At 36.5% G+C, this 54,565-nt stretch overlaps 1 protein-coding gene and 1 pseudogene across 2 annotated transcripts; both read right to left on the minus strand.

Moving 5' to 3' along the window:
- Window positions 1-1,182: 1,182 nt before the first annotated feature.
- LOC110317387 (C-type lectin domain family 9 member A-like) lies at window positions 1,183-14,809 on the minus strand. 2 transcript variants are annotated; one of them, XM_021191839.2, is made up of 7 exons: window positions 14,712-14,809; window positions 12,398-12,494; window positions 12,051-12,134; window positions 8,427-8,534; window positions 7,697-7,848; window positions 2,936-3,042; window positions 1,183-1,388 (listed from the first exon to the last, which is right to left on the minus strand). In XM_021191839.2, exons 2-7 carry the CDS (start codon window positions 12,483-12,485, stop codon window positions 1,259-1,261), a joined length of 669 nt encoding a protein of 222 aa, XP_021047498.1. In that variant the 5' UTR covers window positions 12,486-12,494; window positions 14,712-14,809; the 3' UTR covers window positions 1,183-1,258. The 2 variants fall into 2 exon arrangements, with proteins under 2 accessions (XP_021047498.1, XP_029391500.1); XM_029535640.1 differs by lacking the exon at window positions 14,712-14,809 and adding an exon at window position 8,152 and having other exon boundaries at window positions 1,259-1,388; window positions 8,425-8,534; window positions 12,398-12,485.
- Window positions 14,810-20,790: 5,981 nt separating this feature from the next.
- Window positions 20,791-29,234, minus strand: LOC110316924 (annotated as a pseudogene).
- Between the last annotated feature and the right edge of the window lie 25,331 nt (window positions 29,235-54,565).

A 54,565-nucleotide genomic window follows, 5' to 3' on the forward strand; every position in this document is an offset into this window, starting at 1 on the left:
CCACTTTGGAAATCAGTCTGGCGGTTCCTCAGAAAATTGGACATAGTACTACCTGAAGATCCAGCAATACCTCTCCTGGGCATATACCCAGAAGATATTCCAACTGGTAATAAGGACACATGCTCCACTATGTTCATAGCAGCCTTATTTATAATAGCCAGAACCCGGAAAGAACCTAGAGGTTCCCCAAAGAGGAATGGATACAGAAAATGTTGTACATCAATTTAAAGTTATCCTGTTCTACATGAGTTCTAGGCTATCTACAGCTACATAATTTAAAAAAAAAACTTAGACTGCACTTTATGCATATGTAGCACTTTCTTTACAAGTGATGGATATCCATATAAAACCCCAGAAATTATATCTAAAATTTAGTTGTTTGAGTTTGACAAGAGGAAAGGAGACACAACAGGCAAAAAGAAGTCTTTTTTACAGCTCGATTTTATTTTCTTTTGTATTTTTAATTATTTTTTTCATTGGATATTTTATGTATTTACATTTCAAATGTTATCCTCTTTCCTTCTTTCCCCTTCAGAATCCCCCTATCCCATCCCCCCTGCTTCTATGAGGATGCTCCCCCTCCCACCTACCCACTCCCATTTCAAGGCCCTGGCATTCTCTTACACTGGGACATTGAGCCTTCACAGGACCAATGGCTTCTCAGCCAGACAATGCCATCCTCTGCTACATATGCGGCTTTTGCCATGGGTCCCTCCACGTGTATTCTTTGGTTGGTGGTTTAGTCCCTGGGAGCTCTGGGGTGGTCTGGTTGGTTGATATTGTTGCAATCCCCTTCAGCTCCTTTAATCATTTCTCTAACTCCTTCATTGGGTGTGTCAGCACTCCTGGGGAGAGCATCTCTTGAGGCAGGATATGGGTACTGAAGGCTGTCTGACAACAGATTTAGCTCCAGGGTGCAGATGGAGATGGAAGACTTTCTTTTGCATTTTAAACAATGCAAATATAATCCTCAAATATTGAATTAAAATTTCCTAGATTATTAAGAGAAGTAAATGTAATGTCTTTCACCAAAGTAAGTGTCTCATGTTTTTCCATTTACTGATTCTTGCCATTTCAAAATATATATGTACTTCTTGAATTTGTTTTATTTACTATCTAAGAATCTGTGCTTTGTCCTTGCTTCAGGAGAATAAGGCTTCATAAATCATGTAGAGTTTACCAACTTGGATAAATTTTATTTTAGTAATAGCCACTAAGGAATAAAAAAATTAGTAAAACTGTGCTTTTTCCAATTCTCTTAAGTCCTCAGGCAGATAAAATTCTTCATACAAATGTAGTAGAAATATCTATTACATTGAGCAATGTTGAGATTTTTTGGCTTGATATATCCACATTCTGCATCTGCTACATGTGTTGTTTGAAAATCCCTGTGTCAAAAAAGAAAGAAAGAAACAAAGAAAGAAAAGAAAAGAGAAGAAAAGAAAAAAGAAACGAAAGGTTATATTAGAAATATCACTCATTAGGCATAAGTTTTATTATCACAATCTAAAAAAAATAAACATTTGTTTATTTCTGTGGACACGTTAATCCTCTGATGATAGCTGCTAAATGGTAAGGCCTACTATAGGGATTTAGTGTCTTTTTTCCTAACAGAAAGGTTAGAGATGGCTCTGGATTGCTCTTCCAGAGGGCCTGTTTCAATTCTCAACACACACATGATTTCTCACAGTGAACTGTAACTTCAGCTTTAGAGAATTTAATGCCCTCTTCTATATCAGGCAATAACATGGTGCAAAGATATATGTGAAGCATGTATATGCATTCAAAAATGATAATAGAATAATAAATAGAAAAAATAAAGGTTCATGGAAAGAAAGTCTTCTTCGTTCATTGTAGAGGAATTTTAATCCAGCAATGTGGATGTTCTGGCAAGGGAACACATCCAAAGACCTACTATGTGCAATCCATCTGGAATAATATGCTTTTAGTCCCTCTGGCTGGAATACAGACATGCCCCCTTATTACAGATATTAATTCAAAACCACAAAAGTAAAGATAGTGTGTTCAAGAAAGTAGTCATGTTTTAAAATTATGTCTACTTGAGGGGCAGACAAAGTGATGAATCAGAGAATCTATCATAACAAAATATGACAGAATGAGTCAGAGATAAGATATAGCCAACTCACATGAGAAGAACACAGCAAAGAGAGACTACTTAAGAGGAGAGAGAGAGAGAGAGAGAGAGAGAGAGAGAGAGAGAGAGAGAGCAGTTTACAGAGACAGGTTGAAGAGAGACACAGAAAACAAAACAAGTCAGAGAATGAGAAGGAGCCAGAAAATGGAGCAGATGGCTACAGCTGGTTTGAGGCCAAGCAGAGGAAAAAGTCAGAGACCAAGAGAGAAGGTAGATTGAATCACNAGAGAGAGAGAGAGAGAGAGAGAGAGAGAGAGAGAGAGAGAGAGAGAGAGAGAGGAATGTATCACAGTTTTATATAGACAGGTTTCAGAGAGAATGAGATAGTCACAGGTGAAGACAGATCAAGCTACAGAATAAGAAGAAACTAAAAGATTGGAACATATTGCCAAAGCAAAAATTAGTATGAAGCTAGTCAGAGCAATTCATTCAGAAGCCAAGAGTTGCTGGATGGAGTCAGTCAACTTGGAGGAATATGATTGTACAGAGGCTTGAAGCTTCCAGGCCTGGGTCTAAGGATAGTTAGAACAGAGAAAGAAATGAAATGCTTTGTGCTCAGCCCAAGCCATGTACTTCCACATTTTGTGTTTGGCTCTCATCTCCCTTCATCTGATGAAATAAAAGTGACATGTAAAAGTCTTTTTAATTGGGCCTTAATATTGAATAACGATTTACATATAGTAATAGTGAACTAAAGGTATGGTCTAAGTCACAAGACTCTTCCCTTAGGCTATTAAATATAAATCAGCTATTAATTAAGTATACGAAATAATAACTTACAAATCTGAAGAAAGTTTTGCATCCTTATGGTGTACCCACCGGAATTGACCTCCTTTTTTACGTAATCCAACCCAATAGCTGTAATTCAATTGTGCCTGAATAAAGTTCTGTGAGAAAATAAGAATTTTAGTATTCCTAGTAATACCACTAATAGTATGTGAAATATTATACATCAGGTTCAAAGTCCAGCTACACTAAGTTTAGAATTGCTCAATATCAAAAGATACTTCAGAAACCATTAAAAGAAGCCTCAGATTTGGAAATCCTTTTAGTTCTTTAAAGTACAATAAAGATTTGGAAGTCAGCATGAAGAAATTTGTTCAATAGTAAAAATGGGGGAAAAAAAACCATGAAAATATACTTGACATGTTGCAGACATATATAGGTCAGTAAACACAGACATTCCCATGGCAATCAAGGCAGTCAAGTTAAAGTTTTAGTCTTATGATTTCTAATTAATCACCTAAAGTGAGATATAAATAACAAGAGAAGTACCCTGGTTAGTATGATAAGAGCAATATACTTACTAATGTTATTGATATTACATTGACGAGTACTGGGAAATTAGTTTAAAAATTTGTATACCTTATTATGTAATATTTCAATTCCGACAGTTATGTTAGACAAAGAGAAGACACATAGAACAGTATTGCACAGAAGATAAGTTTGAAAATATTGACATAAAAGCAAATTAGTGTGACTAGATAAATGTATTGTTTCCCTAATTGGTTCTTCATTGTGTCAATAAAGATAGCTGAACCTAATTGCTGGAAGAAGGGAAAAAGGTGGGATTTCCATGTCCCAGAAGGAAGAGGAGGGGATGCAAAGGAGAGGAACTTTTTGGCCAGGCTTTGAAGGAAGAAGCAAGAGCACCATGTAAGGCCTGGAGACAGTGAGAATCAGTGGCAGCTTCCCCCACCAGGCGGATTTCTGATCCAGCCATTGTGTTATCGTGTTAAGACTGTCTCATGATTTCCATCTGGGGCAATAAGTTGGACAGGAGGAAAAGGGAGCAGCCAGGGCAGTCTTTGGTAGGATGGTGGAGTTATACACAGAGGTTGTGGGAATGATCTCAGTTCCTGGTCAGAGCACCATCTGGCCATTGGCAGGTCCATGTCAGGAGTGAGACCATCAGCAGTATGTTATTGGAGTTAAGCCGAGTGCACAGCTCTTGGAAGGCAATAGCAGGGATATTTTAAAATTACACACAAGAGATAAAGAACGGATAAATTCCATATGTGTCATATATAGTGTGAAACATAAAAATGATAGCAATTTTCAAACCAGTTCACATTTGTAATCAGCAAATTAACTTGCATTTTCCATTTGTGTAGATCATGCTACCTGTCTGAAGATTTTCGGTACTGAAGCAATGAATTTCAATGTCACAATCATTTGTAATCCTTTCTCTAAAGAGTATGTATATATTGTACACTTCAAATTTTCATATGCATGACAATGTATTGCAATTAATTTTGTTGCTAAAAGTAATGTGCTTTTACTTATTTTCCTCTCTGAGCATCTCTCTCTCTCTCTCTCTCTCTCTCTCTCTCTCTCTCTCTCTCTCTCTCTCTCTCTCTCTCTCTCTCTCTCTCTCTCTCTCTCTCTCTCTCTCTCTCTCTCTCTCTCTCTCTCTCTCTCTCTCAGTAAAAAGAGTCTACATAGTCCAGAGTCTCTGTTATCTTGCAGTAAATTAATGTTTACAAGAAAAAATTTGCAATACAAAAAATACATGGACATCATAGAAACATATTAAAGTGTATATTTTATAACTCTAAAACCACATAAGTTTTATTACCACAAATTTATTTATTTGCATACATCAAGGAGTAAGATACAGATGTAGACCTCACCTCAACTGTGTAAGACATTTCCTCCTCTCTAGGCTGCCCAGCACACAATCTCTTTTCCCTGGGACTTTGTTGACAATAGTGCCACTGAGTAGGGTCTATTGCTTCCTCCTTCCTAGGCCACCTAATATTATTTTCCTTTCCTCAGACCTTACCACTATATTAGCATGAGGTAGTACTTGTTTAGTTCCTGTCAGACTGACTCAGTGCCCCTGATCCCTTTCCAGAAACCTAACGCCTGTGTTCAGGAATAGCCATTTCCTTTCTCTTCAGAGTCAAGACTCTACTTGCTTATGACAAGACCTCATATTGTTCCTTCTGTCTGTTAGTGACCATGTTTTCTCCTCTCTAGGCTATCAAAAATCCTGCTTGCCTTCACAAAGTCCCTGAGAGAACCAAACTACAGGCTCTTCAGGCAATATCTAATCTACAAGTTTTTCTCTAAAACCCACAATAAGAAAGGAAAGATATGCATTATATATAGGGACTAGAGAGACGGCTCAGCAGTTAAGAGTACTTGCTGCTATTTGCTGAGGATCTGGGTTTGATTCCAAGTGTATGCATTTGGTGGTTCATATCCACCTCTAAGTCTAGCTACAGGGAACTTGACACCAATGACTGGCCCATCTTGAGACCCATGCCATGAGAGACAGCCAACCCATGACACTATTCATGATATTCTTCTATATTTGCAGGAGGTGCCTAGAATAACTGTCATTTGAGAGGCTTAACTCAGCAGCTTATGGAAACAGATGCTAGAGATCTGAAACCAAACATTAGGCAGAACCCAAGGACTTTTATTGAAGAGGGGGGAGAAGGATTGAAGGAACCAGACAGATCAAGGACATTGCTAGAAAACCTACAGAATCAACTAACCTGGTCCATAGGGCTTCTCAGAGATGGAGTTACCAACCAGAGGACATGTATGTTTCAGGCCTAGGCCCTATACATATATGTAACAGATGTGCAGCTTGGTCTTCATGTGGGACCTCTAACAGTAGGAGCAAGGTCTGTCTCTGACTTTGTTGCCTGCCTGTGGGTCCCTTTTCCCTAACTCTGCTGCCTTGTCTTGTTCAATAGTAGAAGATGTGCCTAGTCCTAGTGCAACTTGATAGGCAGGTTGATATGCATGGGAGGCCTCCTTTTCTCTTTAAGCAGTGGGGGAGAGGAAAGAGAGGACTGGGAGCAAAGGAGAGGGAAGAAGGTGCAATTAGGATGTAAAATTAATTAATTAATTAATTAAAGAAAAAGCAAAACTGGCTGTAGTTTCTATGGCAAATAACTCGATATTAAAAGTTTGGAGTTGAGACCAAAGAATGGACCATCCAAAGACTGCCCCACCCGGGGATCCATCCCATAATCAGCCATCCAAAGCAGACAGTATTGTATACACCAGCAAGATTTTGCTGAAAGGACCCTGATAATAGCTGTCTCTTGTGAGGCTATGCCAGTACATGGCAAACACAAAATTGGATACTCACAGTCAGCTATTGGATGGACCACAGGGCTCCCAATTGAGGAGCTAGAGAAAGTACCCAAGGAGNTGNAGGGGNNTGCAACCCTNTANGTGGAACAACAATATGNACTAACCAGTACCCCCNGAGCTCGTGTCTCTAGCTGCATATGTAGCAGAAGATGGCCTANTCAGCCATCATTGGGAAGAGAGGCCCCTTGGTCTTGNAAACTTTATATGNCCCAGNACAGGGGAANACCAGGGCCAAGNAGTGGGAGTNNGTGGGTAGGGGANCAGGGGCGGTGGTGGGGTATAGGGAACTTTCAGGATAGCATTTGAAATGTAAATAAAGAAAATAATAATAAATAAATTAAAAAAATAAAGTAATCTGGTGATTTAAAAAAAATAAGAAAGTACCCAAGGAGCTGAAGGGATCTGCAACCCTATAGGAGGAACAACAATATGAACAAACCAGTGCCCCCAGAGCTCATGTCTCTAGCTACATATGTAGCAGAAGATGGCCTAGTCAGCCATCATTGGGAAGAGAGGCCCCTTGGTCTTGCAAACTTTATATGCCCCAGTACAGGGGAACACCAGGGCCAAGAAGTGGGAGTAAGTGGGTAGGGGATCAGGGGAAGATGGTATAGGGGAATTTCAGGATAGCATTTGAAATGTAAATGAAGAAAATACCTCATAAAAATTGGAAAAAAATAATTACTAAAGTAAATGAATTTTAAAAAAATAGTTATTTAGCATGGTGTTTTATGTTTCTGCCACAGGACACTAGTAGAAGCATTTCTAAAAGTAAACATAAAATTGGAATCTAGTGCCTAACTTGAATTGTTGGAAATAAACTACAGAATCCACTAGAGTCACACTTTCATTCACAATCTTTGGACCTAATAACAAGTGTCATATTTGCATACAGAGAAGAATAAAATCTCTTGCCATCCTGAGCTATGAGTAAAATAAAAAATATTTCTGGGTGATGATTCTACCTTGTATTTTTTGTATTTATTTTAAATCCCGATTTTTCTATGTTCAATGACAGAGACTCATGTCCCACCCTAGAAGTACATTTTTTCAAGTTCTGATGGCAAATGAACAGAACCCAAAAATAGTTACCTTTTTGAATGACTTGTATAATCAAAAGTAGCTTTTCTGAGTAGCTTTCATTAATGATGAATGATCTGCTCTATAAAAACTGAAGGGGCAAAACAAATAAAATGACCGAGAATTACCCCTTGATGCCCACACTAGGTCTATTTCTTGTGATACAAAAACATTCTCCTGGGTATTTTTAAAATATCTGTGCTCATCTCTCTTTCGGGTAAGTCTGTACGAACATATGCAAGTAATTCCATTAAACAACAGAGAAAGGCAGAGGAACAAAGATTATTATCATAGCACAACCATTAATACTTCTTGTAAAACACACATGCAACACAGTACACACACCTGCTCCTCTCTGCTGTCAATCTTAGCGAGATGAGAACCCAGGACTCTGCAGGATTCCTCACTTTTATCCCATGTCTTTTCTTCTTCTGAAAAGTAGTAACACTTTTCTCCACAGCAAGACCATCCTCCTTGACATGTCCAGCAGCCTTTTCCTTAAAATAAAAGCAACCATTATCCTCAAACTCATTTCAAGACATGAATTTTTGGAGTTTCATTGTTTGCTCCATATTCAGCTCCACAGAGTAATTGTGTTCACTGAGCATACCTCTTCTGCCAAATTTTAAGGAAAGAATATTGTGGATACAGAAACTGTCTACGAGAGATCTGAGAACTTTGTTATGGTTTCACTGATAAATCTTAACTTCTCAAGGAGAAAGATCCCATCTTTACACATTTCTATCTGCAAGAAGAGACCCATCCAAGTGAGTAGTGTAGGTGACACTGAGCTGAAGAACTCTACATTAGGTGAATGCTCCCACAGTATACATGTCCAGTGTAGAATAGTAGAGAATGATCAAGAAAATCATAGTGAAAACCAGTAGCAACTTCTTCAGTGAAAGCAAAGTTTTAGTTGACTGTAACAAAAAAGATGGATTAAATAAGGAAAAGTAAATAAAACTCAAATCCTAACAATGTTCAACTTTAAGTTTGAAGATCACAACTTGAAAGGAACAGAAATGTAAATGCCATTCAAAGTATGCAAGTTTTCAGTTCAAGTTCCAATACACACCTGTAGTAAGTAGTGAACCTGAAGAACCTACTACTTCCATTGAGGTGACCGCACTTTCATTTGCATCTTTCTCACATTGAATTTTGAATTTTGAAGCAGCCTGAAAAACTAAGTCCATACTATGAGATTAGAAACACAAATGGTGATAACTGACCAGTTTGTTACAATTATTTGTGATTATAAATAGTGGATGGCATTAAAGTACAGCAAGAAAAATGTAAAATATTTTAAAGTGCTAGAATATAAAACAGATTTTGTACTACAATTGTAACTTGCAACACATTACTTTTAATGTATTTATAACATATTAATAAAACAAAGGTCAACTGAAAAGAAAAATGTGTAAACTAATATTATTCCCTCTAGGTTATTATTCCATTTAATGTTTACATGTGTAGTTTAATGGATCTGACTTTATATTAAATTTAAAATGGACTCAATGAAAAGAAATAGTCATGCAGATACTTCTAATATGCACAAGAAAACAAAAATTTTCTGTAAGAAATCACAATCTTGGCAATTTTGAGATAGTGCAGTGATTAAGGACGTATACTACTTTCATAGATGACATAATTTTGCTTCCCAGTACTCACAACAACTCACAACTGACTGAAACTCCAGATTTAGCATCTCTGAGGTTGTCTGTTGGCCTCCAGAGACTACACTAATCTGCATACATTTATATGTACACATATACATATAAACATAAATAAAAATAATAAAAGTTTTAAAGAATGAATCAAAATGTCTTCAAAATCTATCCTGGATTTCTCACACAGCAGTTTTCTCAGTTACAATTCTTTTCTTTTCATTAGTTATCCAGAAAAATTCATTGAGATTCCCTGTATATAGGGTGCTCATGACTGCTCTATGAACTCTTCACCCAATTTTATTGAGATTTTTCACTTAAAGACATAGATGTGCCAGATAGCACCTTAATCATTTCTTGTATCAATTTACATATTATTCCCCTGACTCAGCTTACAGCTACTTTTAGAGTCTAATATTTCTTAAAATTCCTCTTACTTTGTTACTTTAAGGCCATGCTATAAAGATGCATCATGATATACAAAATACTGGTCACTTTTTAATTTCACATTATTATGCTAATATTCATCCACCTTGTTACATATCCCTGTAGTTTATTTTTTGAATACTGCAGAAATTCCATTTTCAGAGTCCTTTCAGTAGACCATGTGAATCAACATACTTTCAGCACTTGATAAACAATAGCTTAAATAATACAATTTTTCATGCTCACTGATTTCTAACCTTAACACATTTTGCCCATTGCAATCTGGTTTGTTTCATAACATGGTTCTACCAAATCTATGCCAGCAACAAGCGTTAGTAGTTTTAGTTTTCCTCTTGATCAAAGTCCCATCTGTGTAGACTGTGAGATTATTTCTGCCATTGGCTATCCTCAGCATGCCCTACCTGATACTAGATAGCTTCATTTCCAACTAGTCACGTTTTCGTTTTTTCCACCATTTCCTGTTCTTTTTTTTTTTTTTTAACTGTTCATGTTTCTAAGAATCCTCATCCTGACCTCTGGTCCTCTAACATGGTACCATGGTTCCCCTTGGCTTAGAAAAAAATTTTTTTTCATGATCCTCCTTCCATCTCCTTTTATTATGGTTTCATGAATTTGTTGTACATGAATTTGCTGAACACAATTCAACACAATTAATATTTCTAATCTAGATATTTATCTTAATCTCATGTGCGTTAATGCTCTGAACCTATTGACAACTGCTTGTTATAAAGAAATAACTCAAACCTTAGATTTGTATTTATGTTCATTGTTGTGCCATATGCCCCTGAATCTTTAATCTTTGCCATTACTCTCCCATCACTCCCTGTTTCTGTCTCTGTCTCTGTCTCTGTCTCCATCTCTCTCTCTCCCCTCTTGACAGATATCACATCATAGGTTAGGGTTATGTTTTCTCTAACATTTAATACTTTGCCTGCAAATATATATGAGCCTGACATGAAGTGAAGTCACTGATTCCATCTTGTCCCTCCCTTACTTGACCAAATACACTCTAGTCGCTCTATAGCTTACCCATTGCTCCTATATTTCCTTGTATGACTTCATGACTTCTATTATGATGCTAGCATGGACAATAATGGTCACTGAAAATGTCTCCTGAAATAGTTTCCTTCATATCCCCAATCATTATTCTTCCACTACCCTGGAACTATCCAAGAGTCTCTAAATCTGTTCCGTTTTCATGCAGCTCACTCAACTTAGATGGGTTTTCTCTGTCAGTATCCTAATCCTTGTTTCTTATTTAATGTAAATTACTGTCTTCAGCAGAAAGCTTTCTTAACATTGAGATGTTATGAGCGACTCATATAAAATCCCTTCATGCCCTTATAATTGCACTCATTTTATTTTAAAAACTGATTGGTGATACACATCATTTTTGACCCAGAAGAGATAAACAAAGTTGTTTATTAAATGTATAAACCAAATAATTTGTAGCAAAATATTTTTAAACAAATAGGAAAAGAATACTTAAAGGAATTAAAGAGTACAATTTATAAACTTGATTAGAGCTAGATGTATTGCAATAGCCCTTTAATCTCTTCAGTGGGAGACAAAGACAGGATGAGAAGTTCATAAAAATCTTCAGCCAGGCAAGAAAACTGAGCTTTAATTCTTAGCACTGGGGGATAGGAGGGGCTGAAGGCAAGTGGATCTCAGTGAGTTCCAAGCTAGCCAGGGCCACCAGAAAGGATCCTGTTTAAACAACAAAACCAACTAAATATGCAATTAAACTAACTGATTAGAGAAGTATCAGAATCAATAAATAGTGTTGTGCTCATGGAGCAAATGGTTTATTCTCCCATGTGGTTCCAGTGGTTCTGTAGGAAGCTGAGAAGTCGAAGTGCACATGCATATAAAGTTTTATTGAATGACTTACTCACTATCCCTTCAGCATATATTCTGCCTAATGCATCTTTTGTTAAGCATTTGTATGACTTTTAAAATTTTATTTATTTTTCTATTTTATGCGTGTGAGTGCATTGCCAGAATATACATATGTACACCATGTCCATTCAGTGTCCTTGGATGCCAGAAGTTAAATCCCCCTGAAATCAGAGTTCTAGATGGTTGTGAGCCACCATGTGGGTGCTATAAATGGAACCAAGGTCCTGCTAGAGCTGTGTTCTTAACCACTGAAAGAACTGCAAGAACAAGTGCTCTGAATGACAGAGCCATCTCTCCAGCCTCTTGTGTGACTCTTGAGTGACTGTAAATCAATCTAAAAAATGCTCAAATTATAAACACAAAAGAAAGAACAATCTCCCCAGTTTAAGAAGCACACTGAAATTTTACACATTGAGACTGTATAGAAATTTCATTTATATGAAATATATGTGAATTATACTTTATACTTACTCATGATATTTCTGTGTAATTACAACAGCATATTCTTTTATATATCATAAAAGCAGAAAATAAGATGCCACTAAAATCTTTATCATCATCACCAGTATCACCCATATCCATAATTGCTAGGATGTGCACAGAATTTCAAAAGCTACACAGGTTTAGCAGTTGTAATTCTGTTTCTTAATCTTGTTGTTCCCATAAAATATATATATCATACTCACATAGATATCCTAAGACTGTGATTGATATCAGAAGACAAAGACAAACTGTTCCCAGGATCACAACACTTATGCGCCATGGATATTCTGCATGAGACAAACAGGCAGGATACATAACAAATAAGAAAACCTTGTAATTACAGCAGAATAGATTTTGTGAATGAGGTTTGTGATTTGATCTCCTCTCATTGGCTATTCACCCATAAAATCTTTTTCAATAAGAGAAAGAGACAGACAAGTAACATCAAATATATATAAACATGATTAATATGAGTTCATCTTTTTCATATTTGATATTATGTTTTCTGCGCGCACACACACACACACAGAGTCAGGTAGAAAAATGTTACCTCTCTTTTTCTGAGTGGACTGTTTTCTGTCCTTCTTACTCTTCAGGGATAATTTCAGGTCTGCATATGTTAGTCTTTCCTCATTCATTTCTGATAGCTGCTACAAGAAGGAGCACAGCAAACATTTACAAGTACATGAATCTAGGAATTTGGAGATAATGTATATTTATTTCTAAATATTAGCAACCAAAGAATTTTTTGAAAAATTGTCTAATAGCTTAAGATAACATATCTAATAACTGTCACGGACTATTATCTAATTGTGTTGAATTTCATATACTAATATTCATCTTTGCTTTACAAGGTATAATTAATCCAACTGATAATGAGAACACACACCATGAAGTAATAGAGAGAGCTGGGTGAAAAGAATGATCTGGAAAAAGTGAAATTCTTCAGGAATATGAATGATGTTTAAAATTTTTCTCTGTGACACCTTAGACCAGAAGTTCAACACAATTAAATAATGTTCTGTGACAGTTATCATAAATATCTCAAGTTATTAGACAATTTTGATGTAATTCTACTGGTTGGTAAAATGTAGAAGTTGATGTACATTAATTATCTCTAGACACTCAAGATTCATATATCTTGTTGAGAAATTAAGTCTGATCACTTAATCCCTGCATTAGCCCCAATGGCAAAAATGGTAGACTTTGTATAGAGTCATTTTTTTTTGCAAAGACCTTGCCCTTATATAAACTTTACTATTCCATTATACCAAACAGTCTGTCATTTTCCTAGCCTGTTAGTTTTGTAGTCAGTGGACTTCATTTTTTCCATTTTACAGTATGAGAAAAATAAGAAACCATGCCAGTCAAGGCAAAGCAGTCAAGGCAAAGCAGTCAAGTATAAGATAATATCCTATAGTTCTAACAACAAACACAGAAATAACATATCTTGCTCTGTTTTATAGACGGAGAAATTAAACCACAAGGAAACAAATCATGTTCCACAAATCAGACATCTAATAATCGACATTTCTTAGTTTGTGTGGATATACATAAAGATTCAAAAATTCAAAAATTTAAAAATCTAACTCATCTAAGCAAGTCCAAAAATGTATAAATTAAACTCCCTTTCCCAGAAAGCAAGGGAAGGGTCTGAATCAACAGAAAGCCATTTTCTGAGCTAATGACTACTACTAAGAAGAACAAAATATATTCTTTTTTTTCCAAGACAGGAGCAGGCAATCAAAGAAAATAGTGATGGGTGACACTGAAACCAGGTTATCAGCGCTAGAAGTACGTGCCTGAAACCCCAGAGCTCGAGAGGCAGAGCAGCAATGTTTCTAGAAAACAAAGCGATCAGGAGAAACAGTCATGTCCTAATCTTGTGATTAAATCTTTATTTTCTCTATCTACTAAAGCAATTAGATCAAGTAAGACATAGATTTTGCCTTAACAAGATTATAGGTTACAAAAAAATAGGTGATTGGTGGTAGACAACTTGCCTAGTATTTGAAAGCTGGGTTTGATCCCCAGATCTGGCAAAAGAAATGCATTGAAAAATTCTTAATCTCAGAAGAAGTACTTAAAATCTTGTTACATACATATTTTTTCATTGCTTATTTATTTTCTTTACATTGTAGCTTCTGCTCCCTCTTCGCCTCCAAGGTCCTCCTCAACACTCTGCCTGTTCTACCTCTCCACCTCTTTCCCCTAGAAAAATGGAGGCCTCCTGTGGATATCTGGAGTAAGATTGGGTGCATCTTCTTCTATTGAGGCTAGACAAGGCTGCCTAGTTACATTTGTATTTTAATGCAACTTATAAAACTCATATTTAGAATACCATTTGGATAAATTGAAAATAAATTACTGGTGAAATACGGGATATTTAGCGATTTAAGTGGACAAAGTAACTTTCCCCCAAACCAAAGTTTTTGGTAATTCTGAGGACTCAATCAGGTTAATGTTTATGAGAAAGCACAATTAAACTTAAACTATTAAAAACACATCACTAGGTAGCCAAGTGATTCTTCTGGAATTTGAAGAAATTAGAGTCACAGTGGAGTAGATTTACACCTATTTAGAATGTCTACAAAAGTAATAAGTATTTTCAAAATTATCGGTTAATGTTAAAAATCATCTGCACATTACATGGTGAATAATTTTTAAATACACGCTCTTTTAGATCCAATCTTATCCTCACCTCTGGGATGAAGTTAACACTGGATATGAGTGTGCAGGCTCAGGTCAGTTCTCTCTGGCAACAATTCAAAGCTCTCCAAACTTTCTCCCCAGCTTCCTATGGCATTCCATTTTATGCCTTTGTTGCAGACAGCATGATAGCACAGTGCCCGTCCCACACTCACAGTCTTGGATGTTCCCTGGGTCTATTTTTGGTTTTCACTGGCCGGACAGCAGGGATGGTCTGGAAGCTAGCTGAGACCTATGATGAGCTAGCTCTGCTAGTCTTTTACCTGCACAGTGACATTGGGAGGGGCTTACTGATAGGTGTCACTGCCTCTGGGTAATGATAGTAGAGGACAGTCTATGATGTCAGTCTGCATTCCTATATCAAAAGTCTCAAGGAAGTCAGGATTACATTTTCCAATTTGGTGTCAATTCAGAGTAAGAAACAAAACCTGTGTCAGGAAACATTTGTTTCCTGAAATCTTGATGTTAGTGAGTTTGAGGAAGGTATGATCTCAGAATTTGATGAATATGGGAACTAATTAACAGCTAAATTTTATAAATGATCAAAAGTAGGAGAGGAATGTGCTTATATATCCTGTCTGGATTAATTTTTACTTTTTTATAGAATTGAAAAAAAAAAAACCCTGCAAGAGCTTTTTATTGTTGGAAAAGCAGAAACATCAAAGAGCATATAATTTCTAGCCAGTAATTTCAACCACTCAGAGCAGGTCCAGATAATCTAATTACTTAAAACGAATAGACTATACTGTGTTTTAGAAATTTCTAGCTGTTTTTGAAGGTAGACTTGCTTTTGATTTAATTTGTGTGTTTTCCTTCCCCATGTAAGAATTAAGGGATTCTTTCTAGCAGACAGTTTCCAACATAAGTAATAATAAGGAAGCGTTGTACATTTCTCTAGGCAGCTTCACTTAAAGCCAGGCACAGGTCTTTAGGCACCCTCATGATCCATGCTCTGAGCTCATAGGTATTAATTACTGTGCTTCATGATGCTCAGCTCAGTCTGTGACAATTAATATGTGTCATTTAACAAATGAATATTTGACAGAATATCTTTTATTAGAATTATTTTTATATGTGTGTACATGTACATGTGTCTGTGCATGAGCATGCCTATGTGGATGTGCATATCTGTGAGAATCTATGCCACATAATGCATGTACCTTCCCAAGGAGGCCAGAAGAGAATATTGGATCCACTGAGACAGAGTTATGAAAAGTTCTGAGCCAATTGACTTGGTTACTAAAAACCAAACTTGAGTTCTGAAAAAACACCAAGCCCTCTTACCACCTCTCTAGCCCCTTAATAGCAAATAGAACATTAGTTTTAAATTTAGGATGTAAGTAATTGTAGTAATACATTGCTTCTCTGTTTTTAAAGTTATCTATTCTTACATTTATAATTTTAAGTGTTAATAAACAATCTGATACATAGAATATATACCTTGCACACAATAAATGATATGCATAAATTATATGCCTATAAATTATATAAAATAACTTAAAATATATGGCAAACAGCCAAAGAAAAGAAATTATATTTTAGTTCTTGTTGTTTTAATAATAAACTACCAGCTTTATTAAATAAAAATAAATGTAAAGTATTCTAAAACATCTAGCAAATGATGGAGCTAAACATTTGACCAATAATATTTACTACATATAAAAACATAATATTGTCACAGTATATATTGATTATAAAAACATGTTCTCTAAAACTATTTCTTGTCATCAAAATGTATATACACATATATACACATATAAACACACAAACACAGACACATACATACATTCACATACACAGACACATCCACACAGTTACATCCACACATATAGATACATAAACACTCACATATACATACAGACACACACACACAGACACACTCATTCACAACTACTTGTACTTAAAATATCAGTGCATTTCAATGCTTCTTAGAATACTTCCATTATTAAACTCTTGTCTACAAAAAATTTCTTATTTCTTTTAATGTCAGTTGTGTTTAACATTTTCATGTCCAACTACCTTAATCAATCTTAAATTAAAAGTGCAAATGAAATTGGATGCAATAATGCTAAAGGCTGTTAAAGTCACCTTCTAGATGAAAACTAATGAATAGATATATAAAATGTAAAAAACTAAATAATGAAGAATAGACTTATGGTAAAATATGTAATCAGAACATGGAAGAATGACAGCAGGATGCAGCCAAATCAATGTGAATGGTGTGATTATGTGAGCCAAGGCAAATAGTGGCTATAAATTGGGATATTCTGCTAAAGCGATTTTCAAAGAGGAAGTTTAAAACTTTCAGATGTTAAGAGTCAGGCAATTCTCAAACATCTTAGTTCAACATGAACCAGAGCAGTAATTTGGGACCAGAAAGCTGACTTTCATATTAATACCAGTAAATACAATGAACTGTGCCTTTCTGGACTCCAGCAAACAAAAGCTGCTGGGGTACTTGCGGTAACAAATGTGGTTGGCTACATAGAATAGCCTTCAACTGACTTCTGCGTCAAACCAACATGATGGAAAGTGGTTAATTGTTTATTTCTCCATCAGCTCAAGGAAGTAGGGTGTCAGTCTTCACATGCATGATTCATATCATCTTAGGCAGAAGAGTTTCCATGCTCAGCTCAGTAAAAACCCCAGAAGAGTAAGACTCAGGCACCCAACTCCTTATATCCTCTGGTGTGTCAGACAAATCTCCAGGCACATCCCTGAGTTTGTTTCTAGGAAAGTTCAAAAAACAGACAGAAGACCCAGCTGGAATGTGAGCATCACTATTCCTGCCAATGAGGTTCTGCACTGAATGAAAAAGACAAAGAGTGCTGCATTCCAGTCTTCATGTCTTTATGCTTCCTGTGTGTGCAATGTGACCATCCACCTTTCTCTCACTTTATCAGATCTTCTTACAGTCTCAATCTATGAGCCAGGTTAAATCCTACACTGAGCCAGGATAAATTGTCCTTGTTAAAGTGGCTGTCTCAGATATTTTGCCACAGTGATGAGAAAAGTAAAAAATACAGAAGTTATCCAACATTTTCTGATATTTACAGACTTGAAATTCTGAAGTTTATCAGTACAAATTTATTAGATTAAAAGATAAAATTCTAAGATTTCATTTTTGTTTTCAAAAAGAAGAAAATGCATTACCCAAAACAATGAATAGACAAAATATTCTCAGTTTTAATGTTTAAAAACTATATGTTTATGGTTCTGTCTAACCCTTAAATGGGCATAATACTACTTTTAACATCATCATCAAAATTACCATTACTTTCTCTCTCTATATATGTCATATTCCTATATACCTATGAACATGAATCTATAGTTATAGTGATGTTATCATTTTAGTACTATTTAGACAGTTTGGGGTTTACTTTGGTTCTAACAAGAAGATAAATTTGGAGTAATTTATGGATACTTTCAGATTTAAAAAATATTTCTATATACACATGCAATATATTATGATGATATTCACTCCTAAATTCTCCCTCCAGTTTCTCTCAGCCCCTACCCCATTACTTGCCCAACTCCCTGTCTTATTTTTGACTTTCTTTTAAATAAACCACCTTACATACTTAGATAGGCTCTGTGATATTCTAAAGTCTCTTGGATTTTTCTGAAGAGTGTTTTCTTGCCCAGATGATTAGTAGACCAATTGGACTGTGTTAAAAGGAGGAGGAACTGATATTTTTTGTCTTTTACCAGAAAATCCTATACTAGAATGTGATCTTGTAATAGTCCTGGTAGTTCAGAAAGTCGTTTCTACTCAGGGACAGACATTGTTCTCAGATATTAGTACTCTTTTGATAATGGGAAAAAACAGAACAGCTTGAAAGTAGCTAAGGAAGGCCTGGAGCGTTAGTTAAGTGAATTTGTGGTTTCTGGAACCCACATGGTGACTTAACTCTCCATGACTACAGTTCCAGGTGTCTGGTACTTTTCTTGCTTCTGAGGGGAGTAGGCACACATGTTGTACACACAAAGCCATGCAGAGAAAAGATCCATATCCATAACATAAAAATAAGTGAATCTTTTAAAAAAGAACATTTTCCACTCCCACCTTCATACATGTTATGTACTCATTTTGTCACAGTTCAAGTTCTGTCTGAGGATTGGGGTTGGACCTTGGCCAGAGACGGTGAGTGTTGCTGCAGCCCTGCTCTGAGGAGTATCCAAACCTGGATCAAAGTGGGCAGATCTCTACACGTAAAGATTTACAGCTTCTGTAGTTAGCATTTCCCTTTCCTACCTTACAAAAAGTTTTAGCATTTCTGAGTAAGGAGGCTGTTATGGACCCTCAAGCAAATCAGAACAAGAATGGACTAATGATTTTAAGAGGTAAGAAAACTGTGCTTATATATAAGATTTGCAAAAATTAATCATAATAAAATATCATTTTGGGCTGGGTGTTGTATTACATGCCTTTAATCCTAGCACTAGGGAGGCAAAGACAGGTGGGTCTCTGTGAATTTGAAGTCAGTCTGTTCTCCATAATAATATCCAGGACAGCCAGAGGTACATAGAAAGATCCCATCTCACCCTGAAATTGCGGACTCTTGTGAGGCTATGCCAGAGCCTGACAAACACCGAAGTGGATGCTCACAGCCAGCTATTGGATGGAACACAGGGTCCCCAATGGAGGAGCTAGAGAAAGTACCCAAGGAGCTGAAGGGGGCTGCAACCCTGTAGGTGGAACAACAATATGAACTAACAAGTACCCCCTGAGCTTGTGTCTCTAGCTGCATATGTAGCAGAAGATGGCCTAATCGGCCATCACTGGGAAGAGAGGCCCCTTGGTCTTGCAAACTTTATATGACCCAGCACAAGGCAAGGCCTGGGCCAAGTAGTGGGAGTGGGTGGGTAGGGGAGCAGGGATTGGGGGGGCGGGTATAGGGAATTTTCGGGATAGCATTTGAAATGTAAATAAAGAAAATAATAATAAAAAATTAAAAAAAAGAAAGATCCCATCTCAAAAATATACATGTGATTGAATATAAACCATGGCCGTTTTTGTATTTTATTTTTATTGGATATTTTTTATTTACAATTCAAAATTTTCCCCTTTCCAGGTCTCCCCTTTGGAAATCCCCTAACCCATGCCCCCTACCCCTGACTCTGTGAGGGAGCTCCTCCACCCATCTACCCACTCCTGTCTTCCCACCACCCTGACATTCTTCTACACTGGTGCATTGAATACAATCAGGCCCAAGGGCCACTTCTCCCACTAATATCCAACAACACCATCCTCTGCCACACACATGACCAGCACCATGGGTCCCTTAGTGTTTATTCTTTGGTATGTGGTCCAGTTCTTGGGAACTATGGGGGGGTCTGACCAGTTGACAATGTTGCTCCCTTCATGGGGCTTCAAACCCTCTCATCTCCTTCAGTCTCTTCTCCAACTCTTCCATCTGGAATCCCCACTCTCAGTCCAATGGTCGACTGCAAGCACCCACCTCAGTATTTATCAGGCGCTTGCAGAGCCTCTCAGAATAGAGTCATACCAGGCTTCCACCAACAAGCACTCTCTGGCATCCACCGTAGCATCCAGGTTTGGTGGCTGTATATGGAATGGATCCTCACGTGGGGCAGTCTCTGGATGGCCTTTCCTTTAGTCTCTGCTTCACAATTTGTCTCTATATTTTTTTCTCATGAGTATTTTCTTCCTCCTTCTAAGAAGAACTGAAGCATTCGCATTTTGGTCTTCCTTCTTCTTAAGCTTCATATGGTCTGTGAATAGAACTTTTGTAGTTCATACTTTTGGGCTAATATCCGCTTGTTAGTGTTTACATACCATGTATATTCTTTTGTGACTGAGTTACCTCACTCAGGTTGATATTTTCAAGTTCCATCCATTTGTCTGCCAATTTCGTGAAGTCATTGTTTTAATCCATGTTGGATGGAGTCAGCCAGCTTGGAAGAGTATGATTGCACAGAGGCTTGAAGTGTCCAGGCCTGGGTCTAAGGATAGCTAGAACAGAGAAAGAAATGAAATGCTTTGTGCTCTGCCCAAGCCATGTACTTCCTCACCCTGTGCATGGCTCTCATCTCCTCCCTTCATCTGAGGAAATAAAAGTGACATGTACAAGTCTTTTTAATTGGGCCTTAATATTGCATAAGTTTCTACATATAGTAATAGTGAACTAAAGGTATGGTCTAAGTCACAAGGTTCTTCCTTTAGGCTATTAAATATAAATCAGCTATTAATTAAGTATATGAAATAATAACTTACAAATCCTAAGAAAGTTTTACATCCTTATGGTGTTCCCACTGGAACTGATCTCCATTTGTATTTAATTCAACCCAATAGCTAGAATACAATTGTGACTTAATAAAGTTCTGTGAGAAAATTAGAATTTTAGTATTCCTAGTAATAATCACTAATATCATCAGAGATAATATACATCAGATTCAAGTCCAGTTGTACTAAGTTTAGAATTTCTCAGTATCAAAAGATACTTTAGAAAGTGTTAAAAGAAGCCTCAGATTTGGAGATCCTTGTAGATATTTAAAGTATAATAAAGTTATGTAAATCAGCATTAAAAAATGTGCTCAATAGGAAAAATTGAAAAAAAAATACATGTTGCAGGCATATACAGATCAGTAAACACAGATATACCCATAGCAATCAAGGCAGTCAAGTTAAAGTTTTAGTCTTATGATTTCCAATTAATCACCTCAAGTGAGATATAAATAACAAGAGAAGTTCCGTGGTTGGTATGACCAGAGGAATATACTTACTAATGTTATTGATATTACATTGAAGAGTACTGGGAAATTATTTAAAAATTTATATACCCTATTATTTAATATTTCTACTGTGTCCATAGGGCTTCTCAGAAAGGGAATTTCAAACCAGAGAACATGCATGTTTCAGGCCTAGGCCCTATACATATACGTAACAGGTGTGCAGCTTGGTCTTCACGTGGGACCTCTAGCAGTAGGAACAGGAATTGTCTCATCTCTGACTTTGTTACCTGCCTGTGGGTCCCTTTGCCCTAACTGTGCTGCTTTGTCTTGCTCAATAGGAGAGGATGTGCCTAGTCCTACTGCAACTTGAAAGACAGGTTGATATATATGCATAGGATACCTCCATTTCTCTTAGAGTGGTGGGGAGGGGAAAAAGAGGAACTGGAAGCAAAGGAGGGAGAAGAAGCTGCAATTAGGATGTAAAGAAAATTACTATATTAAATTAAAAGCATAATTGACTGTAGCTGTTATGGCACATCACTTGATATTAAAGCAATAATTGCTAAAATAAACCCATTTTAATAAAATAGTTATGTTAATGAGCATGGTGTTTTAAGTATCCTACATAGGACATTAGTAGAGACATTTTTAAAGTGAAGATAAAATTGGAAACTAGTGGCTAACTGGAATTGTTGGAAATAAGTCTGCAGAACCACCTAGAGTGACCCTTTCTTTCATAAACTTTGGAACTAATAACAAGTATAGCATATGTACACAAAGAACAGTAAAAACTCTTGTCATCCTGAGTTATGAGTAAAATAAAAATTATTTCTGGGGATTCATTCTACCTTTTATTGTTTTGTCATTACTTTAAATGCCATTTTTTTCTATATTCAGTTACAGAGACTCCTGTTCCACCCTAGAAGTACATTGTTTTGAAATACTGATGGCAATGAGTAGAACACAAAAGTTACCTTTTTTGGACCACTTGTATCATCAAAGATAGCTTTTCTGGGTAGCTTTTCATGATCTGCTCTAGCTTAACACTGAAGGGGCAAAACAAATAAAATGACTGATAATTACTCCTTGATGCCTACACTAGGTCTATTTCTTGTGATACAAAAAATTCTCCTGGGTATTTTTTAAATATCTGTGCTCATCTCTCTTCAGGTAATTCTGTACCAACATATACAAGTAATTTCGTTAAGTAGCAAAGGAAGGTAGAGGAACAAAGATTATTATCATAGCACAACTATTTATACTTTTTGTGCAACACTATGAAACACACTACACACACCTGCTCCTCTCTGCTGTCAGTGTTAGAGAGATGAGAACCCAGGACTCTGCAGGATTCATCACTTGTATCCCATGTCTTTTCTTCTTCTGAAAAGGAGTAGCACTTTTCTCCACAGCAAGACCATCCTTCTTGACATGTGTAGCAACCTTTTCCTTTAAATAAAAGCAACCATTATCCACAGACTCTTTTAAAGATATGAACTTTTAGTGTTTCATTGTTTGCTCTATATTCAACTTCACAGAGAAACTGTTTTCACTGAGCATACCTCTTCTGCCAAATTTTAAGGAAAGAATATTGTGGATACAGAAACTGTCTCTGAGAGACCTGAGGACTTTGTTATAGTTTCACTGATAAATCTTAACCTCTCAAGGAGAAAGATCCCAGCATTACACATTCCTATCTATAAGAATAGTCCCATCAAAATGAGTAATGTAGGTGACACTGAGCTGAAGGCTATATATTAGGTAAATATAACCAGAGTATACACTCCCAGTATAGAATAGTATAGAATGCTCAATAAAATCACAATGACAACCAATAGCAACTTCTTCAGTGAAAGTATAGTTTTAAGAAAATATTACAGAAAAGATGACTGCAATATGGGGAAATAAACAAAGCACAGATACTGCCAAATTTCAACTTAAAATTTTAAGATCACAATTTGAAATGGGACAGAAATATAAATGCTATTAAAAGTATGCTAGAGACCACATCCAGAGGATAGGCATGGCCCCCAGTTGAGGGATGCGGTCACCCACCCTTCTCAAAATTGTAACCCAGAATTGCTCCTGTCTAAGGAAACATGGGGACAAAGAGTCGAGCAGAGACTGAAGGAAAGATTATTCAGAGACTGTCCCACCTTGGGATCCATCCCATATGCAGCCACCAAACACAGACATAATTGCTGGTGCAAACAAGTGATTGCTGACAGTGGCCTGATATGGATGTCTCTTGAGAGACTTGGCCAGAGCCTTACCCATACAGATGTGGAGGCTTGCAGCTTACCATTGAACTAAGCAGAGGGACAATAATGGAGGAGTTATGGGGAGGACTGAAGGAGCTGAAGGGGTTTGCAACCGCATAGAAAGAACAACAAGGTCATCCAACCAGACCACCCAGAGTTCCCAGGGGCTAAACCACTATGGGCTGGAGAGATGGCTCAACAGTTAAGGGAACTGACTGCTCTGCTAGAGTTCCTGAGTTCAATTCTCAGCAGCCATATTGCTCACAACCATCTGTAATGGGACCCGATGCACTCTTCTAGTGTGTGTCTGAAGACAGCTGCAGTATACCCATATAATCAATCAATCTTAAAAAATCAATTAAAAAAACTGCACATGGAGGAACCCATGACTCCAGCTGCATATATAGCAGAGGATGGTCTTGTCTGGCATCAGAAGAAGGATAGGTCCTGTGAAGATTTTCTGCTTTAGCATAGTGGAATGCTAGGGCAGTATGGTGGGTCGGGGAGCACCTCATGGATGAAGAGAGAGAGGTGTGGGATGGGGGTCTCAGAGGAAAACAGAAAAGTGATAACATTCATATATAAATAAACAAAATAACCAATAAAATTTTTTCAATAAGTATATCACTTTTCCGTTCAAGTTCCAATGCATACCTGTAGTAGGTGGTAAACCTAAAGGTTCTACTACTTCCATTGAAGAGATAGCAATTTCATTTGCATCTTTCTCACATTGAATTTTGAAGCTTGAAGTGCTCTGAAAAACTAAGTCCATACTATGAGATTATAAAAACAAATGGTGATAACTGACCACTTTGTTACAATTACTTAATTGGGATTATAAACAGATGGTGTTAAAGTACAGCAAGAAAAATATAAAATATTTTAAAGTGCTAGAATATAAAACATATTTTAAACTATATTTATAACTTGAAACACACTATTTTAAAATATTTATAACATATTAATAAAACAAAGGTCAACTGAAAAGAAAAAAGTGTATAAACTAATTTTAATCCCTGTAGTTTATTAGTCAATTTAATATTTACACGTGTAGTTTAATGAATCTGACTTTATATTAAATTTAAAATGGACTCAAATAATAGAGATAGACAAAGTCATGCAGACATATTTCATGTGCAAAGAAATCCAAAATCTCTGTAAGAAATCATAACCTTGGGGATTTTGAGAGAGCTGAAGGATTAAGGATGCGTAATAGCCACAAGTAATATGAAATAGCTTGAGGAAACTCTAACCAAACAAGTGAAAGACCTGTATGACAATAACATCAAGGCTCTCAAGAAAGAAATCAAAGAAGATCTCAGAAAATGGATAGATATCCCATGCTCATGGATTGGCAGAATTAATATAGTAAAAATGGCCATCCTACCAAAGGCAATCTACAGATTCAATGCAATGCTCATCATAATCTCAACACAATTCTTCAAAGACATGGGAAGAGCAAATCTCAAATTCATCTGGAAAGGCAAAAAACCAAAAACCAAAAAACAAAACCAAAAAAACCCAAAAATACACAGAATAGTGAAAACAATTATTAACAATAAAAGAATGGCTTGTGGAATCGGCTGACCTCAAGCTTTACTACAGAGCAATAGTGATTAAAACTTCATGGTATTCACACAGAGACTGACAGGTTGATCAATAGAATAGAGCTAAAGGCCCAGAAATAAAACCACACACTTACAGACACTTGATCTTTGACAAAGATGATAAAATATACAATGGAAAAAGAAAGCATCTTCAATAAATGGTACTGGTTTAACTGGCTCTCTGTATGTAGAAAAATGAAAATAAGCCCAAATTTGTCACCTTGCATAAAGCTCAAGTCCCAGGGGATCAAGGATCTCAACATAAAACTGGATACACTGAATCTAATAGAAGAGAAAGTAGGAAAGAGCCTTGAACTCATTGTTACAGGGAGAAATTTCCTAAACAGAACACCAGTGGCTCATGTTCTAAGATTAAGAATTGATAAATGGTGCCTCATCAAGCTGGAAAGATTCTGTAAGGGAGAGGACATCATTAATAGGACAAAATTGAACCTACAGATCGGGGAAAAAAAAAAGTCTTCCCTAACCCCACACCTAATAGAGAGCTAATATCCAAAACATACAAAGAGCTTAAGAAGCTAACAACCAAAACCCCAAATAACCAATCAAAAAATGGGGTATAGAACAAAACCGAGAATTCACAACTGTGGAATTTTGAGTGGTGGAGAAGCACCTAAAGATGTGTTCAGTCTTTAATGATTAGAGAAATGCAAATTAAAAGGATTCTGAGATTCTACCTTATACCAATCAGAATGGCGAAGATGTCAGATGACAACACATAATGGTGAGGATGTGGAGAAAAAGGAGCACTCCTACAGTAGAAGACTCCCAGGTCTGTGTTCATTCAGAGGTGATGCAAAAACCCTCAGGCGACTGGGGGCCCCAGGGAATTTAGAGGACAGGTGGGGTGGGAGGTGGAGAAACTCTGGTGGAGATAGTGGGGTGGAGAGGTGGTATGGAATGTAGAACAGTCAGAGGGAGGGGGGAATAAAATATGTAGTGTAAAAAAATAAAAAATTACAACAAAAGGATGTGTATTACTCTTGTAGATGACCCAATTTTGGTTCGCAGTACTCAAAATAGATATCTCACAACTGATTGAAACTCCAGTTTTCGCATCTCCGAGGCTTTCTCTTGGCCTCCAGAGACTGTGCTCACTTGCATATATCTGTACATACAAATATACATCTGCACATCATTAAAAATAATAAATCTTTAAAAGAGTGAATCATAGTATCTTCCAAATCTATCTAAGATTTGTCACACAGCCGTTCTCTCAGTTGTAATTTTTTTTTCATAGTTATCCAGAAAAATTCATTGTTTGGAATTCCTTGTGTTTAGGGTGCTCATGATTGCTCCATGAACTTTTCTTTGTTTATATAGTTTAATTTAGATTTTTCTCTTAAAAACACAGATGTTCCAGATAGCACCTTGATCATTTCTTGTATTTATTTAGATATTATTCCCCTGATTCAGCTTACAGCTACTTTTAGAGTCTATTATTTCTTAAAGTTACTCTTAGTTTGTTACTTCATTTTACATTATCATGCTAATAGTCATCTACATTGTTACATGTCCCTGTAGTTTATTTTTCGACTATTGCAAAAAATCCAAATCCATTCAATAAATCATGTAAATAAACATACTTTTATCACTTGCTATACCATAGCTTAAATAATACAATTCTCCATGCTCACTAATTTCTAACCTTAACACATTCCACCCATTGCAATCTGGTTTGGTTTCCAACATGGTTCTACCAAGTCTACACCAGCAACAAGCATTAATGGTGTTCCTCCTAATCAAAGTCCCATCTCTGTAGACTGTCAGGTGACTTCTGCCAGCATGCCCCGCCTGATGCTAAATAGCTGCATTTCCAACTATCTACTAGTCAAGTTTTCATTTTTCCACCATCACCTGTTTTTTTTAAATGTTTATTTTTCTTAAGGATCATCATTGTGACCTCTGGTCTTCTAACATGGCAAATGTCCCCCTTGGTTTTGAGAACTATTTTCATGATCTGCCTTCCATCTCCTTTCACCATGGTTTCATGCAGTTTCTGTATTAATTGAGCACAATTCAGCACAATAGTTCTAATCTAGATATTTATCTTAATCTCACGTTTGCGCTGATGCTTTGAACCTCTTGAAAATAACTAACTAATAAGAAATCACTCAAACCTAAACTTCATGATGTGCCAATATATATATATATATATATATATATATATATATATATATATATATATATATATGTGTGTGTGTGTGTGTGTGTGTGTGTGTGTGTGTGCCATACCATCCATAGCTTAGTGTTCTCATGTTTTCTCTAACATTTCCTAAAACTTTGCCTGTGAAGATACATGAGTATGAGGTTGACATGAAATGGGATTGCTGATTACATTTTGTCCCTCCTTTACTTGACCAAGTACACTCTAGTTACTCTATAGCTCACTCATTTTTCCTATAGTTCCCTGTATGACTTTATGACTTCTATCATGATGCAAACCTGGATAATCATGGTCACTTAATTTGTCTCCTGAAAGAGTCTCCTTCACATTCCCACTCATTTCCAGTCTACTGAGCCTTCTCTTACCCAAGCCATATCAGCCCATGTAACTTGAGTCATGTTGCTCTTCACTTATAACCATCAGATAGTTATTTTTATTTCAGTTGGCTTCCAGATGAACTCTAAAGTTCCTTGTCATGGTGCAATAAGCAATTTGCGTGTCCAAGCTTATGTTTAGCTTATTCTTTCTCTATCCATGATTCTCTAAATCTGTTCCTCTTTCATGCTGCTCACTCAACTTAGATCGGCTTCTCTATAAATGTCTTAATGCTTACTTATTTACTATTTATCACAAATTACTGTCTTCATACAGAAGCTTTCTAGGTGAAGCTCATAACATTGTGATGTTATGGTCAGGTTTATTCTCCCTTGTGGTTCCAGTGATTCTGCAGGAAGCAGAGAACTTGAAGTGCACATGCATATCATGGTTTATAAAATGGCTTGCTCATTTTCCCTACAGCATATAATCTGCTTAGCAGAGTCTTTTACTGAACATTTGTATGAATTTAAATTTTTATTTTTTATTCTATTTTATGTGTATGAATGTTTTGCCTGAATGTATGGATATACACAATGTCCACTTAGTGCCCTTGGATGCCAGAAGTTAAATACCCTGAAATCAGAGTTATGGATGCTTGTGAGCGACCAAGTGGGTGCTATGAACTGAACCAAGGTCCTGCTAGAGCTGTGTTCTTAACCAAAGAACTGCAAGAATAATCTCTCCAACCTCTTGTGTGACTCTTGAGTGAATGGAAGTCAATCTAAAAAAGGCCCAAATTATAAACACAAAAGAAAGAACAATCTATCCAATTTAAGAAGCACACTGAATTATACACATTGAGTTTATATATAAATTTCATATATATATACATTATATATACATATATATTATATATAAATATATATACAAATGTATGTGCATATTTATCAAACTACATTATATTTACTCACATTTCTTTGTAATTATAGCAGTATATTCTTTTATATACCATAAAAGCAGAAATATCAGATGCCACTAAAATCTTTATCACCACCATCATCAATATCACCAATACCCATAATTGCTAGTATGTCTAAAGAATTTCAAAACCTACACAGGTTTAGAAGTTACAATTATGTCTCTTATCTCATTGTTCCCATAAAATATTTATATATCATAATTACACAGACATCCCAAGACTGTGTTTGATATCAGAAGACAAAGACATATGGTTCCCAGGATCACAACACTTACATGTCATGGATATTCTGCATGAGACCAATAGGCAGGATACATAAGAAACAAGAAAACATTGTGATTAGAGCAGAATAGATGTTTTTGAATGAGGTTTGTTATTTGATCTCCTCTCCTTTGCTATTCACCCATAAATATCTTTTTCAATAAGAGAAAGAGACACATCAAATATATATGAACATGAATAATATGAGTTCATCTTTGTCATATTTGATATTATATTTTCTGCACACACACAAAGTCAGGTAGAAAAATGTTGCCTCTCTTTTTCTGAGTGGACTGGTTTTTGTCCTTCTTACTCTTCAGGGATAATTTCAGGTCTGCATATGTTAGTCTTTCCTCATTCATTTCTGATAGCTGCTACAAGAAGGAGCACAGCAAACATTTACAAGTACATGAATCTAGGAATCTGCAGATAATGTATATTTATTTCTACATTTTAGCAACCAAAAGAATTATTTCAAAAATTGTCTAATAGCTTAAGATAGCATATCTAATAACTGTCATGGACTATTCTCTAATTGTGTTGAATTTCATATACTAATATTCATCTTTGCTTTACAAGGTATAATTAATCCAACTGATAATGAGAACACACACCATGAAGTAATAGAGAGAGCTGGGTGAAAAGAATGATCTGGAAAAAGTGAAATTCTTCAGGAACATGAATTATGTTTAAAATTTTTCTCTGTGACACCTTAGACCAGAAGTTTAACACAAATAATGTTCTGTGACAGTTATCATAAATATCTCAAGTTATTAGACAATTGTGAAGTAATTCTACTGGTTGCTAAAATTTAGGAGTCGATTTATATTAATTATCTCTAGATACTTAGATTCATATATCATGTTGAAAAATTAAGTCTGCTCACTTAATCTCTGCATTAGCCCCAATAGCAAAAGAAGTAGATTTTGTGTAGAGTCATTTTTTAGCAAAGGCAAGCCCTATACAAAGTTTATTATTCCATTATACCAAACAGCCTTTCATTTTCTTAACTTATTAGTTTTGTAGTAAGTGGACTTCATTTTCCATTTTATACATTATAGACTTGCTTAGATGAGTTAGATTTTTTTTAATTTTTTAATTTATGTATATCCAAACAAACTAAGGAAGGTCGATTGTTGGATGTATGATTTGTAGAACACGATTTGGATTCTTGCCGTTTACTTCAGCCATCTAAAAAACAATGCGAGATATGTTATTTCTGTGTTTGTTGTTAGAACTACAGTGGGGGATATTTGCTTGACAGCTTTGCCTTGATTGCCATGATTTCATAAAAGTCATATTTAAAATACCATTTGGATAAATTCAAAATAAATTACTGGTGAAATATGGGCTATTTAGTGATTTAAGTGGAAAAAGCACCTTTCCCAACAACCAAAGCTTGTGGTGATTCTGAGGACTCAATCAGGCTAACATTTATGAGAAAGCATGATTCGTAAACTATTAAAAGCACATCACAAGCTAGCCATGTGATTCTTCTGGAATTTGAAAAAATTAGAGTCACAGTGGAGTAAATTTACACCTATTTAGAACGTCTACAAAAGTAATAAGTATTTTCAAAATTATTGGTTAAAGTTAAAAATCATCTGCACATTACATGGTGAATAATTTTTAAATATATGATCATTTAGATCCAATCTTATCCTCACCTCTGGGATGAAGTTAACACTGGATATGAGTGTGCAGGCTCAGATCAGTTCTCTCTGGCAACAATTCAAAGCTCTCCAAACTTCCTAGCCAGCTTCTTATGGCATTCCACTTTATGCCTTTGTTGCAGACAGTGTGAGAGCACAGTGCCCATCCCACACTCACAGTCTCGGATGTTCCCTGGGTCTATTTTTGGTTTTCACCGGCTGGACAGCAGGGATGGTCTGGAAGCTAGCTGAGACCTATGATGAGCTAGCTCTGCTAGTCTTTTACCTGCACAGTGACATTGGGAGGGGCTTACTGATAGGTGTCACTGCCTCTGGGTAATGATAGTAGAGAACAGTCTATGATGTCAGTCTGCATTCCTATATCAAAAGTCTCAGGGAAGTCAGGATTACATTTTCCAATTTGGTGTCAATTCAGAGTAAGAAACAAAACCTGTGTCAGAAAACATTTGTTTCCTGAAATCTTGATGTTAGTGACTTTAAAAAAATCTCAGAAATTGATGAATATGGGAACTAATTAACAGCTAAGTTTTATAAATGGTCAAAAGTAGGAGAGGTATGTGCTTATATATCCTTTCTGGATTAAGTTTCACTTTTTTATAGAATTGAAAAAAAAACCTGCAACAGCTTCCCATTGTTGGAAAAGCAGAAACATCAGAGAGCATATAAGTTCTAGCCAGTAATTTCAACCACTCAGAGCAGGTGCAGATAATCCAATTACTTATATTGAATAGTAATGCCGACTACACTGAGCTAGCTTTGATTACTAATTAACTCAGAGGAAATGTTTTAGAAATTCCTAGCTTTTTTTGAAGTTAGATTTGCTTTTGACTTAATTTGTGTTCTTTTCTTCCCCATCTAAGAATTAAGGGATTCTTTCTAGCAGTCAGTTTCCAACATAAGCAATAATAAGGAAGCATTATAGAATTCTCCAGGTAGGTTCACTTAAAGCCAGGCACAGGTCTTTAGGCACCCTCATGATCCATGCTCTGAGCTCATAGGTATTGATTACTGTGCTTCATGATGCTCAGCTCAGCCTGTGACAATTAATATGTGTCATTTAACAAATGAATATTTGACAGCGTATCTTTTTATTAGAATTATTTTTATGTGCATGTACATGTATCTGTTCATGAGCATGTGTATGTGTATGTGCATGTCTGTGACAATGTATGCTGCATGTATATGTACCTTCCCAAGAAGGCCAGAAGAGAATATTGGATCTGCAGAGCAGGAGTTATGGAAAGTTCTAAGCCATTTGACTTGGTTACTGAAAACTAAACTTGGGTTCTGAAAAAACACCAAGCCCTCTTACCAACCCTCCAACCCCCTAACAGCAAAGAGAAAATTGGTTTTAAATTTAGCATGTAAGTAATTGTAGTAATACACTGCTTCTCTGTTTTTAAAGTTATCTATTCTTACATTTATAATTTTTAGTATTACCAAATCATCTGATACATAGAATATATACCTAGAATATGATAAATAAATGATATGCATGAATTATATGCATATAAATTACATATAAATACCTAAAATATGTGGCAAACAGCCAAAGACAAGAAGTTGTATTTTAGTTCTTGCTGTTTTAATAATCAAATAAATAAATAAATGTAAAGTATTCTAAAACATCTAACAAATTATGGAGCTAAATATTTGACAAATATTATTTACTATAGGTAAAACATAATATTATTGTTACAGTATATATTATCAAAACATGGTCTCTAAAAGTATTTCCTGTTATCAAAATGTATACACACATATATACACTCAAAAACATACAGACACAGACACATAAACACACTCACATACACAGACACATACACATAGTTACATTAACACACCGTGATACATAAATACTCACATGCACATACATATGCAAACACACACACACTCACGTGTACACAAACAGACACACTCATTCACAGGTACTTGTACTTCAAATATCAATGCATTTCAGTGCTTCTTAGAATGCTTCCATTACTAAACTCTTTTCTATACCAACATTTTCTTATCTTTAAGGAGAGTTGTGTTTAAGCATTTTATGTCCAACTAGCTTAATCAATCTTAAAATAAAAGTGCAAATGAAATTGGATGCAATAATGCTAAAGGCTGTTAAAGTCACCTTCTAGATAAAAACTAATGAATAGATAAATAAAATGTGAAAGACTAATAAGGAAGACATAGAGATTTATGGTAGAATATGTAATCAGAACATGGAAGAATGATAGCAGGATGCAGCTAAATCAATGTAAATGGAGTGATTGGGGGAGTCAAGACAAATATTGGCTTTAAAAGAGGGAGGTTCTGTCAAAGTGGTTCTCAAAGAGGCATTTTAAAACTTTCAGATGTTAAGGGTCAGGCAATTCTCAAACATCATAGTTCAACATGAACTAGATCAGTAGTTTGGGGCCCTGAACTGCCCACAAAGCTGACTTTCATATTAGTACTAGTAAATACAATGAACTGTGCCTTTCTGGACTCCAGCAAACAAAAGCTGCTGGGGTACTTGTGGTAACAAATGTGGTTGGCTACACAGAATAGCCTTCAACTGACTTCTGTGTCAAACCAACATGATGGAAAGTGGTTAATTGTTTATTTCTCCATCAGCTCAAGGAAGTAGGGTGTCAGTCTTCACATGCATGATTCATATCATCTTGGGCAGAAGAGTTTCCATGCTCAGCTCAGTAAAAACCCCAGAAGAGTAAGACTCAGGCACCCAACTCCTTATATCCTCTGGTGTGTCAGACAAACCTCCAGACTCATCCCTGAGTTTGTTTCCAGGGAAGTTCCACAACAGAAAGAAGGCCCAGCTGGAGTTTGGGCATCACTATTACTGCCAATGAGGTTCTGCACTGAATGAAAAAGACAAAGAGTGCTGCATTCCAGTTTTCATGTCTTTATGCTTCCAGACTGTGTATGCAATGTGACCAGCCACCTTTCTCTCCCTACATCAGGGTTCCTTACCTTCTAAATCTGTGAGCCATGATAAATCCTACACTAACCCAGGATAAATCGTCCTTGCTGAAGTTGCTGTCTCAGATATTCATGAGAAAAATAACAAATAAAGTTGTTATCCAACATTTTCTGATATTTACAAACTTGAAACTCTGAAGTTTACCAGTACAAATATATTAGATTAAAAGATAAATCTCTGAGATATCATTTTGTTTTCATAAAGAAGAAAATGCATTATCAAAAACAATGAATAGACAAAACATTCTCACAGTTTTAATGTTAAAAAACTACATGATTTTGGTTCTGTTTAACTCTTAAATGGGCATAATACTACTTTTAACATCATCACTATGAACTATATATGTTCTCTCTCTCTCTCTCTCTCTCTCTCTCTCTCTATATATATATATATATATATATATATATATATATATATATATTATCCATATATGCATAGGGATATGAATCTATAGTTATATTGATGTTTACATTTTAGTAGTATTTAGTTTGGGGCTTACTTTGTTTCTAACAAGAAGATAAATTTGGACTAAATTATTTTACAGAAACTTGCAGATTTTAAAAAATGTTTTTATATACATATGCAGTTTATTACTGATATTCACTCCTATTTTCTCCCTCCAGTTCCTGCCAGCCCCTACCCCATCACTTGCCCAATTCCCTGTCTTATTTTTGTCTTTTTTTTTCTTTTAAATAAACCAATGACTCTATGCCACCTTACATACTTATATAGGCTCTGTGCTATTCTAAATTCTCCTTGATTTTCTGAAGAGTATTTTCTTTCACAGATGATTAATAGGCCCATAGGACTGGCTTTGAAAGGAGGGGGAACTGATATTATTTTCTTTTACCAGAAAACCCCATACTAGACTGTAATCTTGCAATAGTCCTGGTAGTTCAGAAAGTCATTTCTACTCAGGGCCAAACATTGTTGTCAGATATTAGCACTCTTTTTGTAATGGGGAAAATACCATAACAGAACAGCTTGAAAGGAGCTAAGGAAGGCCTGGAGTGTTAGTTAAGTGAATTTGTGGTTTCTGGAACCCACATGGTGACTTAAATATCCGTGACTACAGTTCCAGTTGTCTGGTACTTTTTTCTTGCCTCTGTGGGGGAATAGGCATGCATGTGGTACATGCAAAGCCATGCAGAGAAAATATTCATTTCCATAAAATAAAAATAAGTCAATCTTTTTAGAAGAACCCCTTTCCACTCCCACCTTCATACATGCTATGTACTCATTTTGTCACAGTTCAAGTTCTGTCTGAGGATTGGGGTTGGACCTTGGCCAGAGATGGTGGGCATGACTGCAGCCCTGCTCTGAGGAGTTTCCAATCCTGGATCTAAGTGTGCAGATCTCTACATGTGAAGATTTACAACTTCTGTAGTTAGCATTTCCCTTTCCTACCTTACAAAAAGGTTTAGCATTTATTAATAAGGAGCCTTTTATGAACCCTACAAGCAAATCAGAACAAGAATGGACTAATGATTTTAAGAAGTAAGAAAACTATGTGTATATATAAGATTTGCAAAGATTAATCATAAGAAAAAAACCATTTTGGGCTGGGTGTTGTATTACATGCCTTTAATCCTAGCACTATGGAGGCAGAGATAGGTGGGTATCTGATTTTGAAGCCAGTTTGTTCTCCATAATAATATCCAGGAGAACCAGGGCTACATAGAAAGACCCTATCTCAAAAATTATATGTGATTGAATGTAAACCATGGTCTTTTTTAATATTTTATTTTTTATTGTATAATTTCTTTATTTACATTTCAAATGTATTCCTCTTTCCTGGTCTCCCCTTTGGAAACTCCCTATCCCATGTCCCCTCCCCCTGCCTCTATGAGGGTTCTTCTTCCATATACCCATTCCTGTCTTCCTGCCCTGGCATTCCCCTACAACATGAACATTCCTGAACAATATGAGGCCCAAGGGCTTCTCCTCCCCTTATGTCCAACCATGCCATCCTATACCATATAAGTGGCCAGCATGTGTCCCTCCATGTGTATCCTTTGGTTAGTGGTCCAGTTCCCAGGAGCTCTGGGGGGTCTGGCCTGTTGACAATGTTGCTCCTTCCATCGGGCTGCAAACTCTCTCAGCTCCTTCAGTCTCTTCTCCAACTCCTCCATCTAGAAGCCCCACACTCAGTCCAATGGTTCACTGCAAGCATCCACCTCTGTATTTGTCAGGCTCTGGCAGAGCCTCTCAGGAGACAGCCATATCTGGCTTCAATCAGCAAGCACTTTCCGGCATCTACCATAGCGTCCAGGTTTGCTGGCTTATATGGGATGGATCCCCAAGTGGGGCAGTCTCTGCTCCACATTTTGTCTCCATATTTCCTCTTATGAGTATTTTCTCTCCACTTCTAAGAACTGAAGCATCCATATGTTCTGTGAATAGAATTTTTGTATTCTATACTTTTGAGCTAATATCCACATGTTAGTGTTTACATACCATGTATATTCTTTTGTGACTGAGTTACCTCACTCAGGTTGACATTTTCAAGCTCCCTCCATTTGCCTGCCAGTTTCATGAAGTCATTGTTTTTAATAGCTGAGTACTATTTCATTATGTAAATGTAACACTTTTTCTGCATCCATTTCTCTGTTGAGGTACGTCTGGTTTATTTCCAGCTTCTGTCAATTATAAATATGACTGCTGTGAACATAGTGGAGCATGTATCCTTATTATATGTTGGATCATCTTTTCAGTATATGCCCAGGAGTGGTATAGCCGGGTCCTCAGGTATGAGCAGCATGACAAGAAGGTAGATCAATAGAACAAAATTGAAGACCCAGAAATGAACCCACACACCTATGGCAACTTGATTTTTTGACAAAGGAGCTAAAACCTTTCAGTGGAAAAAAGACGGCATTTTCAGCTGGTTCAGCTGGTGGTCAACATGTAGAAGAATAAAAATTGATTCATTCTTATCTTCCTGTATAAAGTTTAAGTCCAGGTGAATCATGAACCTCCACATAAAACCAGATACACTGAATCTAATAGAAGAGAAAGTGGGGGAAAGTCTTGAACACATGGGCACAGGGGAAACATTCCTGACCACCGAAGACTTATGCTCTAAGATCAAGAGTTGACAAATGGAACCTCATAATATTGCAAAGCTTCTATAAAGCAAAGGACATTATCAATAGGACAAAACAGCAACCAACAGATTAGGAAAAGATCTTCACTAATCTCACATCCGAAAGAGGGCTAATATCCAACATATACATAGAACTGAAGAATTTAGTCTCCAGAGAATCAAATAACCCTATTAAAATGGGGTGTAGAGTTAAACAATGAATTCTCAACTGAGGAATATTGAGTGTCTGAGAAGCACCTAAAGAAATGTTCAACATCCTTAATCATCAGGGAAATGCAAATCAAAACAATCGTGAGATTCCACCTCATACCAGTCAGAATGGCTGAGATAAAAATCTCAGGGGGTAGCAGATGCTGGTGAGGATGTGGAGAAATAGGAACACTCCTCCAATGATGATGGGATTGCAAGCTGATGCAACAGCTCTGTAAATTAGTTTGGTTGTTCCTCAGAAAATTGGACATAGAAATCCATGGCTTTAAAGGTAGACTTATAGCAATAGCATATGGGCTTAAATATGGGAGTAAAGAAGAAAAGTATAGCTCTTCATAAGAAGTCTATAGAACCCTTCATAATGATTGCAATCTGAGTAAATAAAATCTAGGTATAAACCAAATGAAACCATCACTTAGAGCTAACTACCCAATATGGTAGTTTCTTGTCAATCATTTTTTTTCCATTGGGTACATGGGATGTGTGTGGTCTGGATTTAGAGATGAAATAAATGTATGATACAAACTAAACTTGAAGATTTGATTAAAAAACATGCAAATAATTTCAACAATCTTTTTAGTTATTGTATGCTGAACAATAATATTTTAGTATTTGGAATAAATAATGTACAGTATTATTTTTTTTTTACAGAAGGTAAGGTAACTTTTGAGAAGAAATGAGACAATTATGCCCCACTGTCAAACTCCTCTATAACATGATATAGTCTTAAATGTCGTAGCACCAGCAATTTCATAGATAGTGGCCAACACCTATCAAGAGTGGTATGTTTCCTATAAACAAAATACCAACTTATCTTGAGTTGGTTTTGGCATCTACCTAATAGCAATGGTATTCATTATGTAGTTTCATTTTTAATCTATATCCTCCTCTGAGTCACAATTTATCAGATAACAGCTCTTTGAGAGCTTGCAAACCCTTTCCTGTAATTGACACATCCTCCTGAGCAGGGGTTCCTCCTTGTCTGCTGGGTGTATTTCTGCAAAGATTCTATTATCCACTCTGTTCTTTTCACAATGTCAAGATGCCACTAAATGGAAGTTCTCTATAGAAATTCCATTCCTTCATGAAAGGCAGAGTGGCTCATCCTGAAGCAGTGGTTCTCAACCTGTGGGTCATGACTCCCTTAAGTGTCAAAAATTGGATATCCTTCATATTGGATATTTATACTGATATTCATAACAGTAGTAAAATTATGGTAATGAAGTAGCAATGCAATTATTTTATGTTTGGGAGTTACTATAACATGAGGAACCGTATAAATGAGTAGCAGCATTAGGAACATTGAGAAATACTGGCCTAAAACCTTGATGTTGATACTTGGACACCATATGTCATAGGAAGAAACTGACTATTTTAATTGATGCTATCATACATGTTGTCCTTCAAAGAGTTCCTCCTTCCATTCCTCCTCCTCTTCACCTCTGAGAAGATGTTCCCCTTGGATATCCCCCTATCCTAGTACAGCAGGTCTCTGTAGGATTAGGCACATCGTCTCCCACTGAGGCCAGACAAAGCAGCCTACTGCTACATATGTGTAGTGGGAGGAGCCTCAGACAGTGTATGCTCTTTGGTTGGTAGCTCAGTCTCTGGGGGCTCCCAGAGGTCCAGGTTAGTTGACACTTTTGGTCTTCTTGTGGGTTTGCCATCCATTTCAGGGTTTTCAATCATTCCCCTAACTCCTCCATTAAGGTCCCCAATCTCTGTCCAGTGTTTGGCAGTGGGTATCTACATCTGTCTCAGTCAGCTGCTAAGTAGAGCCTCTCAGAGGACAGCTGCATTAGGCTCCTGTCTGAAAGCATAACATAGAAAGAAATTGAAGAATACCTTAGAAGATGGAAAGATGCTAATGGATTGGTAGAATTAACATAGTGAAAATGATCATCTTACTAAAAGCAATCTACATATTCAATGCAATTCCCATTGAAATTCCACCACACATTTTTTCATATCTTAAAAAAGCAATTCTCAACTTTATATGAAAAAAAAAAAAAAAAAAAAACAGAAAACCTAGGATAACCAAAACAATCTGGAACAACTAACCTTCTAGAGGAATTACCATCCCTGACCTCCAGCTGTATTACAGAACAATAGTGATTAAAAACTACATGGTATTGATACAGAAACAGAGAGGTTGATCAACTGAATAGAATCAAAGACCCAGAAATAAACCCATACACCTATGGACACTTAATTTTTGACAAAGCAGTCAAAAACACACAATGGGAAAAAGAAAGCATCTTCAAAAAATGGTGCTGGTCTAACTGGATGACTAATTGCCTGTTTCTAACCTACAGTCTGTCTTATTTGAGATTACAATTCCTATAGTGATAAGCAAAGCTTGGAATGAAATCCCAGCAACAATCGGGCAAGTGCTTTCTCAAAGTATACTCAAACCAATAGGAGAAATAGGTTATATACAGTTAAATAACTAACAGGCTCTAGACAGTTTATGGCTAGTCTATGCCATCTCTCTACCATCACAAGAATTGATTGGACACTTTAAAACACTGTACATAATGATTATGTAAAAATAAGATGTAAAAACACAGCATATATTTTCTTAGATGTTAGCCTAACAGAGGAAAGGAAGTGTCTGCAGGACTTAAGATGTTTGTTCTAAACCACACAGGAAACCACAGACTCAGGAGCTCATGCTATTGTAAACTACAAGCCCAGGGTAGAGAACTTTTCACAAAAAGGGGCAAGATGACCATTATAAAAATGTCTCTTTTCTTCTTTTCATCCACAGACTAGTAAAAGTTTAAAATTTGAGAAGTGATATATATAATATGTGAATAATATTTATTCAAATCTTACATTAAATTCTTGAAATGATTCAAATTTATATCCTTGGGTATAGATTCCCACAAATGTTCACTATGAAATTCATGAAAGCGTGTGGTATTGAACTAAAATATGATTATTAAAAATATAGTACATGTTTGGGGAGGAGGGCTAGAGGGACAGCTTCACAGTTTTCTTACTTTTCTATTGCTTTGACATGATACTATGACTAGAGGAATATATGAAAGAGAACATTTAAATTGAGGACTCATGGTTTCAGATGATTAGAGTCCATGAAATGCATGGCAGGGAGCATGGCAGCAGGCATGGGCTAGAGAAATAACTGAGAACTTATGTCTGACTCACTAGCATGAGTTAGAGAAAGCTAGTTGGACATAGCATGGATTTTTGAAAGCTCAAAGTTCACCCATGCCCAGTAATCTGCTTCCTTCAACAAAGTCACACCTCCTGATTTTTCCCAAACAGTTCCAGGCCCTGGGGACCAAGCAGTCAAATACATGAGTCTTTAGAGCCATCCTCATCCAATTCACCCCAACAGTTATGAGCACTGACTACTATTTCAGAGGACCTGGGTTGGGTTCCCAGCACCCACATGTGTAGGTCCAAGAGTTTTTGAGCTTTTGAAAATTAACTTCAAAGGGGACCTTCAGTATTTTAAAAATATTTTCCCACAAGTGTTTTACTTTATATTCTGTATTATGTGAGTTAGTAATCTGATTATCTGATTTACTGAAAGAAAATGACTGATTTCTTTTATCATTGTCAGCTTTACAGATATTAGTCTTGGGTCATTCTTCATGCTGCTCCTCACACCGCATCCTCTACAAATTGTGTCAGACCAATCTGTACTGACTTCACAGTCCAAATAGTTTGAGGGAGGGCTGGATTATTTTATTTTTCTATCTTTGCTATTTGACATAAATCCCTCTCATGATCCTCCTCCATAAACTGGAGAGTAATTGTTTTATGATCATTTTGTAGTGAGACAAATCTGAAGTTTAGAAATATTTGGTGACTTGTAAAAGTATGTTCAATGGATAACTATGCATCTATACATTTGTATATTATACTGATCTTTTTATTATTTTGTAGATAAGGAATGAAGGTCATCACCAAAAGATGAAAGAATAAAAAACTAAAAGAATAAGCCCATACTCTTTCACTGAGTCCCAAACTAGGCAGTACAGGAAGGGAAAGGGATCCAGTAGCAGGAAACAGAGTCAGAGACGGCCCCTGCTCCAACTTTTACAGGACATACATGAAGACCAAACTGCACAGGTGCTACAGATATGTAGAAGGTTGATGTCCAGTCTCTGCATGCTCTTTAGTTGGTGGTTCAGTCTCAGTGAACCCCCATGAGTCCAGGATAGTTAATTGATTCTGTAGGTTTTCTTGTGGTGTCCTCTCTCAGTAATATTCCCAGAGTTCTTCTACAAGACTTCCCATGCTTTGCCTGATGTTTGGATGTGGGTCTCTGTATCTGTTTCCATTGGTCACTGGATGAAGCATCTCAGGAGACAATTATGTTAGATTCCTGTCTGCCAGCATAGCAGAGTTATCTTATTAGTGTGAGGGATGGGCTCTTTCACATAGGATGGGTCATTGGTTGGCTGTTCCCGCATATTCCTGTGCATCTTCTATGCAGGAGAAAGGTTTGTGTGGGTTAATGCCCCCCTCTATCCACTCGAAGGGGAGCTTCTACCTGGATGTAAACTAAAAAGAACTAAATTATTAAAGAAAAACATACATACTAGTAAAAGAAAAACTTAAAAAGTCCCTCAATAGAGGAATGGATACAGAAACTGTGGTACATTTAAACAATGGAGTACTATTCAGCTATTAAAAACAATGAATTTATGAAATTCTTGGGCAAATGGATCTATCTGGAGGATATCATCCTTAGTGAGGTAATCCAATCACAAAAGTCACTAGATATGCACTCACTGATAAGCGGATATTAGCCCAGAAACTTAGAATACCCGAGACACATTATGCAAAACACAAGAAAACCAAGAAGGATGACCATCATGTGGATACTTCATTCCTCCTTAGAATAAGGAACAAAATACCCATGAAAGGATATGGGTACAGAGACTACCCCATCTGGGAATCCATCCCATCATCAGCCACCAAACATAGATACTAATGCACATGCCAGCAAGATTCTGCTGAAGGGACCCTGATATAGCAGCCTCTTGTGAGGCGATGCCAGTGCCTGGCAAACACAGAAGTGGATGCTCACAGCCAGCTATTGGATGGAACACATGGCCCCCAATGGAGGAGCTAGAGAAAGTACCCAAGGAGTTGTAGGGGGCTGCAACCCTGTAGGTGCAACAACAATATGAACTAACCAGTACCCCCTGAGCTCGAGTCTCTAGCTGCATATGTAACAGAAGATGGCCTAGTCAGCCATCATTGGGAAGAGAGACCCCTTGGTCTTACAAACTTTATATGACCCAGCACAGGGGAAGGCCTGGGCCATGTAGTGGGAATGGGTGGGTAGGGGGAGCAGGGGTGGGGGGAGGGCATAGGGAACTTTCAGGAGAGCATTTGAAATGTAAATAAAGAAAATATCTGATAAAAAAAATTTAAAAACGTATTCCAGTGAGCTTATTGGAGTAACTTACAGGAATATGAGTAAGGAGTTACTTATAGTAAAGAAGTTGTCTCAAAGATGGCTGCATAACCAGAAAGCTCTTCCTAACATTGATGATGGACTCCTGAAGTCTTACCAGGGTGCTCTATACATAACTTACATGTAGCTCAATTGGTAGAAGAGTGACCTCTCTCAGCAATTACTACTGCTTATATAAATCTATGGAAGGTCCTTGTCATTTTGTAAATTTCATTAGCCTTTTGAAACTTATGAGTTTTATTAACTTCCTGGGTTTTCAAGAAACTCCCTACAAAAGAGGCTGTTTTGTGCAGAGGAAATACTTTATTCAACACTAATTCTTAAGCTAGAATAAAAACCACTTAAATAGGACAGAACACTCAACAAAACAACAGAATTTCTAAAAGAGGGAAGGGTAGATTTATACTTTCTCCCTTTCATCTTCTTGATATGTGTAATTCACATTATTCAGTCCTCCCCGCTCCCTCCCTCAAATGGTTTGAAGACTGCAGTATATCCACCCTTGTAGAAGTGAAGACATTCTGGTAAGAGATACACATACCTTTCTATTTTGTTCTTTGGCTATTGAAGCAAGTTAAAAAAAATTGTCAGACCATCCTACAGAAGAGCCTGAAGCAAAGACTGAGGTGATAATTGGAACTGTACTATGAGCAGTGTTTCTTATTTATGCATATCTGTTGAGCTTTATTTTAAACCTAAGCCTTCACTGTTTTTGTTTTTTTTTTTTTGTTTTGTTTTCTGTTTACTATGATAGTTAGATGGAATGCATCTCCTTTCTCTGTTTTCTTTAATAAGCCCCAAGAATTTCACTTTCATAAGTTTCCAAAATGTCAAATCAACAGTAATGATACTACCACAGTGGTTTGAATCAACTGTACACCATACGTTTCAGGCATTTGAACACTACTTGGTCTTTAGTTGGTGGCTGTTTATGGAAGATTGGGAGTTGTGGTCTTGCTGGAGGAAGCATGTCACTGGACACAGGCCTTGAAGTTTTAAAAAACTTCACATTTCGGAGTTATCTTGCTCTGCTTCCTGTTTGTGGCTTGAGATGTGAGCTCTCAATTATTCTACTATGTCCTTCTTGGCCCTCAAGGACTGTAACTCTCTGGCACCCTAGACCTAAAATAAACATTTGCTTCTATAAATTCTTTTAGTCATTGAATTCTAACGAACATTAGAAAAAATAATTGTTAGAAGAACTTAGGAAGAAAAGATGGAAAAGATATTCCAAGCAAACAGAACTAAGAAACAAACAGCCATATCTATTCTGCCAAAATAAACTTCAAAATGATAACTTTCTGAAGAAGTAATCTGACAAAATAACCTTCAAATAGAAACTCTGAGAAGCGGCATGAAAGGTCATTTCATACACATTAAAGGAAAATTCCATTAGATGATATCCAATTTTAAACATTCTCTCAATTCACAAAAAACACTCGGAAGTAATTCTCTCTCTGTGCTCCAAGCTTAGGGGCAGCTGGTGGTCACCCAGGTGACATAAAGATTGATAACAAATGTCTTTATGATGCCCTGAGTCTCCTTGGTGTCTGTTGTAATGTTTCTCTTTTCATCTCTGATTTAATTAACTTGGATCATCTCAGTTTACTTTGGTTAATTTGGCCAAAGGTTTGTAAACCTTGTTAAGATTTTCAATAAACCAACTCTAGAACCTGCCTCACACGTAAAAGTAGTTAGACAACATTACTTGATGAGTTTTTTTTTAAAAAGGAAAGAGAAGATAGAAGAGAGAGTTGACAGGCAGGAAGCTAAGAGTGAAGTGGATGTAGTTAGATGAAGGAAAATGAATATAATTGAAATACATGGTATGAAATTATAAAAAAATATAATGAAATATTGTTTTAAAAAAGAAGATGTAGGTTAATGTTAAATATGGTGCTGAGCAAAAATAAGGGAGATACAAAGCTGTAATGGAAACAGAATTAATTTAGAGTATAAGAGAACCAAGGCCAGGGCCAAGAAGTGGGAGGGGGTGAATAGTGGAGCAAGGCGGAGGGAGGGTAAAGGGAACTTTCAGGATAGCATTTGAAATGTAAATAAGGAAAATATCTAATAAAAGAACAGAAAAATAAAAACCAAACCAAACCAACCAAACAAACAAAAAACAAATGACCAGAAAACATTAAAAAAAAAAAAGCATCCAGACAAAAGGATACTAACTCCATCAATGAATGCATGGTAACCTGAACATGGAGGAAATACCTAGGGTGGCATTATCCAGTCAGTGGATAGGTACATGGATCCTAGATTAGAACAAGTTACTGTATCAATACTAACTGTCCTGAGATTAGCCATTTGTGTATGGTTGTATAATAAAAAGTGTCCCTGGAAAATGTTGAGGAACATGCATGTCTTGATTGTTTGGTTTGTTTGGTTCTATGACGTAAGCTCTCACTTTATTCATTTTTCAGCAATCTTGTCTTAGCCTCCTAATTGCCAAGGTCTCAAGTATAAGCCACTATATCTCGCCAATGCCAACTTCAATTATTAGCAATTATATAAGGCCTCAACTCATCCATAGATGGATCAAAATGAGCAGGTAAGACAACTGATGCCTTGGATAAAAGATATTCTGCATTTCCTTGAACTATCCTTGCAACTGTTCACCAAACTTGAAATTATATTTTATGGCCAAAAAGAACTGTTTATAACAACAAGAAAAACTTCTATATCAAACCAAAAGCAAAACAAACAAAACCTACTCTACTAACAAATGAGAAAGCAAAGCCTATAACTACATTCTATCTCTTAATTGTGCCTTCCATTAGGAAGATTTATTCTAATGATAATGAAATACTACTCAGGCTGTTTATTGGGGTTCTTTATTTAGCTCTATATGAGTTTAAAAAAGCAGAAAGAGCAGAGTCCTGGAGGTCTGGGGGCAAAGTGTGTCCAAGCATTAGAGGAGATGTGTCCTGTTTCCACCAGGAAGGAAGAAACTTCTGCTCTGTCACATCAGATTCCAGAGAACATTCCTGACCTCTTCAGCCCTTCTTTCTGTTTACACAGTAGACTAAGTCCTGTGAACAAAACACTTGTTTGTAAGAAGTCACAAATTATTACAGGAAGCAAATGAGGATTAGCACATTTTGTTTTTACCTTTAACTCTTGTTGGGGAGTCAATCAGGGAACTTATCCAGTCTCTTCTCACAAATACATGGGTAGAAAATTTCACATTGAGTATTTTCTAGTCTTGTTTTAGATAAGAATACACAGCCTCCACTCCTTACATTGTATTTCAACATGTTCAAGGCACTGAAGAACAATAACAATAATGGGTAACTGTTTAGTTTTGAACATTCACTGAAATAAGTCATGATTTTAAAAATTCCATTGGCCAAAGTATACAGAATTTAGAACTATTAATCATAAGTTCACCACCAAAATGTTTTCTTTTCTCTAAGCTCATTGAAAAGAAATGGTCTCAGGATCACACAAAATGTTTCCAACTGATTTCCTACTCACAATTATTTGGTCAGCAGGTAAATCAGTTTTTCAATATTTACAAAGAATTATTTTAGCTAACCTGCTTTCACATTTATGTTCTGTCAGTAAAAGTGGTAGGGTAATAGAAAACAGATGTGTGTGGAATAGAGAATAATGCCTTATTTTGTGTTTTAAGAAGAAAGGGGAGATTTGATATATAGTCACAGGGAGGGCTTGTAACTAATGTTTTGGATTATTTCCCTTTCTTCTTCCCTACATCATAGCTAATGGGTACAGGGAAACATGGTAATCTACTGAATTGCCTGTATGCAACACAACTCTGATTTCTTCAGGATGGTATAATAGAGGCCACAGCTACACTTCTGTTAAAAAATGCAGCTAAATGAAAAAAAATACATTAGAACACAAAACAAATTATCACAAAAATAGAAGGATTGTGAGATCTGGGATAGCCTGGGCTAGGTAGCAAAACAAGAAATAAAAAGTAATGATCTTATAATTGATAATTAACATCCTATTGTATAAACCAACAGAAATCAGATTAACCTCTTAGGCTGAAGTGTTTGCAAGAGTTGGAAGGAAATTCAGATGGTCAGGGAACCACTATATGCAGGGAAGCTGGATAAAGAATGTGCTCTAAATGAATATGCTCTATAGTAAATCTAGCTAGGCCTAGTAGAACGTGTAGTCCATTGTGTGGGAATGAAGATTGGAGGATCAAAGTTCAATGCTAACTTTTAACATATAGGAAGTTTGAGGCTAGTCCCTGTTCATGAGATTCTGTCAAAGACAGAGAGAAAGAGAATGAAACCCACTCTAACTATGTGGGACTGATACTTCAAAGGAATCAGTCTTTAACAAAATATAGCACTGTCCTTGACTCTTTGATTTAAGATGAGGAGAAACAGACTATTCAAATTTATCAAATTTAGGAATGTAAAAAAAAAAAAAACAAAAATACACACAAGGTAAATGAAACTAAGTGACTTATATAGCATAGATATAACAGGTAATATTCATTACGAATGAATACATACATTAGTCAGCCATGAGATATACTCATGGGTAAATTCAGAAAATCACATGTGTATTTTGAACATTGGCCAAAGGAATAATCCAGCATACACAACAGATCTTAACAAAAGATAATTAGTAAGAGAAAAACTATGTTCTCATACTGACTCTCACATAAATTGACATGACAGCTGTTACAATTGTCAAAAATTCATAATTGTCAAAGTTTAGAAACACATATGTTCACATCTGATTGGAGAAATATTGTGGAATATTTTTGTGTCCTACAAAAGTGCTTTATAACTAAAAGAATGAAACAATAAAAAACAGCTTGAGTTAGATAAAACATAATAGTAACAACAATAATATGGAAAGATGCAGAAAAATATGGAGCTAATCATAAATCTGTGCATAGTATATGATGCTCTCACTAGGCCACATTCATTTTATTACATGCAGACTCCAACATCAAGACTTATATTTTTAAATTTAATTCTCAAACAATGAGCCAGACTGTTTCAGAACTTAAGGACATTGTGAATGAATATACTGCATGATCCCGAATATGAAGAAATATCAACCGAGACATGATCTAAAAAACTGATAATTATGAATATAGATTATGGATTAAAAATCTTACTAGATCTATACTGAATTTTTAAAAGTTAAGTATGATGCTATAAATGAAATTGCTTCACCCTAGAAAGTATTTCTGGGTAGCCTAGTATTATTAGTATAAGAGATCACATGTTTGCTTGCCTAGGAGCAAGTGTTGGGCAAGGGGCAGAAAATAACTTTAGAAGGTAACAAAATCATCCTATTTTAGTTTGATGGTTTCTATTGCTGTGATTTATTAGACTCATAAGACACATAGTCCCACTGTGTAGCACACAGTGACTTCAAACATACTGTGAACTCTAGGCTCCCACCTAACCCATGTACCTATAAGATTGTAAGTCTTGAGCTATTTTAAGCAGCTGGATGCAGTGAATATTACTATATCTGTGAGATTTCAACTTTCATCAGATGAATCCAAGAGATATAGTGAGTAAATGAGGACATGTATAGATTATTGAAGTTTAATGAATTTCTGGAACTACTCATGCAACTATTAATCAACTCTAAACATTTACAGCTAATAAATGCACTCTAAAAGTATAAATTATCCTATGTGAAAAAGCAACCAACACTAGTCAACCAACCAACAAATAGAAACCCACAGTGACATCCTAGTTCTTAATTGTGCTATCATAGCCATATGACATTGAAATGGTTGATACTAGTGATGACATGAATACTGTTTACTGGGATTATGCATTTGTATCTCTGTCATTTGGGAAATAGAGAGGAATTCCTCAGGGTTTAGAGCAAAGGCATCCATTCTACAGACAAAGCTACTCCAGGAACCGGGAAGAAAGAGATCTTCTGCTGTGTTAAAACAGACTTCCGGAGAGTATCTCTTCCCTTTTCAGCTCATCACCATATTTGTACAGTGGACTGAGACCTGTGCTTTAAACATTGTGATCTGTGGTCAACTAAGCAGTCACAAATCATCACAGGAAATCAACCAAACGACAAAACATTCTACTTTTATCTTTCCTTCACTCGTTATACTGAATTGGGGCATTTATTTGCTCTCTTTTCACAGAAACAGAAGCAGGGTTTACCACAGTCATCATTATGTCTGTGAAACTGAAAAATGCACTTTCTCTGTCTTATGTAGTGATGCATCCTGGGGGGTTGGGAGGTGAGGGCACCCTCTACAAAGTACCAGAGACCTGGGAGTAAGAGTCTCTTAGGACTCAATAGGGGTAACCTTAGCCAAAATATCCAACAATGGGGAGAAGCAAGTCAAAGGATCCACCTCCACTAGACAGAGAGAGCCTCAATTGGAGGGACAGCTTTACTAACCCACAGTCAAAATTTCTGACCCAGAATTGTTCCCCTCTAAAAGAACTGTAGGAGTAAAAATGGAGAAGACATTGAAGGAAAAATGGTCTAGTGACTGGCCCAACTGAGGATGGACCTCATGGAGAGACACCAAAGCCTGACACTGTTACTGATGCTATGATGGTCTTACAGAAAGAAGCCTAGCATGCCTGTCCTCTGAGAGGCCCTACCAGCAACTGACTGAGACAGAAGCAGATGCTTACACCTAATCATTGGACTGAAGCTGGGCACCCCTATGGTTGAATTAGGAGAAGGAATGAAGAAGCTGAAGAGGTGGGTGAGCCCATAGAAAGACCAGCAGTCTCAAATAACCTGGATCCCAGGGAGCTCCCAGAGACTTAGCCACCAACCAGGCAGCATACATGAGGTGGTCCGAGTCTCCTAACACGTATATAGCAGAAGAATAACTGGTCTAGCCTCAGTGGGATATGTGCCTAATTATCTATACACTTGAGGCCCCAGGGAGGAGGGAGACACGTGGCGGAAAGTACAGTCCCAGAGGAGCTCTAGGAAGGGGAATGGGAGGGGAGCAATGACTGGAATGTAAATAAGTAAAATATTATTTTTTAAAAAAAAATCACTGTAAAACAAAAAATATAATGGGCAGTTATTTGAGTTTGACATTTATATTGATTTAGGCTCAGAATTTTAAAACAAGGTTTATTGACCAAAATATACTGAACGAACTTAACCATAAGTGTATCAATAAAAAAATTAAATTTCTTAAAACTCCTAAAAAAATGTTCTTGGGTCAGTAACATGGCTCACCAAACCTGACAACCTGAGTTCAGACTTCATACCCCACAAAGAAGAAGAGAAATGATTCCCTAATTGCCCTCTAGCTACACTCGTGATATGAAATACACATGCACATGTGTGTACAAAGCACAAAAGTAAATGAAATAAAAATGAAAATAAAAACAGTCTTTTGATCAAAACTTAACTCTTCATATAGTCTATACTGTTAATTTTTCATTAGGAAGTTAAAGCCTCACTCAATACTCATGAACAGTCAGGAAGCAGATTCCTATTCAGGCTTAGGCTTCAGCAGAGCCGACACTTCAGAGGATCCGCAGAGCCTGGCAGCCAGTCTCTTTCATATTAGTCAGAGCATGAAGAAAAATGAATCTATGTGAAATGCCCATTCAAATACTACATGATGAATCCAGGCTGATCAAGAGTTCAAGACAGGCTTGGGAAGTACAGTGACTTTGAACCAGGCTAACATAATGAGAATCCATGTCAAGGAATACTAGGCAGGAAATGAAATCTGCCAAAATCCAAAAGGAATAAAACTTTAATAAACATTTACCTTTCTTTAAAATTGAATTCAAATGAGGAAGAAACAAAATGTTTAAATTTATTATAGAAAGAGAAAAGAAAGATAAATGAAACTACATGGCCCATGGATAATAGACAGGAAAGATGAGATACAGTAGGAATGTGGATACACACATTAGGCATCCAAGAGATATCCTTATGGGTACAGTCATTAAGAATGTATGTTGAATATGGGCAAAGATGAAAAGGATCCAATAGACACTAACTGTTCACAGATACACAGGAAGAACATATGCTGCATCATGAGCTCTTAATTTTACTCTCGTAATGAGTATCACCTAGACCTATACACAAGAAACAAAAGTTAGGCTCACAGCTGCTTACTCATTAGAAGTTGCCATTGTAACAGACAACAAGCTTCTGCATCTTCTTATTGTAGAAAATGCTTGTGGGAGCCAGAGAAGTCTTCTACCTACTAGATATCCTTACTGAAGTGTCAGGTCTAGCCCTAAGAAACACATCCTCACCAGGGAACTGTTCTGCATCATGTCAAGGTCCACAAAGATCTTTTAGCCTGTATGCATACATTCTTTCAGTTGCTGGTACCTCACTCTAAAGACCACCACTGGCCCATCTCTGTCTATGTATGCTGCTGTAGCCTATAAACAAATTCATTAACTTTGTGGCAAATACCAGACACCCTAGTACTTGGGAGATAGAACCAGGAAGACTAGGGCAAGTCTGTGTGAAATGATACTTCCTATAGACCAATCAAAGTAATAACAGTACTAATAATCTGTGATTAGAAAATATTAGTATTTATTGTAAGGCTGTCTGTCCTCTGGCCACTTCTGTGATAGACAGCTTAAGAGTGTCCTTAAAGGACAGAGAGGAAGATATTTTCCTGAACTCTTGAAACCTGTCTGTCTACACTGACAGGGCCACAATTAGAATAGAAGTGATCCATATCTGCCAAGTTCCCAGGCACTGAATGAAAGATTCCTGAGAAAGTTACCACTGTGGGTACTATGCCTCAAATAGTTTCTGTAGTTGTTGAGTAAGAAACCCAATGAATGCCACAAAGAAAATGACATCATGAACAAAAGACAACAGAAACAGTACATGAAACTCATAAAAGTAAAGACAATAGGATTACCAACTAACACTTGTAAAATAAAGATGATTGCCATATTTTAAGATATAATATACAAGCCAGACAGGCCTGCCTGTAGTTTCAACACCTGGGAGATGGACACTTGAGAATCACAAGTTCAAGGACAGCCAGATGAAATGGAACCCTATCTCAAAATATCAACAAAATAATAAAAATTAAATTTATTTTTAAATTATATAAAAAGCAACATAACATCTAAATACCTAGGAAAGTTATTAAAAGGAAACAGAATTATGAGATTTTTATAATTTGTACTTCTAAAAAATTAACAATCAGAAAAAAATGATAAATATATGGTGTGAAGGCAGAAGGGCAATCCTGAGTATTCTAGGACAAAGATGGATGAGTAGTGGGAAATAAGGGAAAGGAGAGAATAAAGAATGGGTTAACCAAAACTAAGGATGTATAAAAGGCCTTATAGAAATCCACTAGAAAGCTTATAGTTGACCAACACAAAACACACTCCATATTTTCTTGCTGATTTGGAGGTTTTTGTGTATGTGGTTTTGTTTGTGTGTTTGCTTGTTTGTTTAGGGGCAATTTTTGTCTTCTTGGGTTTTTGATAATTTTGCTTGGATAATTGATTTTATTTTCCCTTTTTTGTTATTGTTATTGATGTTGATTTTTGGAGAGAGTGAAATAACATGAAGTTGAGTGGTTAGGAAGGTAGGGATTAACAAGGAGTATATAGTGGGGAAGGAACCTGATCAAAATTTATTCCATGAAAAATGTAAATAAAAATAAAATGTGACTTTTAGAAAGAGTTACAATTACAGAAGTTATGTGTTTTTAAAAGAAAACCAAAGTTCAAAGCTAAGAATACCTCCAGAGGAACTACTTACTGGTCAGGGCGATGACAGAGGTCTCCCATGCAGCACAGGCTCTTGCTATTGCCCTTGCTTACCATAACTATGTGGTAAGGCCCTATTGCTTAAGATACTCCACACTTTGACATCAACACAGAAATCAATCTCAAAACAATATTGAAATATCTTCCTTTGGGCTGGTTTTCAAAGGATTACAAGATTATTTTCTAGGTTGCAGGGGAAAAAAGCTATGAGCAGACTTGTCATGCACTGGACCCTGCATGCTACAATGCATACCTGTTAAGAAAGATACGTTATAGAATAAATAGATGCTTTCTTATTGGAACTGTGGCCTTTACCATAAGGAAATCATGTTTGGTGTTGTAAGCCAAATCAGAACCCAAGATCAAAGGAGGTCACAGGCCCCAGGTAGGAAACTATTAAAATCACTTTGCTATGTGGTCAGGGGTTAAGTTGTATTCTTAACATTTGTAGTTATGGCCTAGACCTGGGTTGCCCTCAACCTCCATCAGAGAAGCCTCTTTCACAGTGGACAGAATTTGGTCCAGTGAGGCAGAATTGGTCAAAGTGCTTAAGAGAAGAGAATGCGTGCTCAGCCCAAAAGGAGACATCTACATCAACTTTTTCCCCTTCACACCACCAGCAAGACTCAGGGAACAGAAGGGAAGAGGACACAGGAAGAATGTAAGACCTAGAGAAGGGAAAGAACTCTGTGAAATGCTGCCTTCTAAACAAGATGATTTCTGCAAAAATGGGGAAGGACCCTTTACATCATAAGAAATTACTATTGTTAGCTGACAGCTACTGGAAAAAAGAGATTCATTCCTTTTTGAGGGTTTGGTCACTTATGTGTGTCCTAGCTCCAGTGAATGGTCTACAATCATGAACCTATGGACAGTTAATTATGAAGACATAGTTAGCTGGGCACATTTTAGAACTGATGCACAGGAAGCTGCTCGGGTGATGAGAGGATGACATGATCATATTTTACTTTATGCACGTGAGATACTCAAGAAAAATAAATATTATTAATAAATACAAGCAGTGAACTGTTTTCTGTCATTTTTTAAATGAACATAATTCTTGGAGTTTATACAACACAACACCTTGAAATGGGAGTTAGACATACATTTGTATGTATATGTAAACATGCTCTTATATTTATAAGTAACCAACAATTATATAAGCTAATGTCAGTAAAAAAAAAATGTCAAGTGAATATGTGAGAGACTCACATTCATTGAATCTGTCATGATGATTCAGTAACTTCACACCATCTAAAGTGGTTGTCTTTCTAGTGTGCCGGATATCTTAGAACACAAAATCGTGAGATATATGCAGTATCAAGCCACTTTTGGTCAGCCTGTAGATCATAGATTTTCTGACTGTAACCCTTGCTCAGAGACTGTCTTATGCAACTTGTCCTTACCCCTGAGCTCCATAGAAAATGAGGAAAGTCATGTGAAATGAGAGAAAAGCCTTTGCACACAATCCTCCCAATACCCACACTCGCGTTAGAGTCTGAAGGACTCAGAAACTCACAGTTTAGACGGGCCATTGTCAATCCATGCCCAAACTTTTTTCTTATTATCATATGACAATCCAATCCAGTAACTGCCTGGAGTAACCTGGAGCTGAAGGAACTTCTGTAAGGAAACAACATATATTATGATGAAATTTCTGTTTGATTAGAGAAGAACAAGCAGGAAAAGCTCCCAGTATTCCTATGTCATTCTCTGCATCCTGTCCTCCTACCACTCAGTCCCACCATGTTCATTTTCTCAACTGAATTTCTATTGGTAGCACATTTAAATCAAAACTGACATCTATTACATAAGTTAAAAACTTCAGGTGTCCTGAAATACTAGGTTCATGAAATGATTTGTGACTGTTTCTTAGACCAAGTTTCACTATGTATCCAAGCCTGTCCTTGAATTCACAATCTTCCTGCATAAGGCCCATAAAAAACATGGACCACTAAACAATTTCTGATGCTCTATTCAAATGTGCATTCCTGAATACTATGGGAGCATATGGGAAGTAATATCCTGTCTTCACAGGAAAGTCATAAGGATGAAAAGCACTATGTGGAATGCTGTGCACTGCATTCCCTGTTCCAGAGAGGAGCTTTTCCTACTTCAGATCCAGAAGTGACAGAACTGAGAAGATGGGGAGATATTTGGAAATATTTAGGATATCTTACATGTGACATTTAAGTGGCAGATGTCTAATTAAGTGATTTATTGTGTTTTAAAATGTGGGTGCATATAAATTTAATTATGTTGATTTTGTGTGTGTGTGTATGTGTGTGTGTGTGTGTGTGTGTGTGTGTGTGTGAGTGAGTGAGTGTGTGTGTGCATGCATGTGTGTACACTTGCCCTTGTTTTGGCTGGTACAGAATTTTTTCCTGTGTTTTCTTGGATGTAGTTATCCTCTTTGAGTTAGGGTTTTCCTTCTAATATTTTCTATAGGGCTGGAATTGCGGATTTATTTTCTTTGACTTAGGATTTGTGTTGAAATATCCTCTCTTTTCCATCTATGCTGGTTGAGAATGTTGC

The sequence above is a fragment of the Mus pahari genome, chromosome 2, assembly GCF_900095145.1.
Source record: "Mus pahari chromosome 2, PAHARI_EIJ_v1.1, whole genome shotgun sequence".
In the NCBI taxonomy this organism is placed as follows: domain Eukaryota; kingdom Metazoa; phylum Chordata; class Mammalia; order Rodentia; family Muridae; genus Mus; species Mus pahari.

Excerpts from the sequence above, each read along its gene's own strand:
- LOC110317387 (XM_029535640.1), bottom strand. The coding sequence starts at position 12,485 with ATGAATGAGGAAAGACTAACATATGCAGACCTGAAATTATCCCTGAAG. Across the intron at positions 12,135-12,397 it reads GTCCACTCAGAAAAAGAGAG|AATATCCATGGCGCATAAGT; the intron begins GTAACATTTTTC and ends TGTCTCATGCAG. Across the intron at positions 8,535-12,050 it reads CACAGTCTTAGGATATCTAT|TTTTTCAGGCTGCTTCAAAA; the intron begins GTGAGTATGATA and ends GTATGGACTTAG.